Source organism: Battus philenor, unplaced genomic scaffold (assembly GCF_028537555.1).
Source record: "Battus philenor isolate CCGP_79_NKW_IND1 unplaced genomic scaffold, ilBatPhil1.0.hap1 SCAF_26, whole genome shotgun sequence".
NCBI classification, from domain to species: domain Eukaryota; kingdom Metazoa; phylum Arthropoda; class Insecta; order Lepidoptera; family Papilionidae; genus Battus; species Battus philenor.
The window spans coordinates 11,060,870-11,130,000 of NW_027181689.1; the positions used below are offsets into that span (position 1 = coordinate 11,060,870).

A 69,131-nucleotide genomic window follows, 5' to 3' on the forward strand; every position below is an offset into this window, starting at 1 on the left:
AGATTCAAGCGTTACCTCGTGGAAGTTCATCCTAATTAAGAAAAATACTTATATATAGCTATTTCCGCTATGCAGCAGTAGTCGTGCAATAAAGTGCACCGCCCCCCAGCCCGCTGATAAATGTGCGTGCAAACAATGCGAAACACAACTACCACTGTTAATCTACTCTACACGTGTTTCACCCCTCCACAAAGCATCCTCAGACCGATCAGTGCGAAACACCGAGTGAACTCTGTCCGTACCACATTGATTGACGAAGGGTTTATTGGTAAACATTTATAATGGTCACAATGGTGTTGACATATCTTGACAAAGGTGAAACCCTAAATTAAGAAAAAAAAATCATCGTTTCATCCATATGCTGGACAGACCTCCCCCATAGATTCGATATAAGACCTCTAAAGGTCGTCTGTTTACCTTCAGGATATCATCATCATTATTTCAGTCGGAAGACTGTCGACTGCTGAACAATTTGAAAGACATTTGAAGTGTGTAAATATTTAATAGTATCAGGCGTTACCTTGCGGAAGTCAAGTAAAAAAAGGAACAATATTTAGCCACTTCCGCACATGAAGTGGTAACACAGAGTGAGACACAGAGAGAGTCTCACTCTTTGTTTGGCACTAATCGGTGTAACATAACTTCTGAAGATGCCCCATGGAGGGGTAAACGCGTGTTGAGTGATTTGACGGTGGCAGTTGTGTAGTTCGCATTGTTTGCCGCATACGCATTTATCAGCTGGCGGGCGGGGGTGCACTTTGTCGAACGACTACCACTGCATGTGCGGAAGTGGCTAAATATTGGTCCTTTTCTTACTTAAGCGTGTAAATATTGACTAACAATATAGTTTGTCGGCCTCTTGGGTGGATGTCCTACTGATAACAAAGCGCAAAGTTAACTCGCCCACCCCCACGCGTGTGCACCTACGCAAGTACCATCGTGATGACATTAAATTGCGTCATCATCATTCACTCATCATCATGGATTTAAACCTCATAGACTAAAAAAAACCTCATAGATTTATAATAGAACTGATTGGTAATGACCTGTATCCAGCGGATTCTGATGGGTAAGAAGACTTGCGCTGAACTTGTCTGGCTACTCCAGAACCTTAAGGTCCCAACAGACACCTGTATTGCACTCTACATGATATGACAACTAAACTTAATCGGACCTTGGTTTATTTCAGAACGCAAAGCGCGCCGTACTGGCGACGAAGAGCAAGCGACCCCCACCACCAGCGCAGAGCGCGACCAATAACAAGAGTAAGTGCGCAGGTATACAACATCATTTACTTAAACTTGCTTAAAAGCCGGCGACACGGCATATATTGTTTTAAGTTAAGAGCAGAACGTTTCTAGTCAAAATCGCGATGTGCCAAGTCACGAGCGCAATGTGCCAAGTCATGAGTGCGATGTGCCAAGTTACGAGCGCAATGTGCAAAGTCATGAGTGCGACGTGCCAAGTCGAGCGCGCGATTTGGCAAAAAAATAAGCATTAGATGAATTAATAACAAAAATCATATTTTCTTTTAAAAAGAATAACCTTAACACTTCGTAGTACCTTTTTTTAGTTTTTTTAGGTTGTTGGTAAAATTTATTTAGTAATTGTATCCTTCATGTGGTTCAATGGCAAGACAAATGCTACATAAAATTGTATTTTTTTTATTATCCTCCGTATCTATGTATATTGTGTTAATTATGTAATGTCGCCCATTGCGATACGAAATTCCTCCAAAATAATATATATATATATATATATAGATATTTATCATGCAGTTATAATATTTTTTTCTATTCTTGTACCACAGATATAAGACTGAAGAAGGGTATGAAGACGGCGAAACAGCGCCTCGGCAAGATCCTCAAACTACACAAAATGATATATTAACGTAGCGGTCACGCAGTGGTCACGAAATGGTAACTCAGTGGTCACGAGGCAATAATGCAGTGATACAAGTGGTGAAGTTTTAATCGCAGACTGTAACGCAGTGGTCACAGGCGGTGACTGACGCAGTGGCCACAGGAAGTGACGCAGTGGCCACAGGAAGTGACTTAGTGGTGACAGTGGTCACAGGCGGCGACGCAGCTGTCAAGAACCTGCGTACTGTGTATTTAGGTGCTTAGTCACACCCGTGCGGTAGGATTTATATTTTATATATGTATTTAGTACACGGACCAATCTATGTTTTTGGACGTTTCACTGCACTGTCCAAATTACTCGGATTTTCACTTTCAAACCACTTTTCCTCGTCACTGTGTTCTCTGTGATTAGCTGGTCTTACTGGCGATGTTGCCTTACCTAGACTCGGTGGCGTCTGGACATCATTAGCTTTAAATATAGTAATACCTGATACAGTGATTTGAGTATTTCTTACACTTGCCCTTACTAAGTTGGGATTATCCCTCTTTCTATCTTACTTCCTCTCCCTCTTAGTTCCTTATTCAAACGGCAGCTTGAGTAAATATTTATAAGACCTCATCTATCAGTTGTTGTCATAACTTAAATATTCAAAGTTGTCATAAAATTTAAAAGTAACTTAAAAGGCGTATCAATGTTATAACTTATGGTTGATATAACAGAAATAACTTCATTTTTTCCTATCAGGGCTCATTTTGTAAATTTTGAACACAAGTTAACAGCACAGATAAATAAGTGCGGAGCCTTTGAAACATTTGCTTGTATGTGATAAGATTTTTTTTCTTTAATTTCTATTGTGATTTGAAATCTAATGCAATACTCTGATTATATTGTTTCGCTTATAATTAATGATGTTTTTATTTTATATGCGTTTTGTGAATTTTTACGAGTTTTTTTTTTATTTGTTTGGTTTGTTCGCTCGGCTCTATCCGTGATTAAAATCAGTATTATTTTGTGTTTAATACTCTCTGCCGGTCACTTTTCGATATATAGCGTGATTATACCGACCGCTACCCATTTGCTTACCTACCGAAACCGCTGTACCGCTCCTTAGGTAACAGGGGTGGAGGGGGAGTATAAGTTGTAGCGTTTCGTGCCTTTCTTCCTCGTCTCCCACCTTCCTGCGCAATGAGACGCGGTATAGCAGTCGTTAATCCTAAAAGAATGGTCGTCAAATTAAAAAAAAACTATTCAGTGTTTTGTTTTTATCATATCTGGTTTATTAAAAATTCCATTGCCAACCAATTTGAAATTTTCAATATTTTCTATAGTTTTTCTTATATTTATAACCGTAATAGTCATGTAAGTTTTTGAATTATCTTTAATGTTGCCATGTCTGCCAGTCAGGTTGGCAACACTGGTTGACCAAGTTTTGGCAGGGCCAGAGCAATCATTAACAAAAAATCGCTTTATAAAATGAATGCAGTAATATTTTGATTTTTTTTTTAAATTAATTTAAAAGATCTGATTTACGTATAAATGAATTAGTGATACTAAACTATATTTCGTAAGGCATATGAGTGGTTTTAGAACTTCACAATTTTCATTAGTAATACAAAGAATATATATATATAAATATATAGAAGACATAAAAACATATGTATTTTCATAGTAATCCTTGACCCCACCTCCCGTATGTCATCTGTAAATATATGATTATATGTGCAGATATATATGCAGCGTATGTTTCATTCGCTTAGTTATTTCAGTTTTTAAGTTTATTTTCTAATGTTGTTTCTTTTTGTTACTGTACATAGAGAGATACTGTGCATTTTGTCTGCAGTCTTGTGAGATGTTAGGTTGAGAACACACTGGGTCGAGTCAATATTTAAGTAGTTTTTTGGTGCGTTATACTCTATGTGCAATATTTAAGGTACTTTGACAAGTCTTGCTTGATGCTAATTTATATATAAGTTTTTTTTATATAAATGTGGACCTTACGCTTTGGATTGTGGTTAAAAACTGAAAAGCCATAATATATTCACCGAACCGAGTTAATATAACGCTTTTTCGTCGCTAGCGAAATGGACAGACGTTATTGAGCGTTACAGTTGTAAAGATGCGTTTACATTTGCAAGGATTATGTATTTAAAATTTATTTATATATAAATAAAACATGGCAAACATTTAATCACCTTTATTAAATTAAGTATTGGTATATGCAATATGATTCAAAAATTTTACTCAAAAACACTATGTGTATACACTTCTAATACTTAGTTCAAGGCATAATGTCTTTGTGTGTGTGTATAAACTTAACCTTACTGTTGTGTAAATGATAAAACCCGACAACGGGTTTGTTGGATTTTACCATATATATGTACCATACCATAAGCAAATAACCCTTTTGAAAATGCACAAGTTTTACTGTATTCCTTAAGGAGTTAACAGGAGTAAATTAAAGAACAAGCCATATCAAAGGCAAGGAAATGACAGATGTAAAGTGAAATTTTGTCTTCATGTAAACACATCCTTGCCTTTTTAGTAACCATTGCGATAAATTGTGGATTTGTGTTAACTTTTTTCTACGAGTACAGTAAAGTTTCGTAATTAATTATTAATATATGCTGATATCATTAATAATTTTATTATAAATTTATTTAATTATATCATATTTATTAGTTTATTATTTTGATGTCAATGGTTAGTGATAATAATTTTAGTTGTGCATGAAAATGAAAGATTATAAATAAGACATGGTCTTAACAACCATATGGCAAGGAGAGATATATCACAAAATATATAAATAGATCTTTTGATGGATATTTATTAAATTCAGTACCTCGGTGTGTTCTCAACCTTACATAGTTTTTGATTATTTTGTTGTTTGCTTGTTCCGATTCAACAAACAGGGTGTACTTTTTCTATGTGAATATTCTGTATTCATTTAGACGAGGCAAAGCGAGGAATAAAATTAAGTTTTAATGTGAGAATATTTGTGCGTTTTATTTTTGGTAGTTTTTCGTGTAAAACTACCAATGTTACCATTTTTTCTATATACCTATACCTTGAACTCGTGAACGGAATATTTACCACTGCTATAGAAACAAAGGCTCCTAGCCGTGGTATCTTATAAAAAACTACGTTTATGTTGATGATAAAAAAAGATAAAATTCATATATTCAACATTGGAACTTTTGACAGGACTCCTATAGGTCGGCAATTTTATTTATTTTATTCTTGACTCTGCTTCGCAAGGTGTTATAATTTAGGAGAAGTAGGAAGAAATTCCACAACATATACATGTACACTTTATCAGATATAGACTAAATGAAATAAAAAAAAACCAAGCGACATCACAGCCAGGGATTCTTGTCATTTGAATATTCGTTTATTGAATAATATGTAATATTCTATTTCTTAAATAATACGCGAAATAAAAGAAATAAATAATTTTCATTCATTCAAATAAATACTTTATCGACAAATGATTATAATGACCACAGTATAATGGCATACTTCAAAATCTATACATATAAATAAAATTGAAATATTTGTAATGAAATAACCGCCTTTTACTGCATCCATATGAATAAATATACAGTATATACTAAAATTACATTTGCTAAATTTGTCTGTGTTCCGGATAATCTCTAAAATGAATTGACTGGTTTTAACGGGGTTTATACTGGTAGGTAGCTGATGTATCAAGAAGTAACTTAGATAACTTTTTTTTAAAAAACATTCTTGAACGAAAAAATACGATTTTTTTTGGCTAGTAATATATTTCATAATAAAAAAATCCTGCGATAAGTCCGGTCACCCTATTCATCAAACATCGCAAACGCAGGGAATTACGCAATTTTAGCATCAGCTGTTTATGACGCAGCTTGGCGGCGTACATTGGTTTACTTAAGACAGGAAATGTCTGAAATAAATAACTACAGTAATACCCCGCTTTACGCGAGGGATACGTTCCAAAAAAAATCGCGTTAACTGAAATTCGCGTATAACGAGGTTTATGATTAAACATAGTCAAAAATTATTACAAAAAAATACAAATCATTTTAATCAATCACTTTAATTCTAGGAACACTTTATGCAATACATACTCTTTATTTTTTACGGAAAAATACATCTATTGACTTTTGGGTAAAGTTTTGTTTACGTTCTTGTAAAATACGTTCATAACACCCATCATTTGATCATCGGAGTACTTGAAACTATGCTTGCTTATTCTACTATATCTATGGAGAAATCTTTCACTGTTGTTGCTATCAAGTTATGGAATGAATTATCAGAAGCTATAAGATGCGCTAAATTGCTGTCAGCATTTAAAAACATAGAAAAAAGAGCACATCCTTGGCCTTTAAAATAAGATATTGTGTAGCATTTGTTATTTCTTTTCTACGTAAATATTTATGTGTGTATATGTTTATATATGTGTGTATAGTAATGTATGTATTTGTATGTATGTACCCCCTAAACTGCCCTCCCCTTCATGTCTCTCATCTCCATTCAAAGGTTGTCTAGTAGAGATCACCTCGAGCGATAAGACCGCCTCTAGTACCTCTATATAAATTGTTTTTTTTAGTTATTATCTATGGTGTACAACACATACACTAAACATATACGCAAGTAAGCACACACACAAACTTAATACAACACAGTTTCAAGGATCTTACATCGACAGACAGCATTATACTGCCTTTATAGATCTGATGTGTATTATAAATATAATAATGAGTCATAATAATCTGTGACATGTAATGTAAAATCGTGTAAAAAATGTAGATATGGAAAAAAGTCGATGTATGGAATATTTACAAATGAGGAAAAGCAGAGTATTTGAATTACAAAAGGAAGTCATAAAAGATATTGTGATGAACGGAAGGAGTATGGAAGTAAAAATAAAAAAAACGTAATTACTTACACGTGTATATAATTACTGCTTGTAATTACTGTTAATTGTAGGAAATGAGAATAATTAGTGATCTCTTATATTACGACGCAAAAATAATATAAAAAAGAAACTACAGGAAAAGTTTTACAATGTTACAATCTGGGCGTTTTTCATCTATTCTTAACAATAATACTGATTGTTTTTTCAGCTATAGAATAATCGTCACTGAACATAGGTCTTGAGGTGATTTATAGGTTTACTAGACAATTTTAGAGACGACACTTAACTAGCTGGAGCACTTGTTTAGAAATTATCAAAGAAAAAACAGTAGATTTAGTTTATTCAATTAAATATTGAGAGGTGTGCGACGCGTTTTTGACAACAGACTGAATATCATACGCTCGCGCTTACGTACCGACCAATCATCGCGCGTCCTGAGATTTCGCGCATGCGCAGACCGATGGATTGACAACAATGGCGGTGTGCTTACTTGCGTATATCTTTAGTGCAGTGATTCCCAAAGTGGTCTATATCGACCCCTAGGGGTCTATGATAACCTGCAAGGGGTCTACGTCAGCGAAAAAAATTTGCGGGTCCATAAAATGAAAATGGGGGTCAACGATAGTGAATCTCAACACATACACTGATAGTACCTATTTCCTTACATCATACTATCTTATAATATCAAAACATTTACATTATTTATAAAAGTACCTATGAAGTAAAAAATTTATTAAATATGTTTATAAAATTGCGTAAGTTGTAGGATGTTGATATTCGTTTTTGTGATTGTGGTCGCAATACATTTTGAACTTGTAAAAACCTGAGAGTCGCAGTCTCAGAATTTTGCTACCTTGCACTGACTTGTTCAATTCGTCACTCTATAAATATGAATATGGGACAAATACGTTTATTCGTTTCCTGAATCTTGAAAAGGAAAGTGCTAAGAAAATATTTAAAAAATATAAACAGATAGTATATCACACAAATGTATAAATTAACATGTGTTTTTACTTTAAGTTTTTAAAACTAAACTTCACTACAGTTAGAAATTTACAGGAAATCAATATCAGGTAAGTAGGGGGTCTACCCAACACGGAAAAACATGGCAAGGGATCTACGACACAAAAAGTTTGGGGAACTCTGCTTTAGTGTATGTGTATTTGTTTTACACCATAGTGAATAACTAAAAAAACAATTTATATAGAGGTACAAGAGGCGGTCTTATCGCTCGAGGCGATCTCTGCTAGACAACCTTTGAATGGAGATGAGAGATATGAAGGGGAGGGCAGTTTAGGGGGTACATACATACAAATACATACATTACTATACATATATATATGAACATACACAGACATAAATATTTATGTAGAAAAGGTATTACATTAATACTAATAAATAACAAATGCTACACAATATCTTATTTTAGAGACCAAGGATGTGCTCTTTATGTTTTAATTACTGCGATTTAGCGCATCTTATAGCTTCTGATAATTCATTCCATAACTTGACAGCGACAACAGTGAAAGATTTCTCCATAGATATAGAAAAATGAGCAGGCTAGTCAGTTTCAAGTTCTCCGATGATCTAAGCAACTTATGTAAGTCACGTAAGGAAAGAAATCTAGATTTAAGATAAGAGGAAGTAAGCGGGTTAAAGAAAATAATGCAAGGAAGGGTAAGGATGCAAATATTTGCGCAGAGCAAATATGAAACCAACACAAAAATTCTGAAGACGCTCGAGCTTATTAACTTGATTTGAGCTAAGTTTTGTTTATTTTTATTGACTTTATTATAAATTAAAATAACATAAACTTCGCAATTTTCCAAAAAAAAAATCATAATTTTTTTGGCCAGAATTTTCCTTAATTACATATTTCATAATAAATTTATATGTAAATTATTTATAACCACAACAATGTCTAAATAAACAATAATGAAACTTAATAAATCCAAGGATGCCTCGATCATCCCTAAATATAAATACTTTAGTAAAAAGAAAGATGGCGAATGCACGTGACAAAGACATCGACCCCCGTGACAATGTGCATTGCCAAGAGCACGCGGCTACGAGCTCCACGTGGAGATATTATTCATGGAAAGTCCTTCTAGAAGTGCAGTTTTTTTGGAATACGAAATGGATAAATATGTAATTGTCAAGAAAATAAAAGTAACAAGGTGCGTTTATGACGCTATAAGTAAATAAAAACTTAATAAATACATTTAAAAAACTTTTAAGTGAAACGGTTTTTGATACCCATATTGTGGTGGTTGTGGAAAAATATGAAAATTTTAAATTTTGACATAAACATCGTGTTTTACTAGTGTGGCCCTATCAATTGATACCCATATTGAGGGGGTTAAGGAAAAATATGTAATCCGCCATTTTGTATCGGCGGCCATCTTAGATTTATAATGTTATTGATTTTATTATATTGTATTGTCATCTAAATTAAATGTGTGTACCAAATTTCAGATCAATCTGACAACGGGAAGGTGCTTAAATTTCAATTTCTAATAAACCCAACCCAATAATCAAATTCTGTACGGGTCGAACTAAATAAAACCGTTTAAAAAGAATTCTGTCTTTTATATCCATATATATAATATACAAAATACCACAAATTCTTTGACCAACGTGTGTTGTCGGTGATGATACACGGATCCGAGACGTGGTCACTAACAATAGGCCTCATAAGAAAACATAAGACCTCCTAGAGAGCCATAGAGACGGCTATGCTCGGAACTGGGAGATCGAATGAAGTCACTGATGTAAATATCTAATAGATTCAGGCGTTACTTTGCGGAAGTCCATCCTAAGTAAAAAAAGAACTAATATATAGCTACTTCCGCTATGCAGCAGTAGTCAATAGTATACACTTAGTAGTACACTTTAGTAAGAAAAGGACCAATATTTAGCCACTTCCGCACATGAAGACACAGAGGACTCTGTGTTTGGCACTAATCGGTGTAACATAACTCCTGAAGATGCCCCGTGGAGGGGTGAAACACATGTTGAGTAATTTGGCGGTGGCGGTTGTGTGATTCGCATTGTTTGACGCATACGCATTTATCAGCGGGCTGGCGGGCGGTGCATTTGTTGCACGACTACCACTGCATGTGCGGAAGTGGCTAAATATTGGTCCTTTTCTTACTTAGGATGGACTTCCGCAAGTTAACGCCTGATTCCATTAAATAGTACACTTTAATAATAGTGTGCACTTTATTACACCACTACTGCTAAATAGCGGAAGTAGCTACATATTAGTACTTTTCTTACTAAGTCACTGATGTAACTTAAAAATTGCTCGTCTAAATTGGCAATGGGCGGAGCACATCACTCGTGCAACTGAAGGCTGTTAGGGTAGAAAGGTTCTCGAGTATCGACCACTAGCCCGTAGACGCGACGTGGGTAAGCTGCCCTCTAGGTGGATCGAGGACATAGTTGAGGTCGCGCGAAGTTGCTGGATACAAGCAGTGCATGGTCGGTCATCGTGACGATCTTTTGGGAGGCCTAACTTAAACTTTTAACAGAACTCTTATTGATCGTCAATTTATATACTATTTATTTTTAAACGGTTTTATTTAGTTCGACCCGTACGGAATTTGTTTATTTGGGTCAAAATTAGAAATTGAAATTTAAGCACCTTTCCGTTGTCAGATTGATCTGAAATTTGGTACACACATTTAATTTAGATGACAATACAATATAATAAAATCAATAACATTATAAATCTAAGATGGCCGCCGATACAAAATGACGGATTACATATTTTTCCTTAACCCACTCAATATGGGTATCAAATGCAAGGGCTACACTAGTAAAACACGATGATTTTGTCACATATTTTTCCACAACCACCACAATATGGGTATCAAAAAATCGTTTAATTAAAAAGTTTTTAAATGTATTTATTTTAATCTATTTCATTATTTAATCTACTCTGCTTCACAAGGTGTTATAGCTGTGGAGAAGAAGCAGGAAGAAACTCCACAAACAACACATCTTTTAACAAAGTTTAATACAAATTTACACATATAAACTTTATCAGATATACAGCTTAAATGAAATCAAAATAATCAGGCGACTATTTTGATTTTATTATGATGATTTTCATGTCTTTTCCGTGAATGTATAAATAGCTCTGTATTTTATTTAAATAAAATCATTCCGTTTAAAAAACTCAGTTATTTTATACGACAGACATTTCAATTAGAGATAAGTTTTACTTGTAAACGTAAGTTGGCATATTAATTTATTCATATTTTTTCATTTTGGATCGCCGTGTAGCGCCCGTGTGTAATGAAACCCTAGCGCCCTCTAGACCTGACCTCTTTCTCGCCCCCGCGGCTACAACTATTTACTTTGCCGTCGTAACAGGAAAGTTTTTCATATTCCAACAAGTTATTTTATAAGTAGGTATAGCTTACAGTATGGTATTGATTACGGCCTTTCTTCTTTTGACGGCAGAATAACACTCATTGTTCTCACTTAAATAGAAGCGAAATGTATCGAATTTCTATTTCGCTGCCCATAGAACTACCAACCATGTGTTGTACCATGATGGTTCATGACGATGCTCTGAGACATCGCCCGTGTGCATTGCACAGCCTGCACTATAGGTTAAGCCGCCCCTGTCTGTGTACATCATGAGATGAACGCTGGGCGACCATAATGTAATGAAACTACAATCATATGAATAGCTGTTTAATAAACATGACGAGGAAGATTCTAAATTCATCTTTATCTGAGAAGAGCTCGGGATCTTTAAGACTGTAGTTAAAGTGCAGTCAAAGCTATTTATTCGTGGGATATGTTCCATAAATATACCGCTAATACAGATATCGTGAATACGGAATGGTAATATATATGAGATTATAAGGGATATGGGGTAACAAAAAAACAAATGCAGTTTTGAACGTTTTAATTCATTATATCAATTATTTTAGCCTATAACAATTGTTTGAAGAATTTTGTAATTTTTCTCTTGCTTGGCAGTTTTTAAAAGCTCCTTCAATTCAGACTGACACGCAGCGGTCGCATTAGAAAATTGCCTATTAAACATAATACTCCGTTCCATAGACGAGTCAATGACCGAAGACTGTTGAATTTTGCTAATTTTTCATAGAGGTCTAGTGATTTATGTTTAAAATTACTTAAAATTAAAAAAAAATATAATATAAATGCATTTTATTTTTAAAATAATGCCAAACCTTCAAAATAACTATATAGTAATATATAATATATAACTATATAGTATAAAATTGACGCCTTAGAAAAGCATGCTCTTCTGAAGCGTATGGTTATCTTTTACGTACGTTGTCATATGGTTATCTTTCTAGGGTTAAATCGCAAAGCTTTTTTGCCATTCTTAAACCTTCACTAAGATTTTTCAAATTAAATGTCACGTTTCCAGTGCTTGCTGAAGTCTCTTTTTAAATGGGCTGGGAGTTTAACATTTTAATATCCCTTTTTTATTAGACCTTTTGACGGCATTTACAAAGATATTGGGTTAGATACCTATTAGTATCCATTTATTGTTATGTATGTACTTATTAGTTCCGCTTATATGGGAATTGGGTAGCATTTTTTTTAAATCCGCGATTAGTGAAAACGCGAATGAAGGAAGCGTCAATAAGCAGCTATTACTGTAATTAATTTTAAAGATTTATTGTCATTAAAACATATAGAAAAATGTTTAAAACCTATATTACATCATTTCAGAACGTGAATGTCCATCTTTTTTTTATCTGCACTGCTGTCAAAGTGACAGACGCAAGGGACAAAGCGCTGAGTGCGTTTAGCGTAAAACCTCTTTTGAGATGTCAAAGTTCAAAAGGTTCCGACGAGGCCTGTTGGTGTTCGACACTGTTAGGATAATGTATTTTATTTATTTCCACAGGATTATGTCCTATAGATTAATATTTTGGGATAGATGTACGGATATTGTAAATATATTCGTTTTACAAAAGAGAGCCATCCGAGCTGCGGCTTAGGGCTACGAATCTTGAGAAAGCGGTACAAATCAATAATCTTACTGTGGCCATATATTACGTTTACAATAATCATAAAAAATAACATCCAAAGTGTATTTACAAGACACCTGTAAAAACTGACTGTACTAAAGGTTTGACTGCAAAAAGTGTCAAATTCATAAACGTAATTAGATTTTTTAATAAAATTTTATCAGACTACCATTTGAAAAATAGACGCATATTAAAAGTGAATTAACTGAAAAAGCTTATAATTCAATAAACGAATATTTAAATGACAAGAATCCTTGGCAGTGATTTCGCTTGATTATTTTGATTATTAAGCTATATCTGATAAAGTGTATATATAAATCTGTGTTGTTAAACTATTAAAATATTTGTTGCTGAGGAGTTTCTTCCCGCTTCTTCTCTACAACTATAACATCCTGCGAAGCAGAAAGTCAAAAAAAGGATGAGAAGTTGCCGATCAATATGAGTTCTAGTAAAAGTTCCAAGGTTGAATAAATTTTATCTTTATCTAGTTTAGTTTGCGTATAAACAGTCAAAGTAATGGATCGATGTCAGTATTAAGAACTGGAAGAACGTTAAGGGTTCCAAAGCAGTGCAGGTCTTGGTGGTGCTTATTACAAGCGTACCACGGCGCCGCCTGAACTATATGACTGATGATATATATATACTATCTAATAGAAGTGTAAATTAAGTGCGATATAGATAGTAAAATAGCATTAATAATAAATGAACTGTTAAACAAATGACGAAAATAATAAATAAAATTGTAGAACTCCGGAGGGAAGGCGAAGGAAGTGAGGCTATGTATGGATGGAAAGTAGGGAATGAAATGAAACATTCTGTGAAGGAAATTAGAGAAAAGAATGAAAGACATTGACAATTACGGAAGATGAATGTGGAAATCAATTAAAGTTATTTGAAAATAATGTAAGTAAAGACCCTTTTCACCCATGATAGGTGTTCAAATTGCCCCCCAAACACGGAACAAAATGAGAGCGTTGTTATCTCATAACTAGCTTGTGATGTACATATACAAAACATTTTAGTCTATAGCTAGTTACTTTACGCGTCTTTGTTTGCATCTTGAAACTATTTACGAGGTAACATTTAAAAATATAACGTAATATATGACGTTTTATTACATTTCAATATTAATAAATCTATTTGAACCTATTAAAACAATTGAAAATATGCTTTCAAATGTTTTTTTCGATATTACAAGCATAGCTGCAAGGCATATGCCTCTCCCGGGGATATACGACAATCGCCCCGCTTGGCAAGCGGGTTGGCAATCGCAACGTGGTGTTGAGGTACGTAGAAAAGATTATTGAAGGTAATAACTAAATGTCTCGAGTAGTTCAAATATCAGGGGAACCGAAAAGTAATGTTGCTTTCTTAACTTAAATTCACACGACTACATTTTTAACAACAATATATTCACTTTCGTTATCAACAACCTTTTGATATCTAGTATACAAATCATTTTTTTTATTTTGGATGGGACCACCTGGTACTAGAGCGAGAGGTATACCTAATGCCAGATGGGCAGACGAAATCATGGCTTCGGCCGGTCATAGGTGGTTCCAAGTTACCAAAGATAGAGCAAAATGGAAAGATTTGAAGGAGGCTTTTACCTTGAGGAGGTCCATACAAAATCATCAGACTATTAATTAAAATCACTAATATTTAAGTTATATGTATGGAATGAAAAAAAGCTTTTTTATTATTATTATCTATTATACAAATCAATGCCGGAGCGGTCAATCTGTACGTAAAATATGACGTCAGAAACGACATTACTATCCAGTCTCACAAATAATTAACTAAATATTCTGTCCGTGTAAATCAGTGAATATGGTCACCCTACAGGTTTTGTAGTTTGGCAGTCCGCCATGAGCGTCCGTCGCAGACTAGTGGACGAACACTTTGCTACTAAACACTGTAGTATCGGCGACGTAATATCGATAATACATATCGATACAGTATCAGCTGTAGATCAGAGTTGTATAATGTGAATTCTATTCAGTTGAACAAGCATGCGCGTGAATATAAGCCATGGGAAAAAAACAATTCATCACTCCTTTCAAAAAGCAAGTACGTATATTTTAATTTATTGTGATATTTATATCGTTATACTCATATATATTACTTACTTGCTGTGCCTGTGAATATTTCCGCGTGGAATTTATCAAAAAAAAAAAATATATATATATATTTACGTTTAACAATTTTTCTAAAATATAAGTAGCCTAAGTTATTCCTTATTACGCCAGCTATCCATCTTTATAAGTAACGTCAAAATCGGTTCAGCCGTTTCAGAGATTAACCGTAACAAACATACAGACAAAAAAGTAAAAAGCGTTTATTTTAATACAAACATGCACTACTATTTTATTTATTTTTATAGATGTGTAATTAAATATTTTTATTGTAATATAAATAATCGTTACATTAGTCGTGTACATTCATAGAGAAATACACGAAAATTTCATATTAGAATAATAATCAAGTGTTTTAATATAAAAATACATTAACGTGAAAATATAATAGATACATACAATAAGTTCTCGTTTTACGTTACACTAGATATAATACTATGAAAAAGTAAAGTGAATTTGTTTATAAATGGAAATTATTTATCTATTTTTTCAAATCAATTTCATCATCTTCAAAGCAATCCTCGTCCGATAAAAAATATTTTTGTCAACGCCTTTTTCAGTCCTAACAGCCTGAAAAATATTTTTCCAGTATAGCCTCCAAGACCTTCGAATTGGTTTATATTATTCCTTTTAAGTTTGCCAAATGGCCTGAAGTCGTACGGAGATAAATAAAGTAAATATGGTTGCGGAAGGACATGAGTCGAGTTTTTGATGCTTTTTTTTCTTCAAAATTTAACGATATTTATAACAATTTAGACTTGTCGCGTTTGACAATATGACAAACAGACGCAGACCAAAAAACAACTCATTTTAAAGAAAACACTCTAACAATACTAAATAGAAATAAAAAATAAAGGTTTATGCATTTTAATTGCAATAATTAAAATTGATTAAAAACGACGGTTGCGGTCTTTGAACTTTTGGTATTGTGTTAGCGCAGAGTTCCTCAAACTTTTTTGTGTCGTAGACCCCTTGCCATGTTTTTCCGTGTTGGGTAGACCCCCTAATTACCTGATATTGATTTTCTGTAAATTTCTAACTGTAGTGAAGTTTAGTGTTAAAAACTTAAAGTAAAAACACATGTTATTTTATACATTTATTAATTGAATTTAAATTAAAACTACTCAAGATAAAATTTTGTATCTGTTATGTAAAATATACGTAACATTAAATAAACATATTTTTTTACTTCATAGGTACTTTTATAAATAATGTAAATATTTTGATATTATAAGATAGTATGATGTAAGTAAATAGGTACTATCAGTGTATGTGTTGAGATCTACTATCGTGGACCCCCATTTTCATTTCATGGATCCCCAAATTTTTTTTCGCTGACGTAGACCCCTTGCAGGTTGTCATAGACTCCTAGGGGTTGATATAGACCACTTTGGGAATGACTGTGTTAGCGCGTTTATTGATTCGATTGAAAAACGCGTGTCGATGTCTGAAAAAAGTCTGCAAGGTTTTTTAGATCCATTTAATATATACATAAACTAATTTAATTATATTATGTAGTTATCAATAAAACGTATCGAAACGAAATTTATTTAAAATGAAACTTTTATTAAGTTCTAATAATTAGTAGTAAAAATCCAAATTATACCTTCTATACCATTGTAAATATTTAAAATTTTCATGATATGTAAAGGTATATAAATATTATGAGAAAATTAAAATTCTAAAACGCAAAATGCATTAACATGCATTAGGTTCATGGAACTAGTTACAGTGTTATATAGAAACTGGCCATGTCTTATATATACTTTAGTTATAGGTAATATACACGAATACCGCGCGTTGCATCGTTTTGTTTTGCATTTTTTTCGAAGATGTTAGTACTAATTTTCGCTGTGCGTCGTTAGATTTTCGAGGTTGCGTTGTTTTGGGTTCGAGTCTTTAATTTTTTTTTGAATTATTTTTTCTCAATGCTGGCAACACTTTTGTTTCTAATTGCGCCATGCCATCAAAACTCGGGGATTCCCTTTCTAACTAAAAGTCATCGCAATTTGAATACAGTTTTATTTTCACTTTGTTTTGCTAATTTTAAGAGTTCAGTTTCAATTACGTAGTGTTTTGTGCTTTTTTAAAAAGATTTTAGTAAATTAATGTAAATTTTAACGTGTTATTTCTGGTTACAAAATATTATTCCAATTTATTTATTGGCAGAGTTATATTATTTTTGTTTTTTAAATGTTTACTTTGTTCAATTTTCTTTTTAAAAAGTTGTATTTTCGTGACCCTGGAACCTATCTTCGATCTTTACATGGTTTGCTATAGAAAATCTTAATTCACTTCGCGGCGTTTCAATTTGCGTCGTGTTTTTTTTGGAACGTAACCACGACGCAAAGTGATTGGTGTATTACAATAATTTTCTTCAATACTTTCATGGGTCATCATCGACTTCCCCCAAAGATATCTATGAGGTGATATATCATAATCACGACACTTAACAGGCGGGTTGGTGATCGCAGTGTGGTATGATGGTCAGCAGGGAACCCTTGCTGCTCATCTTCTGGAAACTTGTTTATGTGCAGAAGCAATCTTATACAATCATCATCGAGTATGGGATGTGTACAAATAAATTTCCGCAAGATATCTAAAACCTGCCGTTGCTTAGTTTTAAATCTAAAATTAAAAGTATTTTATTAAATAAATCATATTATAGCATTCAATAGTTTTCAGTTGATCGAAATATGTGGAACTTGGTTTATTGTCTCATTTACATGATTGATATTATAATGTACACATCTAAAATTGTTAGATTTCATTTGAAATAGCAACTGTTAAGTTTCTTCGGTTCTTCTTATCAGATCAGCGTTCCGAGCTGGTGGTAGCTTTCTGCTTATGTTAAAATAATTGACGATTCAATAATGCATGTAAATGACTACTTCAATAAAGATATTTTGAATTTGAATTGACTGTAATAGGTTCCAAGATATTATATATTTATCCTATAATGCAGTGATGTTGTATGATAAATTTATTATACTGATATCTATCGATTTTAAAAAAGACAGTTACATAACATTATTATTTATATATCCATTAATAAATACGTATAAAGCGTTAGGCATATGAATAAGAAACGAAAAGAGATAAACTCTTTTTTTTAATCTGTGGCTTCTAAAATGTCTTTATTGACATATATAATGTAAGGCATGGCCCTGCTATCTTTGAGAAGGGTGATGTCAATAACTCTGACATCACCAATTTCGGTGATTACTCATTTTCAAATAAAATACAGTTTCGGTATAACTTTTCATGTTTCATTATCAGCGTAAAAATTTCCTAATGTATCCGAACATTTAGGCGATTCAAGTGACATCTATGTCGGGTTGTTTTTTCTGGATCTGGATTCGTACTTTCTCGAAGTTTGAGAAGGCAGGACGTAGATGGCGCTTAGCTATCGCTATCAAAGCCTTAACATGTTTTAAAGGTTGTCAAGTTCGAGGTTTCCCTGCTGTTCACGTGCGTAATAAAACAATAATGGCCACTTTTTTTTACTCGTTCCTTCTCATTTTTGGTCTCTGAACGCTGATCTGTTGAGAAAAGCCAGTCAGAAATTCAACAGTTGCTCTTTTAAATGAAATTTAACAATTTTTTTAATGTGTACATTAAATTATCAATCATGTAAATGAGTCAATAAATCTACTTCCACACATTTCGATCAACTAAAAACTATTGAATGCTATTTTTTATTTATATAATAACATACTTTTTATTATAGATTCAAAAGTAATAAACGGATAGTTTGATATCTTCGGAAAATTTATTATACATATATGTGTACATCGATGCTCGAGTGAGATATATCGCGGGTTGAAATCTCGGGATATATTCTTATATAATTCACACTTTGTGCGTTAATTATATAGGATTGCCACTGCTCACAAAAAAATTTCCAAAGGATGGACAGTAGCGTCCTCTGAGTACCATAATATCACACTGCGATCGTCAACAGATAGGTTAGGTCAAGTTATAGGTTATGGTGCTCTCCTACCATAAACGGGGCCTTCGGAGTCGCGGGAGTTTAGGGTGGGGGCCCTAAACTCCCATTAGCTTCGGCGACTCTGAGGCGAACGATGCTTCGATGTGGTCTCGAACCATCGTGATAGCACCACGAGGGTTTTGGGGATAGCGTATCCACGCATACCCCGGGACGGGCTATCGAAAAATAGCACGGCGTGAGGGAAGACCGCGTGGCGATCCCTGACCGGAGATACCGCGGTCCCCCGTTTAGCGCAGAGGGCGACCACCGGGAAGGGGGGGGTTGTGGGTAGGAATCCCACATACCCCTGTCCTCCCCCCAGAGGCAGGGCATCTTGAATATCAGAAGATTTCCAAAACCGAAAAAAAAAAAAAGAAAAGGTTAGGTTAGGTTAGGTTATACGTCAAGCGTAGTGATTATGGTATGTTATATTCCCCCATAGATATCTTTATCAATAATCACGCTTTCACATATAATCACTACATTTGGATTCTTCTCTCAGGCGATATAGTATAATTTCATCATCTTCAAAGTAATTTTCGTCCGATAAAAAATACTTTTCCTACGCTTTTTTCAGTCCTCGAAATAGCCCGAATAATCTTTTTTTGGTATAGCCTTCCAGACCTTCTTCAAATCAGTTTATATTTTCTTTTGAGTTGGCTGAATAGCCAGAAGTCATATGAAGCCAAATCAAGCGAGAAAAAGTTTTTGATGCATTTTTTTCTTAAAAATCTAACGATTTTTGTAACATAGGCATAGATATCTTTGTCAATAATAACGCTACCACATATATCACTACATTTGGATTCTTCTCTCAGGCGATATAGAACACCAACTAGCCCTTCTGTCTGTCATAAATACGTCTAGTCATTGGTCGCCATCTTGACAAATTTCTAGAAGGATTGCTATATATTTTCTTGAAGTACCTACATATAAATTCTTCTTTTCAGCCGATGGACGTAATATTCGTGTTGTGATATTGCTTGATCTTATCGATAGCGCCGCAATTTGCGAATTGATAATCCTATCTGACAGCTGTTTTAGATCCAATCGAGTCTAATCAAGCGGAATAAAGTCCAGTATTGTTTATGTTATAATCTTGACGTGCGAAATTGTGATATCTTAAAAGTAAGGCCATCAGCGAAGTCGTAGATACAAAGTTGTCATTCGAATTTGGAATAACCTTTATTGTTTTTTTTTTTCATTTGTAGTATTTACTAGCTTATCGTGGCTAGCATTGATTTTTGTGTATCATATATATTATTGTTATAGGAATTTTTCTAAAATAAAATTAGCCTTGGTTACTCCTTATTTCATCAGCTACCTGCCGGTGTAAGTCCAGTGAAAATCGGTTAAGCAATTTCAGAGTTTAGCCGGAAAAAACAGTCATACAAAGATTTTGAAAAATGTAGTTTTTGTCATATACCATATATATATATTTACATTATATCTATTTTATATGTATAAATAAGAAAAGGATCAATACGTAGCTACTTCCGGCAATGCATTAGTAGCCGTGCAATAAAGTGCACCGCCCGTCACAGTGGCCACTGTTTTTGACACTAATCGGTGTAACATAACTCCTGAAGATGCCCCGTGTGAAACACGTGTTGAGTGATTTAACGTGTGGTAGTTGTGTAATTCGCATTGTTAACCGCACGCTCATTTATCAGCGGGCTGGCGGGCGGTGCACTTTATTACACGACTACTACTGCATTGGCGGAAGTAGCTACATATTGGTCCTTTTCTAACTTAGTGAGAAGAATGCCGTTCTTCAGGAATTATTCTCATGTTGTACTAAATATTGGAAGGTTTTGTTACCGGAATGGCTGATTGTGATGTAGTGGAAGCCATGGTGGTATTAAATTAACTGTTTTTCACCCTGGAACCACAGAAACATCTGCACAGAACCGTTTCAGTTGATCGAACGATACGGAACCAGTTTTACCATCCGTGTTGATCTTGGGCATTTTTTCTGACCGATGGATTACCTTGTATTGTATAAGACTATAGTAGCTTGTATATTACTTTAGGAACACCGCTTTATCAGTAAACAAGTCCTTGTAGATAGGGGTGACTCTAGCTCGTGTAGCGCCCGTGTGAAACCCTGGCGCCCCCTAGGCCTGACTCCCCCCCGCGGCTAAAACTATTAACTTTGCCGTCATAACAAGAAAGTTTTTTCATATTCCAACAAGCTATTTTATAAGTACGTATAGCTTACAGTATGGTATTAGTTACGGCCTGTAGCACATCTCTGTTGCGAAACTAAGCGGCGAACCGCGATAGTTCATGTTTCGTCTTGTGTTTTAAGTTTTATGGATAGCGAAATAGAAGCGAAGTGTATAGAATTTCTGTTTCGCTGCCCATAGAGCTTAAAACCATGTGTTGTATCATGATGGTCCAAGACGATGCTTTTAGCTGTCTCAGGGAGCGCTGCGGCGACGCCTGAGACGGCGGCGCCCGTATGCATTGCACACCCTGCACTATAGGTTAAGCCGCCCCTGCTTTTAGACTAAGGTTTTTATCCCAACGTTATCACAAACATCATATAAATATAGTATATGTTAAATATAGTATATAGAAGAATAATGGACGGTGGTTACGAGAAGCGTGTTGTAGTTACAAGTCCATATAACTGGAACGTAATATTCTCTGACAGCGAATATGATTATCCTATTACAATTAAAATGTTATTGCGTTTTTGGTGACGTATTGGAAGTGAGCAAGAAAAGGACCAATATTTAGCCACTTCCGCACATGCAGTGGTAGTCGTGCAACAAAGTGCACCGGCCGCCAGCCCGCTGATAAATGCGTATGCGGCAAACAATGCGAATTACATAACCGCCACCGCCGATTGACTGGGTGTTACATAACTCTTGAAGATGCCCCGTGGAGGGGTGAAACGCGTGTTGAGTAATTTGGCTAAATATTGGTCCTTTTCTTGCTTAGGCTGGACTTCCGCAAGGTAACGCCTGATTCCATTAAGTATTGGAAGTAAGTTTGCCTGACAACTCCCATCACCTGAAGAGTCAGGTAGTGCTCTACACTCACTTCAAAGAGTACTGCTGTCATAGACATAGGAGGCAAGATCTACCGTAAATAGGTCCCAGGACTGAGGCAGGTATACTGTACCAATTGGTACAACAAAACGGTTTGTAACTTTGAGGACAGTATAGTCAACAAATTAGAAATAGGTTTGAGAGGATGATGTTCTTTTTAAATGACTTTCCAACTTATTCAGGTTATATTCAGTTCTTCACGGAGAGGCTGTAAATCATATAAAGGAAGTTATCGATATTATCCGATCAACTTGATAACGTTATCTTTTATTGTATAAGCACTAACCATATTCTTCAATGACGTTTCAGATAAATAAACATTGAGTTTTTCAAACAGTTTTTTTAAACACTTAATAGATAAGATGTTGTATTTAAACTACATATAGCTGTGTTATACAACGATTTTTGTACCAATCCCCATCTTGTAGTGCAGTGATTCCCAAAGTGGTCTATATCGACCCCTAGGGGTCTATGACAACCTGCAAGGGTCTACGTCAGCGAAAAAAAAATTGGGGTCTATGAAATGAAAATGGGTCCACGACAGTGGATCTCAACACATACACTGATAGTACCTATTTACTTACATCATACTATCTTATAATATCAAAACATTTACATGAAGTACCTATGAAGTAAAAAATTTGTTTATTTAATGTTACTTATATTTTACATAACAGATACAAAATTTTATTTTGAGTAGGTTTAATTTAAATTCAATTAATAAATGTATAAATTAACATGTGTTTTCACTTTAAGTTTTTAACACTAAACTTCACTACAGTTAGAAATATACAGGAAATCAATATCAGGTAAGTAGGGGGTCTATCCAACACGGAAAAACATGGCAAGGGGTCTACGACACAAAAACGTTTGGGGAACTCTGTTGTAGTGTCTCGGTTGCTTTTTATTTTCACACATTTTTCTTCGAAATTTTGTGTTTTTTCATATTCTTTTCAATTTAAATTTATCAAAGAAGTTTCAATACGAACCGTGTAGACCAGTATTCTTTAAACTTATATATGCCATGCGTTAGCCTTTCTAAAATTATGTCACACTATGTAACATATATATGTTTTATATTAAAGGGAAAGGTTTAAGCTCGTGTAGAGTCTATTCACGGATTTCCACCTTTAATAATCAAATTTCCCACCTGTAGGGTGTGGGCCCTACTTTGAGAAACGCTGCTATAGAGCAGGGATGAGCAACCCGCGGCCCGCGGGCCGCATGCCTCCCTCGAGGCATGTAAAAATTTAATTTATTTTTATTTTTAAAAAAAAACCGTGAAGCAAGGCTTAAATGATAACAAAGTGTCCAATTAGTTTTGAATATCTTAAATACAAACATATACCACGTTTATAACATATTCTAAAACCTTGTATATATACTTTATTTTCTTCATGGGCTCTTGTTTTTGAAACTGCGGCCCTCCGAGCAAAAAAGGTTGCTCACCCCTGGTATAGAAGATTGTCATCATCATTACAGCCGTAGAAGGAGAACAATGATTTCACATAGGAATGATTAGAAGCGGACAACTTCCAGTGTTTTTCGTGTAGTGAATGAATCAATAAAAATGTTACCATCGCTAATGTCAGTTCTTGGTACCCTATGACTGCGATATGCATTAAAAAAAGGACGGGGCATCTTCAGGGGTTATGTTACACCGATTAGTGTAACATAACTCCTGAAGATGCCCCGTGGAGGGGTGAAACACGTGTTGGGTGATTTGGCGGTGGCAGTTGTGTGATTCGCATTGTTTGCCGCATACGCATTTATCAGCGGGCTGGCGGGCGGTGCACTTTGTTGCACGACTACCACTGCATGTGCGGAAGTGGCTAAATATTGGTCCTTTTCTTACTTAGGATGGACTTCCGCAAGGTAACGCCTGATTCCATTTAAAGCGATATGCATTGTCATTAACTCAAATTCATAAAAATTCATGACAGATGCCCTTTTTCCACTCCCGATAGCATTATAGCAATCTCATTATTCTCCAGGAAAAGAAAAAAAACGAAAAATATAAAGAATGAATAGATATATATCTTTGGTTGCATAACCCTAAACTTAAAAAGCAGAGGGCATATAGGTATATTATATATATATATATATATATATATATGTTCGTATGACAATATAACTTTTATATAACATTTGTTTACCTGCCCACTAATTGTCTTTACAACACCTTGGGTTGAGTAGTAGAGAATGCCTAAAGGCATTAAGTCCGCCATTACAAAGTTTGTAAAAAGCGTGAATAAAGAAATATATCTCTGAGCAGAAATGATGATAGAGAAAAAAAAAAAAACAACTTTTTTACTCGGCAGTGTTTCGTAACGCTTGGTGTGTCGCTGAACGTGGCCGGTCACGGGCTGGTGATGGGATTTGCAGCCATACTGCTACCGCAGCTACGTCAACCAGACTCCATCATACCCATCGATGACTCATCAGGATCCTGGATAGGTGAGCCCAATGAATTTAGGTGTTTATATATATACGTCAGAAAAAAAGCCTTAGTGGCGTCTTTTAAAACTGATATTAGCTTTCATTCGCCTAGTAAGTTAAAAACGTCTTGAAAGATACAATCGCTTCGGCGGTTATATATATATATATTTATTTATATTATAGCTCCTCTATAACCACGTTCTTTAAATCAATAAATTCACATAACAAACGCAGTCGTGTGTTATATGTGATCACTTTATCAAACATCTTTATTTAATAACTTTATTGTACACGTTAGGATACATTTAATAAGTTTTAAAATAGTATACAAAAAAGTACAATGAGCGGTCTTATCACACGAGGCAATCTCTTACAGACAACCATAGTATGGAAAAGATAAAAGTACTAATAATGGGTAGTTTACGTGTACAAAAAATACATATTTACAAACAAACGAACATAAACATACATAGAAATACATACATATGTATATAGCATATATACTTATAATTAATAAGGTATAATACATATTATAAATATAATACAATAATAATTTTTTTCACACATTAATACGTGATTTAATCAATTATTACGTAAATATCGTTCACAGGTATTTGTATATTTTTACTAGGTTTTTTATTTTAACATGTATATCCTAAAAACAAAAAACCTATTTTGTGCCATATTCAATCTTAGCCTTTCTAAAATTCTTATGCCCACCTATGTAACATGTATTTTTATATTAAAGCGAAAGCATTAACTCAAGTCGAGTCCATTTTATAATTGCCGCCCTGGACAATCGTATTGGTCCACTGTGGGGCGTGGGCCTCACAGGAAACATTGGTGTGAACTCTTTATGGCCGTCGTTCATATCCCCCAAGACTCACATGATTAAAATCAAAATGTTGATTAGCAATATTTTGCAATATAAAATTTTAAATTAATCTTTGAAATTACAACAAAGGTCAAATCATTATAAATTGTACAAGCTTACAAAATAGTTCGTTCATCAATAAACGTTTTTAGTGTTTTTAAGTGACCACAAAAAAGTCTGAGTTTGTTATGTATTGTTTTCAAATCAGAACCTTAAAATAAGTAATTATAGGCGACCTTTATCTGTTTTTATCATTTCATCTCTTTCTCATCTGTTTCTAGTTTCCATCAAATAAGGCTTCTCTAGCATTCTTTTCATTATGCCCACAAGAGGTCACTGTAAATGATTGTAAACTTGAATAAAAGTTTAATTTAAACAATTGTTTATTTCACAGCCTCCATCCTTGGCTTCGCTCTCCTGGGTGGAAACTTCATAGTAGCACCTATAATGGCAAAATATGGCAGGCGTACTGCTAACTTAGTCAGTCTGATGCCAATGATCGTCGGCTGGTTCTGCATCATCACAGCCACTAACATCACGGCTCTACTCATCGGCAGATTTTTCCAAGGTTTAGCCATGGGCATGAGCGCAACGTTGGGACCAGTTCTGATCGGAGAGTACACCAGTCCGACGAACCGTGGAGCTTTCTTGACCACCATATCCTTGTCCATCGCAACAGCAGTTCTCACCGTCCACACTTTAGGTTCTTATTTGGTCTGGCAGACTGCAGCTTTGGTCTGCGCCTGCATAACCTTCGTGGACTTGATAATCGTGATATATTCCCCCGAGTCTCCAAGTTGGCTTGCAGATCAAGGAAGATATGAGGAGAGCGAAAGGGTATTTAGATGGCTTAGAGGTGATGGGGAAGAAGACGAACTGCAGCGTATGATTGAGACAAGCGTTATTGTGAACGAATCGAAGGCTGCCGCCAATATATCACAGTCTTTCTCCAAGAGATTTAAATCTCAAATAGCGTACATTGGGTCTACAATCAAAAAGAAAAGCTTCTATAAACCCATATTTATAATGATACACATCTACACATTGAGTCAATGGGCGGGCGCCAACATCTTGGCTGCTTACACCATCGATATCTTCACCAATGTCATCGGCACCGAAGCGAACATCTCTCTCATAGTGATAACTCTTGACGCCCAACGAATTATTTCAAACTCAATAGGCGTATACGTTATAAAAAAGACGAAAAGAAAAACTATATTTTTAATAACAACTGCTATAAATATCTTTGCATTTCTGACAATAGCCGCCTACACTTATAGCAAGAGCAAGAACATGCTTCCGTTTGATCATCCTCTTATCGGCATCTTACTGATCCACCTCCACATGCTATCTATCGCGATGGGCACAGTCCCTTTACCATTCATCATAGCTGGAGAAATCTTCCCTCTTGAATATAGAAGCCTTGCAGGCGGTTTCAGTATGGTCTTCATGTCAACAAATCTCTTCATCACCGTCAAAACAGTTCCCTACCTGTTCAAGAACCTCGGCATCCATGGAGCTTATCTCATCTACGCAGCGGTGGTAGGTTACTGCTTCGTGGTTGCGTGGTGGTTCCTGCCTGAGACCAAGGATAGAACGCTCCAAGAGATAGAGGACGAGTTCAGAGGGAGACCCATGTCGCCGGAGGAACTGAAGTCTACACAGTCTCTCACGTCCCTGAAGTATGCGAATAAAGACAGACGTTGTAGCAGTCCTGTTGTGTAGCTAAATGTGATGGCGGTTTAAAAAAAGAACATCTTATAAATATATATTGGAGATTTCCATTTATCAACTGCCTCATCACGATATCTCTATAACTATAATACTTAAAGACTTGAGATTTGGTAGAAATATTTCTTTTACCAAGGAAAATTCAGCTAAGAAAGAATTTTACGAAATATCTTTCGTAAGATAGTTGAAGAGGCTTTTACAAAAATTGCATATTTTTAAACTACACGTTAAAAATTTCGAAGAATCGATTTTATCAAAAGGCAATACATTTCACGAGAATCAGGTAGAGATACATATTATATATAAGGCATAGCCGCGTTTAGAATAGCTAGGTGGATAATCAATTATCCTGGGATAAATATAAGTTTTGTAACTATATTATTGTTAAAAAATTTGGTAAAACTAGATGAATATTTATAAGTATTGTTAAGAATAAATATCGCTCTAACTGCTGGACCATTCGGAAACACATTGTGACTCCATTATTCATAATGAGAGTGGAGGCCTATACCTTGCAGTGGGCGTCCATCGACTGAAAATATGAAAGCCTCTACCGGAGAATGCACCGATACTGAAATAGTTAAAGACACTTTCAAAGATTACTAGAAACTTAGTCACTTAAAACTGACTCGACAGTCAAGTAAAAACTCCGACGAGACCAACAGCAACACATCAAAAGCTAACATGCGAAGGAGGTGCAAAAATTTAGTTTCTAAGTCATAGACAAAAATATTATATAGCTTGCCCTGAATGCGACGTAACCTTGCACGGTTACTAGCACCAACTTTACTCTAAATATGACTATATGACATTACTTAGTGATAATAAACTATACTATTAATAAATAATACTGTTAAGCAAAAGAAATAGTTTATGTATAAGTGAAAATAAATAGCTTTAAGTGAAAACATTTTTGTAAGTTTTAAATATGTCGTACTTGTAGAATTTTAATACTAATTGAAATAAGTGTTGAAATATCGACAACATACTTATTTATTTTTGTCTTTTACATGTGATTTATTGATATGTCGTATTGTGTAATATACTGTAAATAAATAAATACATAAAATTTTTCACCTTTTGTTTGCTACATTATCACAATTTCAACCAAATTTTTCGACTTTATTTACATTTAACCATTTGTTGTAATTTTTATGTCTAAATAAGAAAGGACCAATATCTAGCCACCTCCGCACATGCAGTGGTTGTCGTGCATGAAAGTGCACCGCCCGCCACGTGTAACACGTGTTAAACACCGAGTGACAAGCACTAATCTGTGTAACAGCTCCTGAAGATGCCCCGTGGAGGGGTGAAACACGTGTTGGGTGAATTTACGGTGGCGGTTGTGTAGTTGGCATTGTCTGTCGCATGCGCATTTACGAGCGGGCTGGCGGGCGGTGCACTTTCATGCACGACAACCACTGCATGTGCGGAGGTGGCTAGATATTGGTCCTTTCTTATTTAGGATTGACTTCCGCAATGTAACGCCTGAATCCATTAAATATTTTTATGTCTGTTTTTTTTTTATTTATATATCCAGTACATCTATTTTATTGTTTGACTTAACCTATATTGCTTTTATTCATGACTAGTTAGGGATATTCTTCGAATCTTTTTGACTCACTTTCAAGTGTTATTCGTCTCTATTGTATACTGTACTACTTTTTGGAGAATGCTGGAGAGGCAATGATGTCTTCTACGATCTACTTTCTCCTTCTGATATGATTCTTAGATTGACCTGTTTCTCATGGTTCATGATTTGACAGTTTATCCTAGTTACACTTAAGGTTAATTATATATTATTTGAAAATAGAACTCTCCTTCAATTTATTACTTTATAACTTAATATAGAATTTCACTTTTCAATTACTCAATATATTTAATTGCGAATTGATAGAGTACTTAATAAAATTATCACATGACTGGCACTTAACCAAACGTAACGTAATTTTTTATTGTACCGACTTTAAAAGTAACGCGTGACGAGTTGACTTTTTGCCAATTGTAATAATTGTTGCGCCAACGTTTAATAAAAGTGTATTTTTATTTATAAACTGTTTATATCTAACCTAAAAATATATTTTAATAATTGTACACAGAAACTATAAAAGATGACAGGAAGGTACGTTCTCTAATTAGTGGACCGATGACATAACTAAGAAATATAAAAGATGACAGGTAGGTACGTTCTCTATTTAGTGGACCGATGACATAACTAAGAAATATAAAAGATGACAGGTAGGTACGTTCTCTATTTAGTGGACCGATGACATAACTAAGAAATATATAAGATGACAGGTAGGTACGTTCTCTATTTAGTGGACCGATGACATAACTAAGAAATATAAAAGATGACAGGTAGAGCTACGTTCTCTATTTAGTGGACCGATGACATAACTAAGAAATATAAAAGATGACAGGTAGGTACGTTCTCTATTTAGTGGACCGATGACATAACTAAGAAATGTAAAAGATGACAGGTAGAGCTACGTTCTCTATTTAGTGGACCGATGACATAACTAAGAAATATAAAAGATGACAGGTAGAGCTACGTTCTCTATTTAGTGGACCGATGACATAACTAAGAAATATTAAAAATGACAGGTAGAGCTACGTTCTCTATTTAGTGGACCGATAACATAACTAAGAAATATTAAAGATGACAGGTAGAGCTACGTTTTCTATTTAGTGGACCGATGACATAACTAAGAAATATTAAAGATGACAGGTAGACCTACGTTCTCTATTTAGTGGACCGATGACATAACTAAGAAATGTAAAAGATGACAGGTAGAGCTACGTTCTCTATTTAGTGGACCGATGACATAACTAAGAAATATTAAAGATGACAGGTAGAGCTACGTTCTCTATTTAGTGGACCGATGACATAACTAAGAAATATTAAAAATGACAGGTAGAGCTACGTTCTCTATTTAGTGGACCGACGACATAACTAAGAAATATTAAAGATGACAGGTAGAGCTACGTTCTCTATTTAGTGGATCGATGACATAACTAAGAAATATAAAAGATGACAGGTAGAGCTACGTTCTCTATTTAGTGGACCGATGACATAACTAAGAAATATAAAAGATGACAGGTAGAGCTACGTTCCCTATTTAGTGGATCGATGACATAACTAAGAAATATAAAAGATGACAGGTAGAGCTACGTTCTCTATTTAGTGGACCGATGACATAACTAAGAAATGTAAAAGATGACAGGTAGAGCTACGTTCTCTATTTAGTGGACCGACGACATAACTAAGAAATATTAAAGATGACAGGTAGAGCTACGTTCTCTATTTAGTGGATCGATGACATAACTAAGAAATATAAAAGATGACAGGTAGGTACGTTCTCTATTTAGTGGACCGATGGCATAACTAAGAAATATTAAAGATGACAGGTAGAGCTACGTTCTCTATTTAGTGGACCGATGACATAACTAAGAAATATTAAAGATGACAGGTAGAGCTACGTTCTCTATTTAGTGGACCGATGACATAACTAAGAAATATTAAAGATGACAGGTAGAGCTACGTTCTCTATTTAGTGGACCGATGACATAACTAAGAAATGTAAAAGATGACAGGTAGAGCTACGTTCTCTATTTAGTGGACCGATGACATAACTAAGAAATATTAAAGATGACAGGTAGAGCTACGTTTTCTATTTAGTGGACCGATGACATAACTAAGAAATATTAAAGATGACAGGTAGAGCTACGTTTTCTATTTAGTGGACCGATGACATAACTAAGAAATATTAAAGATGACAGGTAGAGCTACGTTCTCTATTTAGTGGACCGATGACATAACTAAGAAATATTAAAGATGACAGGTAGAGCTACGTTCTCTATTTAGTGGACCGATGACATAACTAAGAAATATTAAAGATGACAGGTAGAGCTACGTTTTCTATTTAGTGGACCGATGACATAACTAAGAAATATTAAAGATGACAGGTAGAGCTACGTTCTCTATTTAGTGGACCGATGACATAACTAAGAAATATTAAAGATGACAGGTAGAGCTACGTTTTCTATTTAGTGGACCGATGACATAACTAAGAAATATTAAAGATGACAGGTAGAGCTACGTTCTCTATTTAGTGGACCGATGACATAACTAAAAAATATTAAAGATGACAGGTAGAGCTACGTTCTCTATTTAGTGGACCGATGACATAACTAAGAAATATAAAAGATGACAGGTAGAGCTACGTTCTCTATTTAGTGGATCGATGACATAACTAAGAAATATAAAAGATGACAGGTAGAGCTACGTTCTCTATTTAGTGGATCGATGACATAACTAAGAAATATTAAAAATGACAGGTAGAGCTACGTTCTCTATTTAGTGGACCGATAACATAACTAAGAAATATTAAAGATGACAGGTAGAGCTACGTTTTCTATTTAGTGGACCGATGACATAACTAAGAAATATTAAAGATGACAGGTAGACCTACGTTCTCTATTTAGTGGACCGATGACATAACTAAGAAATGTAAAAGATGACAGGTAGAGCTACGTTCTCTATTTAGTGGACCGATGACATAACTAAGAAATATTAAAGATGACAGGTAGAGCTACGTTCTCTATTTAGTGGACCGATGACATAACTAAGAAATATTAAAAATGACAGGTAGAGCTACGTTCTCTATTTAGTGGACCGACGACATAACTAAGAAATATTAAAGATGACAGGTAGAGCTACGTTCTCTATTTAGTGGATCGATGACATAACTAAGAAATATAAAAGATGACAGGTAGAGCTACGTTCTCTATTTAGTGGACCGATGACATAACTAAGAAATATAAAAGATGACAGGTAGAGCTACGTTCCCTATTTAGTGGATCGATGACATAACTAAGAAATATAAAAGATGACAGGTAGAGCTACGTTCTCTATTTAGTGGACCGATGACATAACTAAGAAATGTAAAAGATGACAGGTAGAGCTACGTTCTCTATTTAGTGGACCGACGACATAACTAAGAAATATTAAAGATGACAGGTAGAGCTACGTTCTCTATTTAGTGGATCGATGACATAACTAAGAAATATAAAAGATGACAGGTAGGTACGTTCTCTATTTAGTGGACCGATGGCATAACTAAGAAATATTAAAGATGACAGGTAGAGCTACGTTCTCTATTTAGTGGACCGATGACATAACTAAGAAATATTAAAGATGACAGGTAGAGCTACGTTCTCTATTTAGTGGACCGATGACATAACTAAGAAATGTAAAAGATGACAGGTAGAGCTACGTTCTCTATTTAGTGGACCGATGACATAACTAAGAAATATTAAAGATGACAGGTAGAGCTACGTTTTCTATTTAGTGGACCGATGACATAACTAAGAAATATTAAAGATGACAGGTAGAGCTACGTTTTCTATTTAGTGGACCGATGACATAACTAAGAAATATTAAAGATGACAGGTAGAGCTACGTTCTCTATTTAGTGGACCGATGACATAACTAAGAAATATTAAAGATGACAGGTAGAGCTACGTTCTCTATTTAGTGGACCGATGACATAACTAAGAAATATTAAAGATGACAGGTAGAGCTACGTTTTCTATTTAGTGGACCGATGACATAACTAAGAAATATTAAAGATGACAGGTAGAGCTACGTTCTCTATTTAGTGGACCGATGACATAACTAAGAAATATTAAAGATGACAGGTAGAGCTACGTTTTCTATTTAGTGGACCGATGACATAACTAAGAAATGTAAAAGATGACAGGTAGAGCTACGTTCTCTATTTAGTGGACCGATGACATAACTAAGAAATATTAAAGATGACAGGTAGAGCTACGTTTTCTATTTAGTGGACCGATGACATAACTAAGAAATATTAAAGATGACAGGTAGAGCTACGTTTTCTATTTAGTGGACCGATGACATAACTAAGAAATGTAAAAGATGACAGGTAGAGCTACGTTCTCTATTTAGTGGACCGATGACATAACTAAGAAATATTAAAGATGACAGGTAGAGCTACGTTCTCTTTTTAGTGGACCGATGACATAACTAAGAAATATTAAAGATGACAGGTAGAGCTACGTTTTCTATTTAGTGGACCGATGACATAACTAAGAAATATTAAAGATGACAGGTAGAGCTACCAGGGTGAATCAAAAAGTTCTTAGAAGTGCATATATATGAAATCTTTTTGGATCAAGTTCGATATTCAAAGTAAAGAGTGTCTATCACACTATATTTATACAGACTGTCACTTGTTTTTGTCAGTTCGTTCGCATGTAATAATTTTTTTTGTGCAACGAGTTGCTAAAAAGTCAAAATTATGGATAAAAGTGAGTTACGTGCGGTGATAAAATATCTCAGTTTGAAAAAAATGTCTACGAAGGAAATTTTTTTGGACATTCAGCAGACATTAGGGGGTGATGCTGTACCCTATTCTACGGTTGCGTACTGGGTGGCTGAATTTAAAAGAGGTAGTTCAAGCTGTAAAGATGACCCGCGTTCTGGGCGGCCTTCAACCTCCGTTACAGAAGAAAATGTCAAAAAGGTTGAGAATCTGGTTTTGGAAGACAGAAGAATGACTATAAAACATATAGCTGAGATCCTAGAGATACCTTTTGGCAGCGTTCAATCCATTTTAATTGATTCACTGGGGTTCAAAAAAGTGTCTGCAAGATGGGTGCCACGAATGTTAACCGACGAAAACAAAAAGCGACGTTTGGAAATTTCCAAGCGTAATCTCGAAATGTTCCAGCGTGATTCGGATAATTTTTGTCGTCGTCTTGTCACCATGGATGAAACGTGGGTCCACCATTTTGATCCTGAAACTAAAAGACAAAGCATGTCTTGGAAACGACCATCCTCTCCATCCATTAAGAAATTTCGAGTTGCTCCTACCGCTGGCAAAGTTATGGCCTCTGTGTTCTGGGATAGTGAAGGAATCCTTTTTATTGATTACATGCCAAAAGGCCAGACGATTACTGGCCCCTTTTATGCAAATTTAATCCCGAAAGTGCGTGAAGCGATTAAAGAAAAACGTCGTGGAAAACTGTCGTTGGGCGTGTTGTTCCTTCAAGATAACGCTCCTGCTCATCGATCAGAAGTTGCGCTCAACGCAATCCGCTGTGCTGGCTTCAATCTCCTTGACCACCCACCATATTCTCCGGACTTAGCCCCAAGTGATTTTCACTTATTTCCAAAATTAAAAGAGGAAATTCGTGGAACAAAATTTCACGATAATGACGCGGTTATAGCTGCCGTAGAGGACTTTTTCGAGAGTCAAGAAAATAATTTTTTTTTCACAAGGAATAAGGAAGTTAGAAACGCGTTATTCTAAATGCATTGCATTGGAGTGAGATTATGTAGAAAAATAAAATATTATTATATAAATCTTTGCATTTTTTAATATTGATTCCAAGAATTTTTTGATTCACCCTCGTACGTTTTCTATTTAGTGGACCGATGACATAACTAAGAAATATTAAAGATGACAGGTAGAGCTACGTTTTCTATTTAGTGGACCAATTACATAACAAAGGTTGTGAAAAGTCCCTGGATGCGGGCTGAGGAAGACCGATCATCGATGGAGCCTTTGGAAGAGGCATATGCCTCGCAGACGTCTATCGGCGACCTGATAATGATTATTAGTACTGTGTTAATTTTAAGTTATTCAAAACGATATTCAAATATTGCATTGTTTAGTCTTGTCATGATTGACCTTTTTTATTATAATATATATGTTACGCATATGTATGTATGTTTAAGTATGTATGTCTATGTATGTTTATGTATATTTATGTTCATTTGTTTGTGAATATGTATTTTTTTGTACACGTGAACTACCCTTTATAAGTACTATTATCTTTTCCTTACTATGGTTGTCTGTAAGAGATTGCCTTGTGTGATAAGACCGCCCATTGTACTTTTCTGTATATTATGTATCTTATCGTGTACAATAAAGAATATTAAATAAATAAAGATTGCATTTAAGTAAATATACACATATATATTTACAGAACTATTTTACAAATGACACAAACTCTACTGTGACGCGTTGTTTTTTATTATTATTAGGATCTATATACAACAAACACTAACGTCCGTGCTTCTGTTTTTATATTTACGTTCAATATTTACGTATTTCCTTTGCCCATGTTTTTGCATGTTACAGTGTTTACTAAGTCTCTTGATCTATTTTAAAGATGATCTAACAATGTCAAGTTTTTAAGAATACGTTTCGTGCGACCACTTCCTCATCCCTACTCCATATTGGCATCTTCAGGTTGTGTGTCAGTATGTGCGACGGTTGCCGTATTCGTCACATCGAGGAACCTTGCGATCGTATCTTGAGTCTTGTCCGTGTGATATACGCACGAGTTCGTGTGACGTGATATTGCTACCACCACATGGACACTGCTATACCCGAGGGTATCTGTTCTTTGACTGACAACGCTTACCGTCTCTCTCTTTAGCCTCTGACCCTCGTGGATGGTTCCTTCCTTGATCCTCTGTACTGCCATGGCTAATGAGAACATGTGTATCGGCTTTGGTGTGAGTTAGGTAGAGTTTGGTGGTGAAGCGTTGCCGGTAAAATAATACAATGCTTGTGGTATAAGAGACCAAATCAGGCAGGCCAAGACAGGGCTATTATACCAATGCTCCCAGCGACACCCACATCTATTGCTTAAACAAAAGAATCTCACATCTGTTAAATAAAAAAAAAAAAACACGTGTTCTACATTGGTTATTCATTTGTTACCCATCTAGATCAGGGGTAATATTTATCAGGTTGTCCCATAAATCAAAGTAGAACCTGTATACGTAGTTAATCTTTTTAGGGCATCAATATTGAGAGAATTAGTGTCTAGGCTACTGAAATTTAGTCCTTGCGATGTTGGCACCGGGCAATCTATTTTATCGGAACTTAAGTTGGACAATTAATCTTTTTGACCATAAAAGCATGTTTTATTGTTTGATATACCAGAAAATAAAAAAGATATTTAATATTTTTTCGATTTTTGCAAATTAAATTGAACAACTTCAGTGAAATAATTAATCGTACTTCTGTTAGAGGGTCTGTAAAATAATGTCGTTTCTACCGATTGGTTTTTACCACGCGGGACTGAAAATTTATATACTAGATGGCAAAGGTTGTTGATAACGAAGGTGAATTAAATTATGAAATATTATTATTATTGATAATAAATTATTATTGATTAGAAATAAAAACTTGTTAAAAATGTAGTCGTGTGAATTTAACTTAAGAAAGCGACTTTACTTTCCTGTCCCCCTAGTATTTTGTATATTTTTTTATATCGCATTAAAAAAAGAATCAGTTGAAACAGTCTCCCCCAGACAAGTTGTGGACGGTTTATGCTGAGGAAATGCTATACATTGATGATACAGGAATATTATAGGGGTTTAAACAGTCTTATTTAATTTCATCACCTCTAACAACTTCATATCCCTCGCGTGTAAATTCTCTAACTTGCTCAACTCCAATTTCTTCAACTCCTTCACCTCCAACTCCTCCAACTCCTTCACCACCGACAACTCCAACTCCTTCACCTCCTTCACCTCCGACTACTCCAACTCCTTCACCACCGACTACTCCAACTCCTTCACCTCCGACTACTCCAACTTCTTCACCTCCGACTACTCCAACTCCTTCACCTCCGACTACTTCAACTCCTTCACCTCCGACTACTCCAACTTCTTCACCTCCGACTACTCCAACTCCTTCACCTCCGACTACTTCAACTCCTTCACCTCCGACTACTTCACCTCCGACTATTACAACTCCTTCACCTCCGACTACTCCAACTCCTTCACCTCCGACTACTTCACCTTCGACTATTACAACTCCTTCACCTCCGACTACTCCAACTCCTTCACCTCCGACTACTTCACCTCCGACGATTACAACTCCTTCACCTCCGACTATTACAACTCCTTCACTTCCGACTACTCCAACTTCTTCACCTCCGACTACTTCACCTCCGACTATTCCAACACCTTCACCTCCGACTACTCTAACTCCTTCACCTCCGACTACTCCAACTCCTTCACCTCTGACTACTCTACTACTAGCTCCTTTACTTCCAACTTCACCAACTCTTAAATAAAAATAAGCTGGTTGAATTCGAAGCAAAACTAATTTAGTTTAAAAAAGTTAACTATAATAAAATGCACACAAAAAACCACCACCGTAAGGATGTAATAAAGGAGCGGCAGATCACTCAGCATCAGCTGTGAACACCAAGGTCTAGATCTCTTACCGCGGACAAGCACTGACTCCTGTTTTGTGGAATTCTCTCTTACTTTCTTAGTTCCTTCTGCAACGCCGTAATAAAATCTGGCAGACAGAGGTCGTTTCTGTACACTTCTAAAACAGAATAACACCCCAAGTCGCTCTCGGATATTGAAACTACTTATAATATAAACAAAGCAAAACAATAAAAGCCACATGATTAGTTAATCTTAACCCAGATAATGTTTTATTTCGCGATTAAGATATAATAATAATTAATAAGATATGTTTACAATGACAATACAAATTAATACAATACATAAGACAATGAAATAGATAAACAATGCTATAATATATTAAAAGCAATCATGTACTTCGCGTAGTAGTTGTAAAAATTAACAGCGTAGGCTGTAAAAAAATGTTATGCTTTTTTAATTATTCATTAGCATATTTATCTTAATAAAATATACGAAACCTTTTGATATAAAAAGTTTTGAAGAGTTTTATTTAACAATTAAATCGATTAAATAAAAACTAATGCGCTATGGTCCCAATATCTGTTTGTGCTTCTAACATCTTCGTATATATATATATATATATATATATACGTTCACATGTTATCCACGAATTAAAAATATGCACCAACCGGCAGTTTTGATATCTAGGACAAGTGAAAAAAAAACAATTGTTCAAAAATCCGGATATATCTAATAATAGGCTAATTTTCACGACGTTTGGATGTATGATTAGATTCAAAATCTATCTAGTACAGACAGTCAAGCATTCATTTTTATACATGTAGATTTACCAATAAGTCCATTTCATAATGACACGTACATGGCGACTTGATGGCGAAAGGTCAGAGCGGCTCTCCGGCACTTTCGATTTACTATGTACCATTTTTTATGGCCCGCGCTATTGGGGTCCTTTCGACTTCCCTTGTCCTAGGTACGTAAGGATAACAGTCACAATAATTATTTATTCACTTAATTTTTTTTATATCCTTACTCTCCTTCCTTCTATCTTCTACTCGTTCCTCTTTTGTCTGCCACAATTTCTACATACTTCGCATTACTTACGTTGTATTCCCTTAACGAATAACTATAGATACATTTTGTTTATTTGTTTCATTTCTATTTCTTTTGCTTTAATATAGAATTTATACATTTAAATTGTTTATATTTAATTTTTACTTTCTATTTTCTTGATATTATATCACAGTTCTTTTATATAGCTTCGGACTCCTCAAGTTGAGAGCATTAAGTTTTATTTGACCTAGAACCTTTTTTAAGGTAGCGAGAAGGGCTTGCTGAGAAGCCTTGATTCGAGCCGCTTCATACTGTAATTTCACCGTATTTGATGCTCCGAGTTATTAGATCGCTTCGGCGAAATGTTAAGAATCTACAATATCATTGTTAAAACCCAAATGATAGAGAACTACAATCATTCTTGCTATATTAATAATTATTCTTTTATCTATACATGCTTCAAAAATTTCATTACTTTATTTCATACCTTGTCTTTATTATAAATTTACAATAATTCCATATAAAACATTTAATGGAATTAGGCGTTATTTTGCGGAAGTCCATCCTAAGTAAGAAAAGTATCAATATTTAGCTACTTCCGCACATGCAGTGGTAGTCGTGCAACAAAACGCATCGCCCGCCAGCCCGCTGAAAAATGCGCATGCGGCAAACAATGCGAACTACACAACTACCACCGTTAAATCACTCAACACGTGTTTCATCCTTACACGGGGCATCTTCGGGTGTTATATTACACCGATTAGTGCCAAACATAGAGAGTCTATCTGTGCCGCATGCGCATTTATTAGCGGGCTGGCGGGCGGTGCACTTTGTTGCACGACTACCACTGCATGTGCGGAAGTGGCTAAATATTGGTCCTTTTCTTATCCATATAAAACATTAATTTTTATATTCGTAACTACTCTATTATTAAGTTTTCGGACCAAAACATAGATAGATGATCTTCTATTATGCTATTAATGGTTGACAGACAAACATCAATATCGCATTATATATATGTGAGCAATAAATGAAAGTAATCAGTAGATTCTGATATCGCTATCTATGCTTCAGTCCAACAGCGGCGCTCTTGTAGTATACTCGATACAAGTTGTGTTTAAAGATGAAGCCGATATTTAATCAGGTGATCTATTCAATTTGCTTTTCTATAAATATCTATTTGTACTCGACATCCAAGAAAAGAATTTAATTCAAAAAACTTCCGTCACCTATAGATTTTAAAGAAGATTAGAAATATTTAACATTCAGATGTAAGTGAAGTGATTTCAATTTAGTTGTATGCTCTTTGTCCTTTTCTAACTCTTCCTTCTTCCCATCCTCTTTAAAGCACTTCATATGTAAAGATCTAGAGAATAATCCATATCCTTCATAGCGAATTTATCCTGAGCTCGTGGAGAACGATGGGACATGGTATTTGTATGTACGTACACCCTAAACGACCCTCTTCTTCATGTCTCTCATCTCAATCTAAAGTTTGTCTGGTAGAGATCGCCTCGAGCGATAACACTGCCTCTTGTACCTATATATAATTTAGAAAAGGACCAATATTTAGCTATTTTCGCACATGCAGTGAGAGTCGTGCAACAAAGTGCACCGCCCGCCAGCCCGCTGACAAATGCGCATGCGGCAAACTATGCGAACTACACAACTATCACCGACAAATCACTCAACACGTGTTTCACCCCTCCACGGGGCATCTTCAGGAGTTATGTTACACCGATTTGTGCCAAACACGGAGTGAGACTCTCTCTGTGTCTCACTCTGTGTTACCACTGCATGTGCGGAAGTGGCTAAATATTGGTCCTTTTCTTACATAGGATGGACTTCCGCGAGGTAACGCCTGATTCCATTAAATATATATATTAGTTGTTGTTTAATTTTTTTTAGTTAATATCTAAGGTGCACAATAAAGTGTAAATAAATAAATTGATCTATTTATGTAAAATTCTTTTTCAGCGCTACCATTCCAAGGCATCTATAAGTTTAAATTTCATTCTCTCTTTTGCCGTCAACGTATTTACGACATAAAGAAAGAATGGAATACGAAGTGCTGGACACAGAATTTATCCAATGCTTTCTTTGCTCATGCGCTTCATCTTTTGATCATTTCATACCTTTTCATCATGCAGTAACACCAAGACTTTCATCTCTAATTAGTCAAACTTTGCAGACATGGGCCCTGTCAGCGGTGCTTCTCAACATGGCGGGATTGGGGATGGTGCTCAGCTTTACCACATGCCTCTTGGCAGCGTTGCGTTCAACTGACTCTGAGATACATATCGACTTGAACATAGCGTCGTGGCTAGGTATGTATTGGTTTTCTAACAGTGTTTTATTGTATCTATATATGTATTTAATTTTAATCAAATGTAGTTATTGGTCTTTGGGATATTCTGGATGCAATAGATAAGTAGAAACTATATTCCACAGACATAAACTTCCGTGACTTTGTTTTTACAATTACATTTTGCACACATTTTTTGCATGTTACCTTTGCTATTTTATAACTTAAGTCGTAAATTATTTAAATCTAAGTTGAAGTCAACTAATATATCTTTATCAAGAAAAGGACCAATATTTAGCCACTGATAAATGCGTATACGGCAAACAATGCGAATCACACAACCGCCACCGCCAAATTACTCAACACGTGTTTCACCCCTCCACGGGGCATCTTTAGGAGTTATGTTACACCGATTAGTGCCAAACACAAAGATTTGCCGCACGCATTGTTTGCCGCATACGCATTTATCAGCAGGCTGGCGGGCGGTGCACTTTGTTGCACGACTACCACTACATGTGCGGAAGTGGCTAAACATTGGTACTTTTCTTACTTGGGGTGGACTTCCGCAAAATAACGCCTGATTCCATTAAATATATTGGTGTCTTGTTTATATTTAACGACACTCTAACAATGTCCAGTTGTCAACATCACGGTTCATGCGACGTCTTCCTCATTCCTATTCCATATTGGCACCCTCAGGTTGTACGCCAGTATCTATAACTCCTATTGTAAATCAATATAGTAGATTTTGAAATGCGATATGCCTGTGATTTCTGACTATATGAAATATGTCGCGGCAGTATGAATTTATAGTATTTTAACATAAGCCCTAATTGTCGAAATTAAATCCGGCTAAGATATAAATAAAAGAATAATGATAAGAAATTAAAAAACGGAACGGAAAGGAATGACGATGAATTACAATTTGTGAAAGGTAAAAGAATAAACAGGAATAAGAGATAATATAAAAGAATTAAAAAGAAAGAATGAGATATATTAATATTTGAATAAGTGAGCAAATAAAAAAGAAAGTGGGAAAAATAAATAATCCAAAATTGTCCCTGTGTAATCGAGGCGGGTGAATGTATGAGGACTCTAAAAAGGGTGACCACAATTTTAAAAAAAATCAAATCCGCGTCCTGTTTTTCATTTATTCTTCAGTGTCTGTAGTCTAAGGTATGCACGTCATTAGTTTGAAATTATTACGATAACAATAAGAGAAGATCCCAATTTGATAGAATCATGTATTAAATTGACCATCTGATATTTAATGACATCTCTCTGTCGAAAACTATACGAATTTCAGAGCGTCCTGATCTATATGAAGACAATGCAAGAAACTCATTAGTTATGTCCTTAAATACAATCCTAGACTAAGCATTAAATAATGACTTAACCTGAATAATAACAATTACATCTTATCTTTTATAATTGTTTTCATTTACCTTAGATTTGAGTGCGTAAAAGTAAATACAATGTAAATTTAAGAGCAATAAGTAATATTTAGATATATATATCTACTATTATTCTGGTGTTATATAAATTATAATGTATTTTATATGATGTATTTTTTAATTATCTCAATTATAAATATATGTATGTATTATGACAAATATTTAATGGAATCAGGCGTTATTTTGCGGAAGTCCATCCTAAGTAAGAAAAGGACCAATATTTAGCCACTTCCGCGCATGCAACAAAGTGCACCGCCCGCCAGCCCGCTGATAAATGCGCATGCAGAATCCACTCTGTGTTTGGCACTAATCGGTGTAACGTAGCTCCTGAAGATGCCCCGTGGAGGGGTGAAACACGTGTTGAGTGATTTAACGGTGGTAGTTGTGTAATTCGCATTGTTTGCATTCGTATTACCTACCAACAAGTTCCTATACAAAGTTGTCAGGTGTCAAAATTCGATCTTGTAATAGATGTGATAGTTAGCATTTAAATGATATAATCCGCATAATTTTTCTTTATAATTTTTATTAAAAAAATATTTAATTGTTGTAATTTTAGTTTTAATTTGAATTTTAAATCCAAATTCTGGTAAAAAATATGTAATAACATATAGACATGTTCTATACATGCTGATTAAGTCAAAGGTTACAAGGAGTACTATTTAAAAAAAGATTACTATGATATTATTCTAGAGTTTATATATTATTGAAAGCTAAAGTAATATTACTTAGATAATGTTGAATGCTACGTAATTTTTGAGTTGAGGCTCATTTTCAAAATTACCTCAAGACGATTTTGTACTCTAAAAACTTATTTTCCTTTTTAAAAATCTTAATGTATTTCTTGTTTTTACCTCAAGCTTTCTCATGCTCATGCATCTAGTTCACGGACCCTTCCGCTCCGTGAACTCGGTAAAGATGAAGCTATAAAAGCCTTATAACTAACAGCACTAACATCATCAGAGAAAAAACAAGTGATATACATGGTTGATTGACAAGTCACAACGTTTTAATCCAAATACATGATAGAGTTGATTCAATTTGCTTTTGTTCTCAGGTTCAAGTGTTGGATTAGCTGGAATTCCTGGATATATGTTCTCAGCGTATCTTATGAATTGGAAAGGAAGAAGGCTAACACACGCTGTTGTACTTCTCCCAGGAATGATTGGATGGATTTTCATCTACTTCGCTTCAGACGTCACCACTCTAATGATCGGTAGAAATCTCGGCGGCCTAACTGTTGGAGGAACCGTATGTTTGGGTGCAATTGTCGTTGGAGAATATTCGAGTCCAAATAACAGAGGAATGTTTTTAAATTTAAAAACTGCTAGTTTTTGCTTGGGTGGATTAATTATTCACTTTTTAGGACACTTTTTCTATTGGAGAACTGTTGCATTGATAGCCGTTTTACCTTATCCGATATCACTATTCATAATTTACACCTGGCCAGAAAGTCCATCGTGGTTAGCTTCAAAAAAGGAATTTAAAAAATGTGAAGACGCTTTCTATTGGTTGAGGGGTAAAAGCGAAACTTCACAAAAAGAGCTAGAAGAACTTATCCGCTCCCAAAAAGATAAACCTGATTACAAAAGAAAAATAACTGTTATGAAGCAATTCAAAGGTTTAGTTATGAAATTTACGAAAAGAGATTTCATAAAACCTATGATAATAATTTTTCTCAGTGCGTTTCTCATCGAAGCTTCTGGAAGGCATATTTTCCCTGCATATGCTTTGCAGATCATCGGAGAAGTTACAGGAAGCAAATCACAGTTGTTCTACTATACTTTAGCTATCGATGTAATTATTACTACCAGCGCTACTTTCTCATCTGTTCTTGTTAAGATTTTTAAACGTCGTACTCTTCTTTTTGCGTCTGGTTTCTCATCTTTATTCGTTTTATTCTGCGTTTGTGCGTTCATTTATCTTTTATCTGTGGGTCGGATTTCGAAGAATTATTCAATAGTTCCGATTGCTTTGTTAATGACATATTTCTTATTAGTTAATTTAGGTTGTACAGCTATACCTTTGTCGTTGTTGGGTGAGGTATTACCCTTATCTCATAGAGGGGTTGGTACAGCTCTGTCGGGTTTAATATTGTCACTATTATCGATGTTAGCTTTGCAAGTGACTCCGTATTTACTTGATGGTATAAATGTTCATGGCACTTACGCTGTGTTTGGGTCGGCGATGGGAATAACTTTGGTGATTTTCTATTTCGTGCTTCCCGAAACGAAGGACAGAACGTTGCAGGAGATTGAGGAATATTTTAAATATGGACAATTTAAAGAAGAAAATGAAATCGAGGAAGAAGACACTGATGCAAAGATTAAAATGATTAGCTAGAATCTAGTCTAGTACTTCATACGTTTTCTGATTGCGACAATCAAGTGCGAGTTGAAAAAGAAGATCTATTGGTTGTTAGACAAGGAAATGACTAGAGTGAAATTATAAATATATTATTGTACGAAATAAAATGTTATTATAATCATTTTTATGTATATTTAATGGAATCAGGTGTTACCTCGCGGAAGTCCATCCTAAGTAAGAAAGGACCAATACTAAGCCACTTCCGCACATGCAGTGGTAATCGTGCAATAAAGTGCACCGCCCGCCAGCCCGCTGGTAAATGCGTATGCAGCAAACAATGCGAATCACACAACCGCCACCGCCAAATTACTCAACACGTGTTTCACCCCTCCACGGGGCATCTTCAGGAGTTATACCGATTAGTGCCAAAAAGTTGACTCTGTGTTTGGCACTAATCGGGCGGTGCACTTTATTGCACGATTACCACTGCATGTGCGGAAGTGGCTAAATATTGGTCCTTTTCTTATTTTTATGTATAAATAAGTAGTCATTTGTAATTAATGTATCTTTACATGTTAGAGATAAGTCTCTCCATAAATTTTAAGTAAGACTGGTCGGAAGCTACCTGCACCTTGGGTCCTCTGATTCACTTAACAAGACCGTCTGTCTACCTTCCCAAGGTCCCTTTAAGTTCCGACGCTGCGTTTACCAGTCTGTGGTCTCTACAACCTTTAGGCTTCATCGGCCATTTATTCTGCACGCTATATGGCCTATATACCCACATGCGAATCCGCTGAGCAATATTCCTTCGTTTACGGATGTCATTACTCCCAAATAAATCTTGTTAGCATATCTGTGAGCTTGACAAAGGCTAGAAACGAGAGATCACGTTTCATTTCTATAATTCATCACTGGATGTACTTTGGGACATACATTGAACGTAAATATTCGTTTAAATGCATTTTTAAATAATTGACTAGATGTTTCGCATATCATTATGAATTATATTTGCATTTTATATATTGATCTGATATTTTATCTAATTCATGTTTATTTAAATCAGGTTGTTGTAAACTTTATTTATTTATAACTAAATTGTTATATGCTATAGTTATATCAACTTGAAATGTTTGTAGAGATAGTTGGAAACATAACTGTGTATATGTATGTCTTGAAACCAAATTATAACATATATATATATAGTTTATCAGTGATATTATCTTTATCGTTTTAATCTAGGATGATTAGTCTGCAAACTTACAAGATAGGCGTATATTTAGCAAATATTAGAGATTTGTTTTTGCCGACTTCTCATTGGTTAAAAACAAAGGATCGTGATTGGTTGTGTAAATAAAGTTAGTTCTAAGGCTGTTGTTAACTTAGTTATAAGGTTTTGTATGAGTACAGGGTTTATAGAAATAAAACTTAATTTGTTCTCTACGCTCGAGTTTTACTTTCAAGTCCTGGGGTCAGTCTCCTGAACATAATTGACACAAACAAAGGGGTTCCACAATAAAACTAACCACCAAAAATTCCACTTATCAAAAAGATTAATGATAACTTATCTAGATATTATATTATCTAGATATTTAAAATCCATTGCCCTCATTCAAACAGTTTTAAAAAAATTTTTATTATGATAAGAAACATTCTAATAATGATCAATAATTAAATAATGAAAAATAACTTTTTCATTTATAACTAATTTTATATACATTTAAGTATGAAATTAAAAAGGTTGGCGACCTCATTTCTATTGTTATATATTTAGTTATGTATTTTTTAAATATAGCGCATGGGGCTGTGACAATTTAACATTTTAAATTTTCTCGGAGAATCGTCAGTAAATAACAGGTGGGGCAAAAGTAATGTCATAATTTAAATCAGTAGCCATTTTATTACAAATTTTAAATAAAGATTTTTGTAGTGGAAAAAAATTATTCTAAAGGGTGGAATTGATGACATTGATTGGAAAAAATAATATCGCTCATTTGGATACCTCCAGAGTTGATGCATAATTACGCACGGCATTTTAAATTGATGCTCGCTAAACATTTTACTTCAAATTGGCGATATTTTTTTTAGGTTAGTTTTAAAGGTTTGTAAGGTGTATTGAATGTTTGAACACGTGAAGCACGACGAGGAAATACACGCTGCGCTGCAACAGACTGAAAATTTTTCGAACAAACAGCAACAATAATTACGCGTTTTTGAGATGTGCATCACTCTATTGCATATTGACAACTAATTCTCTGTATATCTACATCATAAATGTCAAAGCGCAGTGACATTTGGCGCCATTTGTAAAAAATTAAGGTGCGTTCACATTGTGACATTACTTTTGTGTCATCTGTTAAAATAAAATAAAAGGATATATTTCGTGTTCAAATTTACCTAAAAAATAATTGAGTTATTTTTATTAAAAACTAGGAGATATAAAAAATAAAAATAAATTATGTATATCATAATTACAATTGAAAGTATTAGTAAGTATTAATATTTTTATGGATAGTATTGTATAAAATCACTTAAATACTTAAGTATGATTTAAGAAATACAGTTTTAATCTCCTATCTTATTTGCGGTACAAATGTATGTCTTAAAATTGTGATGTGTCATTAACATGTTATATAAGGCAACTGGCTGGCTATAATTTTTTAATCTATGTTGCTAATGGCGAATGTTCTAAGCTCGGGTTGTCAATATTTTTAAAAAGCGAAACATAATTTTCAAAGCGTGTCACAAAACAAAATAAGAAAAAGAATTTTAAAATAAGAGTATTTATTATTAATGTGTTATTTAAAACACAAAAATGAATATTTTCATTTTTATACCAGTTTTCATATTGTTACGTACTGTGGGTTCTGACTCGAAATGAAACACTGTGGTTCACAAGGAGTCTTTTATTCACAAATCAAATGGTCACCCTACTTTAACACAAAGTATACCTTCTTCTAGTCCAAACTACGCTTCCGAAATCGCTTAAGAAATCAGTCCAAACAACTTACCCTATAGTCACTTTTATATCAACTAATCTTAGATCTTAATCTTGTAACTCGAAAAACAACATTGCACTGTCGTCATGGGGAGTAGACCTATTTATACTACAGATAAGGTTCTAAGTAAGTTCGAGATAGTACTCGGTTAGTATTTCCGAGAACCGTACACAAAAATTTATAACTAACTTCAAGGTCACGCGTGTTTTTGATCCTAGTGTTCAGTGTTTATTGTTTAGAGGGTTCTGTAACTCGTGATTTGTAATAATATTTTATTGATATACATAAAAAAAATGAGTAAGATATATCGCTGGACAAGCTGAACAAAATAATTTTTTACACAATATTACTGTACTTTTACATGATTGATTCCAAAATTAAATTATTGTGATGTGGAAACACGTTTATTTAATTATTAAAACAATTTGTGCGCGGAAAATGAATAATTCGCCTACGCGCGGTTGCGCATCGAACCATGGCTCAAATCCGACTCTCTGGAACTCCAACGGCCGCGGGCGCACGTGCTGCGCGTCTTGGCTACCTGCCAAGAGCAAGCAAGAGCGCGTATCGTGCACGCCGTGCGAGTGAGCGAGACGAGTGGGCGAGACAAACAAAAGGTTGAGCGTTGTGACGACGTCCGCGGGAACTTTCACATCTGGCGGCTTTTTTATATAGCAATATTATTACATACTCCCCCTTTTGACCAGGACCAGTGACCTCACAACTGGTCAAACCGACACAAGCTTTCGCGGTCGGCCGCGAGGACGTTTTGGAGCCACAGGCTCAGGAATCTCAGTGCATTCACCCTCTCGCGAATGATAGCGTCTTAAGTCAGAGACATGATACTTCCCAATGGTAATGTCGGACTTATCAGGAAACGCTAACAGGTACGTAGTTGAGCTAACTTTCTTCTGAACGACGTAAGGCCCGTCTCGTTTAGGTACGAACTTAGCGCTGACTCCTTTTGCAGAGTTGCTGAGAACGTGCGTTTTCATCAATACGAGGTCGCCGACGTCGAGACTGTCACTTTTACGAATTTTATCTTTAACAGCTTTGCGGTCTTGTTGGTGTTCAATACTTTCTTTTTTCGCAGGCGTCAGGCGGTACGGCGGGACGGCGATCGGCGGGTGGGTGCCGGTGTCAATGCGATGTTCAGCGAACGACGTCGGTCCTCCCCCTTCTCGGAAAATGTCCTCGTATTCCTGCAATGTCTGCGCAAGGCTTGCTCTTTCAGGTGGTGACAGCATCATACCCTCGTCCGAACGCAACATGTCGGCAGAGGCGCACCCGATGAAGTTACGTGATTTCTCACAACGCAAGGGGTGAATGACCTGAGGTTGATCAGCTGTGAACCACGTTTCATTAAAATTATCAATAACCAAACCAGCTTTACGTATAAAATCAATGCCTAGCAATGTTTCATTGTTAACTGCATCTGGAAAAATTATAAATGTGATAGGTATTGATGCGCCCGCGAGCATCACCACAACGTCCACCAGTCTGACTGTCACGTCACGCACTACACCGTCAGCAAGTTTCACAGTCATGACGCTACTACGCATCGGCTGCCCTAACTTAAGCAACAAGGAGTACAGCGTGGATCCGGCAACGCTACGTTTAGCCGCCGTGTCTAATAGACCGGTACCGCGATAGCCAAAAATCTCTATGTCCAAAATTGGACGGCCTTTGGTACAAACATCCGGACGCAAGCGCTCGGTACGCGAGTTATCCACTGACTGCGCATCAGGCACATCATATACATTACAAACAGAATTTAAAAAAACAGTATTACAATCAAAAGAAACATGGGCTTGACATTGTGATGCCTTGGTTTTGGAATATAAATGCCTATTTGTTGACATAAAATCGCATGAAAAGATCGAATCCTTAGTGTCCGTATTTTTTGTATTACAGTTAACACAATTAGCACCAATAACACCTTTCATACCACAACCGTAACACGAAACTGTATGCGGATCACTTTTAGAATTAAGCCTTGAGCACTCATCGCGATCATGTCCACTCTTCTTGCAATAAACACAAAACCGTTTACCTCGATTCGGCGCATTCGCTGCGCTTACCACAGCAGGTACAGCGGCGGCGGCGGCGGCGGCGGCGGCGGCGGCGGCGGTGCGTGCCTTGCACGTTTTTTTTTTTTTTTTTTTTTTTTTTTTTTTTTTTTTTTTTTTTTTTTTATTAATACAATTTAGTTTGGAGAGCTTAGGTTTTTGTTATAACAAAAAGTGTGACTACATCGAGAATTAAACCTCCAACACGCTATTGTTAAAGACTGTGCCAATTCTACAGAACTAATCATAAGAATTAAACTTCGATTTAAGGTTTACATGCCACGATTTACATAAAATCGTACATTAATTGTCATAAAAATATCGATATTCGTATACATATCGTAAAAACGACAGAACTTACTTTGATTTAAAACCTTGCACGTTGCACGCGCGCGCGAGCCCACACTTCCTGCTCGCTGATCTGACAGCGCGCGGGACTGCGCGACCGATGAGACCTCCATCAGCGAATCTTCTATGTAGCGCGCCTTTGAGACCAACTCGTCAACGCTTTGTACACTTTCACGTGTTAATCGCTTCCGAATACGCTTATTTAACAGACCATAAATCATGTCTAAATGAATTCTTTCGTCCAATGCATACGGGAGTTTGGCGATCGAGGCGCGTAAACGACCGATGAATACTTCCGATTGCTCCCGGTCTCCTTGCTCAGAAGCGAAGATGTCTCGGAATATTTTATGCGGGGGGCGGGGCGCTCCGTACATAGCGCGTAAGCGCTGCATCGCATCCTCCCACGACGCTATCGATGATTTTACGCCTCGGAACCATACAGCTGCCTCTCCTTCGAGTAGCATCGGTAAACCACGAAGTGCATGATCGTCCGCGATGTTTATACATTCTTTGTATATCACAATCGCGTCGATAAATGCTTCCAGAATGTCAGAGTCGCGTGAGGCGCCATTGAAACGAGCCGTGCAACCGGCGAAGTTTCCCGACGGAGACGGATGAGCCGAAGACGACGATGGTGATGGTGATGGCGAGGGCGCTTCTGTGGTGAAGGCCGGCGATCGCAGCAAAAGACTCTCGATTAGCTGGCGGTTTGACTCCGCTTGAGCCTTGGCGAACGCCGCCATGAACGACGATAGCTGCCCCTCGGTCATGAACCTGTCCGAGTCCTCATCCTCGACGTTGTTACGGACGCCTGGAGCCTTGCGACGCGGCATCGCAAACAACAGATGCAAACCACTGACGAAATTCACTCCGATAACGCACAATTGTTAAATTTTCGATGGGATTCTTCTACGACGCTAAGATGGCGAACGGTTGAATACGCGATTTCGTCGATAATTAGCGTGTAGGCCCCACGTTGGGCGCCAGTGTGATGTGGAAACACGTTTATTTAATTATTAAAACAATTTGTGCGCGGAAAATGAATAATTCGCCTACGCGCGGTTGCGCATCGAACCATGGCTCAAATCCGACTCTCTGGAACTCCAACGGCCGCGGGCGCACGTGCTGCGCGTCTTGGCTACCTGCCAAGAGCAAGCAAGAGCGCGTATCGTGCACGCCGTGCGAGTGAGCGAGACGAGTGGGCGAGACAAACAAAAGGTTGAGCGTTGTGACGACGTCCGCGGGAACTTTCACATCTGGCGGCTTTTTTATATAGCAATATTATTACATTATCTATTAATTAAATTATATTTAAGTATATTTCTAAATGTAAATACCGGAGTTTCGTAGTCTATTTACAGTTTTGTAGTCTATTTACAGCAACACGCGTTTGAAACAATTGTAACAACCTATTGTTGAAAGATGTCTTCGTAGTGGAACTCAAATTGATTCTAATTTGAATCAAATCGGATTATTTTTGCATTCTTTTTAAGACGTGAATAATTGAAGTATCAAAAATTTTCCTTTTTGAATAAATATGTGAATGAATGTATAATAAAAACAATTTTTATATATTTAGATATAAGAACAGATATCATATTTTATAGGTTATAAACAGTAGAAAGTCGTTGAGCAAAATAACTTGTATGGAACAACTTCAGCCATTCGATTAAAAATGTATTGTCATTCCACAATGAAGGTCACGTCCCAATTGATAAGGCAGTTTTATTCTTGACATGTAAAAGTATTTAAAAAGATTATAATTTTTTTATTAATATACAACATATGAAAACGAGAAGTAGATTCCGAGGTTACTTGGAAGTAGAAAAGATGGAACTGCGTGTAGCCGTTGGTTATTGGATGTGTGAAAGCGTTCCGAAGTTCCGCAATAGATGATAGAGTAACATCGAATTTTTGTCGGATCAAGACCGTCATATCAAATAAAAAGGTGGAAATATAGCTTTCATAAGTCTTCTCAGACTAAGATTTGCGGTCATATGTATACAATCTTATTTAATTGACACTTTTTGCATTAATTATACAAGATTGCCACTGCTCAAACAATCATATTTAATTGAAACTTTTTGCTCAAATAACAAGTTTCCAGAGGATGGGCGGCAGCGTTCTTTGCGTATCATAATATTGGTATATACCCCCATAGATATCTTCGGGGGAGACTTTCGCTTTGCAGAGGGCGTCTATTGACTGAAAGGATGACGATGTCCTGTTAGACACCCATGATTCAGAATGTTAATAGTCAAGGTGACGAAGATTCTTGCATCTGTTCACACTATGGAGAAACCGCCAAAGAGCCTCATGACTTCCAAATACAGTAGTTAATTTCCTGTATCTGCCCCTTGAATCTTCTTATTTTATCGTACGCTTGCTAACCAGCGTTTTCTGATATACACTAAAACAGTGATTCCCAAAGTGGTCTATATCGACCCCTAGGGGTCTATGACCTGCAAGGGGTGTACGTCAGCGAAAAAAAATTGGGGGTCCATGAAATGAAAATGGGAGTCCATGATAGTGGATCTCAACACATAAACTGATAGTACCTTTTTACTTACATCATACTATCTTATAATATCAAAACATTTACATTATTTATAAAAGTGCCTATGAAGTTAAAAATTATTAATACGTTACGTATATTTTACATAACAGATACAAAATTTTATTTTGTGTAGTTTTAATTTAAATTCAATTAATAAATGTATAAATTAACATGTGTTTTAACTTTAAGTTTTTAACATTAAACTTCACTACGGTTAGAAATTTACAGGAAATCAATATCAGGTAAGTAGGGGGTCTACCCAACACGGAAAAACATGGCATGGGGTCTACGATAAAAAAAAGTTTGGGGAATCCTGCACTAAAACAATCTTCTTTTTTATATATGACGGACTTCGAGCACGGCTCATGTACCACAGGACATTAACACACGAATCACGCAACTGTGGTATATAAATAGCCATAGAATATCCAGAAAAACAAACATTCTGATGGAGTTTCGTACGGAATAGACATCGCAGTGTTTTATTTCAATTTGGATAGAGAACCTTCCCCTACATCTACGACAAGATATACTACTCCTAAATTACTGAACATGAGGTTAAGACTAAATATCTATTGCGCGCTATCAAATCTGCACAATCAAAAAATTTAAAATTAATCAAAAATTTAAAATCCATTTTACAATATTAAGAAGAGAAGATTGTGTAATCATTCTCTAACCTTGTGTTTATTCAATACAAGTAATCATCAAGATATATTTACACGTCTTATTTATCTCCCTGTACAAATACATTTGTAGTATAATACTTAATATGTCCTAATTATTTGATTGCACGACTTTGACTTAATTAGTAGTTCGAATGGAATTTTAATAAATAATTATAAATCTTTTGATTATATTAGGTTTGTTAAATAATTACGATATTGTTGTTTTTATTTTTTTATTCTGTTAATTTAAGCGCTATAAAAATCTATATATCTTCTGTGTACATTTATGACAACATGCATGTAAAAATGAAGCCGCCATCTTGGTGTTGATCCTTTTATTTAATTTAGCGCCATCTATTGTTAAAAGTTGCAACATTGTGGCGTCTTCATATAGTCGGTTTTGTAATTATTTATTTTAGTTTCAGCAAAATGTAATTTGCTGTCAGTTGTGGTGGTTCAACCGCATGTTATCATTTATTTATTTTAACACCTTTATTTTATCAATAATGTATTTTTTATTATGATTAACGTTCTTTAAGTGATTATGTGTGAATTGTAATGGAAAAATCAAATGTTTCACCGTTTTTAAGACAAGTAAGTTATTTTAAATTTTAATTATAATTACTTTGTGTTATGGATGGTATAATAAACAATAATCTTAATACATATTTAAAATAGATTAATGTCAAAATATATTTTTAAGATAAATAAGGAATTATTTGATAGTTTGACCGGTGGCGCGAATATACCGTTTGAAATATAAAAAGGCCGAAGTATATACTTCTTTAATTACATATTATTATGTATAATTATTTAAAACAGACGAGTTGCATGATGTATATTCGTACGGAATTGTCTAATATATATAATAATAAAATATTTTTTGTACATAATACAATATACCTTTAATTTTACATTTTGCTTTTTCGATATTTTGTGTTAAGAGTTAAAAATAAATACAATGACGGGAACGCTATAGGGTTAAAAAAGATTGTTTAAAACATAAATTAGAAAAGTCATGTTTGTTTATGTAAAATAATAAGATAAATTTTTAATATATACTTTCTGTAGTAAAGAATATCTTGAGAACTGTTGACATTTATTTTTGTTTGAGTATACATATAGTTAATTATTATATTTCACAACAGGAGCGAACATATGATTTTGTTTGTCATATGTAAACAGATAATATATAGATTTTTTTTATTTTATTAAAACTCATCGTGCAGGCATTTGCGTAATAACTAATATTTAATATTGTATAGTAAATAATTACACTTTGTTATTGAAGTAAATTCCTCCTAATTACGGGCGTCTGATTCATTGACATATTCTGGATGTATTAAATTGAAACTGCTTTAAAATTTAAATGAATATTCAAATGAGTTGTTAACCCCAAAAACCTGGTTAACCAATGCATTTGATGTGATTGAAGTTTCTAATATAGGTTTTGTTCAGCTTCATCGAGATTTAGCTCACGAAAACAGGAGATCCGTGAAATGAAAATACTTTGGGCGATTATTACAGTTATAAAGAAAATGTTTGCACTAAGAGGGACTATACCTGTGTAGGAGTAGTGTTGTGAATGTAGTGTAGTGTAGATTAGCGAAGCGAGGACTACTCGGCGGTCGGGAGCGACGCGGGCAGACCCTGTCTCGCTTGCTCGCGGCCGCTTGTAACTTGAACACTAGTATGATGAGTGTGGTGCATTGGGTGCGATGAATGCCTTATATAGGATGAGCATATAGCGTAGAAGCCTGGAAGAGAATTTATTTAAATTCCCCCTTAAAAGCAACAAGAAACGCTAAATGCCTTGCACAAAATGGACAGAAGGAAAATAGATGCCTCGTTGAGATGTATTCATGAGAGATACTGTTGAAAATTAATTTTTGATTGCAAAATTTGCTGAAATCGCGAACGGAATAGGACAAGATTTGATCCAACAAGTAGCATCACAAATTCAGGGATTACTTAAATCGCAAGAAGAAAATTTAAATGAAACCTTAAAGACATAGATATGTTAAATTCACAGCCCATTTAAGAAGAAGCTTCAACAAGCACCGAAAACGTGATTTTTAATTTTAAAAATCTTATATTATAGTTTAAAAATGGCAATAGAGCTTTTCGATTTCTTTATGAACATTGACTCGTCTATTATGTTTAAAAGGTAAATTTCTAATACGACTGCTGCGTGTCAATCTGAATTGAAGGAGCTTTTAAAATCATTGTTAAAGACTTAAGATAATTAATCAAAATGTTCAAAATTTTTAATTAAACTTATATTTTAATACATTTGTTTTTTTTTAATTATTTTGTCATCTAGAAACGTATCTGTAATCCCATATAAATGACCATTCTGTATTCACGTCTTATGTACTTGCGGCATATTTATGGAATATATACCTCGTGAATAAAGATCTTTTTTATGGCCCCCGCTATTGGAGGCCTCTCGTACCCCTAATTTGTTGGGATCAGGGTCTTTGTTTACAAATAAGTTTTTCAAATTTTTATCTTTATTCTTAACTCACTTTCATACTTCTCAATTTCTTTTATTCTTACCTCTTTCCTTCACAATATCTTTCATTTTGTTCTTTCATTCCTTCTTGCTTTTATCGCCTTCCTTCCATCATCTTATTACTCTAAGGTGGCTAGGTACATTTCTTTTATTCTTTATTTCATTACTTATCCTATTTTTTATACCACAGTTTACTTTTTTTCGGTTTGACTTTTTTAATGCAATACTACATTTTTCTTATTCTGTTTTTAGTTTATTTTTCCTATTATTGATTGACTAGTTATTTGTGCAGTTTATTTTGTACCTACTTATCTATACTGTTTTATTTCTTTTAACAGTATCACTCACCACCCTTGAATAAAGATCTTGTACTGTACACGCACGCATATTTAATTTTATTTAACATTGTTTATTATATACAATGGAAAATATATACATAGTTGCAATGGGTGGTCTTATTAAACAAGGCAATTTCTTACAGACTAACATAGTATAGAAACAGTAGAGATATAAATAATGGCAGTTAACGTGAATAGACAAAACATACATACATATGTAAATAGCATACGTACTTATAATAAATACGGTATAATATAAAATAATTTAAATATAATAATAAACAAAAACATTAAACTGACTTGGATCGCACTTGCCTCAGAAGGAATAAATAAACAGAGAAAAAAATGAATTAATGGATAAATAATTATAAGTCTAGTAAATAGTTTTTAACCATTTTCTTAAAAATAGTTAGCACGTTTTATATTCAGCGGTAACTCATTCCATAATCGAATAGGTCTGTGCATTGCATTTGATTGGATTGACATCTAATAGATTCAGGCGTTATATGGCTGAAGTCCATCCTAACTAAGAAAGGGACTAATATATAGCTACTTCCGTTATGCAGAAGTAGTCGTGCAACAAAGTGCACCGCCCGCCAGCCCGCTCATAAATGTGCGTACGGCAAACAATGCGAAACATAACTACCACCGTTAATTCACTCAACAAATGTTTCACCCCTCCACGGGGCATCCTCAGGAGTAATGTCGACGATTAATACTAGTACTTTTATAAATTGAACCGAGGAATATACCGACATTGATCAAGATTCTTGTCAATGATAGTTACATAAATGATACGTTGAAGATCATCGCACTGAACATGCTTGAGTAATATCAGTGATAAGATATCACAGTCGACCTTGTGAATGATATAAAGATATATAGGATTAAATATGCCGAATAAGATGGAGTGTTTAATTAGTAAAACAATTTAAGTCATAACAAATATTCTTGCTTCTTTCTCTCTACCGACAAGTGGCAGAGAGAGATAGAGAGAGTTTTATTTTTGTTTACATTATTACGTACTCTATTTCTCATTTATTTTCCTAATCTAACGGTTCTTGTATCTACTCTATTTCCTTCACATTATTATATTAGTACTAGCTGATCCCACAAACGTTGTTTTGCAAAAAAAAAATTAATATTTTAATTTACAAATAAAAAATAAGGGTTGATCGTAGAGGGTTGAAAATTTATGGTTGTATGTATTCTTGTATGCTGTATCATAAAAAAATAAAAACAAAAAATTTCGTTAAAAAAATAAAAATTTTTTTTTAAGTGTGAACAACCTTTATCACTTAGGGGTATAGAAAATAGATAGTAGCCGATTCTCAGACCTACTGAATACGCATATAAAATTTGGTAAAAATCAGTCAAGCCGTTTCAGAGGAGTTCAAGTTCGAACACCGTGACACGAGAATTTTATATATTAGATATTCTAATAAAGTCTTAATGTCTTTTTAGTAAGTATATATGTCAACCTATCTTTATATTTACATAGTTCTTTTCTTTGCTTGCTTTCAACGCTATTGTGAAAAGCCTTAGAGCTAAGAAGATATGTTAGGAGTGTTAGTCCCGTAAGTCGCGGGTTTGATTCCCGGGACACAATGTTATATAATTCTATTTTTGAATTTATTATATAGAGTTACCATTATAAGCAAATTTCTAGAGGATGTGCTGCAGCTTCCTCCGCGTACTATAGTTCCGCACTGTGATCGCAAAACCGACTGCCAAACATAGCGATATTCCGGGATATAAACTTGTATAATTTAATTAGTTTGTATCCCGGGTATATAAGACTGCCATTACTCATAAACTTCAAGAGGAGAGAAGGAACAAGGCCCGATGTCACGATTACTGTTCAAATATGCGTTGGAACTGCGCAGTTATTGCATTGAAAGTTTTGTACCGTGTATAACTAAAGCTTGCTGCCACCTAAACCTAACACTTTGACCCACATGTACAAATGTGTTAAAAAAGTAACATTAAAAAGGCATGACTAAATAATAGATAATTAGTAAAAGGACCAATATTTAGCCACTTTCGCACATGCAGTGGTATTCGTGCAACAAAGTGCACCACCCGCCAGCAGCGCTGAAAAATGCGCATGCGGCAAACAATGCGAATTACACAGCTGCCGCCATTAAATCACCCAGCACGTGTTTCACCCCTCCACGGGGCATCTTCAGGAGTTATGTTACACCGATTAGTGCTAAACCTACCAGACAATCTTCGGATGGAGATGAAAGATATGAAGGAGAGGGCAGTTTAGGGTGTACGCACATATAAATATATTGCATTGCTATACACATACATATATAAGAATACTTATATATGCATATACACACATACATGACACTTATAAAATATAACATTGAGAAAAATATTTTAAAATTCGAATATAGAATTTTTCATCAATCTTTACATCATCTGTCATATATTTTAATATAATTATTAGTATGTTAAATATATGTAATGGTTTCATTTGTTTTAATTGAACAATAATAACCAAAGAAACAATATCGTACACTATGAACAATTACAAAATATTTAATGGAATCAGGCGTTATCTTGCGGAAGTCCATCCTAAGTAAGAAAAGGACCAATGTTTAGCCACTTTCGGAAATTAAATTTAAATTAATAATATTTAACATTAAAATTTTCTTAACTACATAATACATTATTACCTGCCTTGTAGTGTCTAAAATGGAGCATATTATATATTTTTAAATTCAAAATTGGAACATATCACAATTTCTGACAGTATATTTAAATTATTTAGGCGTGACTCATTTCATTGTATATCTTTAACACTGCAAATTTATTAGTATTTATATATAGACATAATAAACAAATTTAAAGGTCGATAATATTATGTACGTTGTACTCTTATCAGAGCATCCAAGATGTCTGCAGTGAATGTACTTGCCAAGTCTTTTTATAGCAATACATTATCTGTAGCGTCCGAGACCGATTTGCAAGTATCATGGCATGGTTGAATAAACTCAGTTTTAATAAATCTAATCTTTATAGATACGAGTCGAACAAATTATATTTACGTTCAAATTATTGTCTTTATCATTTTTTTATTTACCCTCTATCTTTAGTGGGACAGGGACTTTTTGGGCAAATTTATTTAATTTTTCACAGAATTTTTTATTATGTTCTTTCTCTTCTTTCCTGCTTCACATTGTCTTTCGGTCTATTCTTTCATTCAACAATTCTACAATCTTTCCCTTTTGCTCTGTATCACCTTTCATTCATTCCTCATTTCTTTTTACATTTTCTTAAATTACATTGTTATTTTATATCACATTTTTATTATTTAGAATTTATAAATATTTTACTTTTATTTTGTCTTTATTATCTACTTATTTGCAATATTTACTTTTTATTTCTTTCTATAGCATTATTTATAATTTTTTTACAGAGGGTGATGAATGAATTTTTGGTCTCTTTTTTGCTTATCAGGGAGGCTATTGACTCCTCCCTGATTTTTACGCCAGACCGGCACTCGAATTCGAGCTGGAGTCCCCCGAATGCGGGACACTGGGCCACAAGGTGGATCACGGTCTGGTCCACGTCCGGTTCACAGAAGCACGAGGGGTCCTCCTTGAGCTTGAACCTGTGGAGGTACTCAGAGAATGTTTTTATCATTGCAACCACAGAGCGTCCACTGCTGGACTGGTCTCCTTCATAAATATCTAAGAAGACCAGAAAAAAAGGCTAGAAGCTGCTTGGCGAGTATGAAGTGACAGTGAACAGTTCACAGAGCGCCTAGAACAGATGGCTGCTGAAGATGCCCTCCTAGAAGGTGGACAGATGTAGCCAGTAAGAAAGAGAGAAGAAATAATAATTAAAAATAAATAAAACTTCAATATACATGTATACATCATATTCAGTGCATAACGAATGGTACGAACAGTGTATTTCGTCCACGATCTACGTTTTTTTTTGTTAATTTTAATTTTTACCGCTGTGGTGTTTGCTTATTTGGGAAAGGTATTGGCAAGTATTTGATACAGATGTTCCTTCTCGCAACTGCGAGTAACGCGACGATCTTTCTTATGGTTAACAGTAAGTATATGAAATGAAGTAAAGATTTATAAAAAGCCTTTATTTACGACTAAATAGTAGTCGTCTTCGTCTAAACCCCTCCATCTATCACGCTCCGAGGTCCCACGTATCTATAAAAATTTCTGTCTCTGGATAAAGATTTCTTTCTTCTTATTACTTGGTCAATAGAAAGTGTATATATTTTATATATATGTGTGTGCGTGTGCGTGTGTGCGTGTATGTGATATCACTATTACTAAATTCTTTATGTTTTTTATATTTCACTTTGAAGTTCATAAAATGTCTTTTTTTCGTTCCTCCTCCCATGTGTGGGCACGGATAATTCAGATAAATAATAAAAAAAAATTCTCATTCTCTTTCTATTCTTCGCAATTTTTCTCGTACTTTACAATATCTATCTTTCCATCACTTACATATCATCTGCCTTTCATCGCCTTCCTTTCCTCATCGTCGGTCTAACATCACAATTTGAATCACAGGTAAATTTTTGTATCACAGTATTGCCTCATTTTTATTTAATATATTTACATTTACTACTAGATTTGTTTACAATTTTAATTTAGCACCATTTTTATTTTTTTTTCTTACCATATTTACTACTTGTTTTACTTGTATTAGTGTCTTGTCCCAACCACTTTAAATGCCTTACGGTATAAATCAAAATGCGAGGCCAAATTATTTCTAAAGAAGTCCTGCAAGTTTATCGGTGGTATATCAAAGTTGTAGCAAAGGTTCACGTGATTACTTAGTTGTTATACGAATCAGGAATAGTGTTTGAGTATTGAGATATAGAATTGAATAGCAAAAAGACATCTGTTTAGTTTCTGGCCGGCTCTTAACATATCAGCGTTCCGTGCAAGTGGTAGCAACTACTACTACTCCATATAATATCTAATAGATTCAGGCGTTACTTTGCGGAAGTCTATCCTAAGTAAGAAAAGGACTAAAATATAGCTACTTCCGCTATGTAGCAGTAGTCGTGTAATGAAGTACCAATTAGTGCTAGACTCGGTGTTTGATACTAATTGGTGTAACATTACTCCTGAGGATGCCCCGTGAAGGGGTGAAACACGTGTTTAGTGAATTAACGGTTGTAGCTGTGTTTCGCATTGTTTGCCGCATGCGCATTTATCAGCGGGCTAGCGGGCGGTGCACTTTATTGCACGACTACTGCTACATAGCGGAAGTAGCTATATATTAGTCCTTTTCTTAGTCCATATAACGTTAAAATAATCGTCGATTAAAAAGCGCATCTTTTATGACCAATTCGTACTTGTTCCAGTGCATCGTGATCGCAGCGGTGTGCAGCAACATCGTCTGCAATATCGGCTTCGTGTTTGGCTTCCCCGGGGTGCTTCTCCCTGCCTTACATAGCCCTGGATCCGAGATACCAATCAACAAAGTCCAGGACTCATGGATCGGTAAGATCCGACGATTGTGTCATTTATGCCTGTGTGTATTGTTTCGACTCCTGTGGTATCGTCCATCTATCTCGTAATCAAAAACTTTTCTATATTTCATCGCATTCTCTGCTTATGCGGCAATTTTAGATATCTGCTTTATAAATAGAGGCTAGTTGAAACTCTCAGTTATCGTCAGTTGGGATGCGTTAAACCAGTACCACGTAAACTGCATAGACGCAATAGAATTATCTTTTTAAGATTCGATTCTCAGCTCTATATAAGGTGGTGCAAAAGTAATGTCATAATGTGAACGCGCCCTAACTTTTACAAATTGCGCCAAATGTCACTATGCTTTGAAATTTATAATGTAGATATATATAGAATTAGTTGACAATATACGATTAAGTATATCTATATAAATATAAATCATAAAAACTAAGCCATGTTCATTTTATGACATTACTTTTGCGTCGCCTAATATATAGAGATGATCGGTGTGTTGACTAGCCTTCAAGCTAAGTGTAATTAAGGTACAGTCAAAAGAGCTGTAGAGCCTATTTTTAACTTGAAAGCTCGAGGATATCTGAGAGATGTTTTAGAAGCAATTGTTATTGTAAAAGATGCTATGCAATATACATTTTAGTTACATATTATTTACGCACCATAATTTAGAATGGTATATGAATTAAGATTGTGTTTTAGGACCAAACAGTATAATTCTGTAACTGGGAAGGTAGACATATTTGCAGAATATCACGAAATTTGTGTAGTATGTAATTTATGAAATCTGATACGACAGACCAGGAGCACAACTAAATTTCATTGACTTTTTTTTGGCAAAAAGTTGATATATATTTGACAGTTTAATCTATTTGAATAAGAATATCTATATTTAAAAAAAATGATGTGAATAAGGTAACACTAGATATAAAGGCGAGTTTATTATACCTATCTCTAAAGCAGCGGTAGCAGAACGAAGGAGAAGTGAGAGTAAGAGGAGACGGTTCGATGCCTATACGGACAAGTTTCCAGAGGTTGAACAGCAGCGCCCTCTGCGTACCTTAATACCTGCAATCGCCAAACCGCCTGCCAAGTATTGCGATTGTGGTATATCCCCCCCATATGTATCTTTGGGGGAGGCCCTTTTTAACTATTTTGTGAACATCTGTTGACGGTATTAAAGTACACAGTAGGTGTATAAAAGCTAGGGAATAAATTCCACTAAATTGTCTTAAGAAAAGAATGTAAAATAAACAGAAATAAAATAAATAAAATGTTAATGTGTAATGAGAGAGGAATGGAAGGTCATAGAGCGAAAGAGAACGAAAGAAGAAATGTGGAATGAATACCGAATGGAAGATCATAAGATGCATAAATGAAGAAAGAGAAAATAAAAAAAACGTTGTGGAAAATTAATTTATGTAAAAAAATCCCTGTACCACACCAGATAGGGGGTACGAGAGACTCCCAATAGCGGGTGCCATTAAAAAAAAATTGTCTTAAGAGTGTTGTAAAAGTGACCACATAAACATGTCTGAGTTTGTTGTGAGCTCTACTGGAATTATTGTCAAGAATTACAAGTGGTCACTATTAATGATACTTGGATAGTAATGTGATTCTTCTTTTTCTTTTCAGCTGATAGATGCCCACTGCAAGGCAATTGGCTCACATTCAGCGACTTAACTATATTGTTGGTCCACCTAGCAGGGGTCTAAGGCCAGAGACGAGCAATTTATCGAGTAACGTCGGTGTTCTTGGTTCTTTTGCGTATCTCCTCATTTATGATTCGATTTCGCAGCTAAGCTCCGAACAAAGCCTTTTATTGGACTCATTAAGTGACGTCTTGGATCCATAGGTCATTACAACCGTTTTTAAAGGTGACCATTCAACCGTCGGTCTATTATTACATATTACTAAACTTCACGCAAACGGTTTCAGCTTCAATAGTAAGTATTAGCATGCTGGTGGGAAACTTTATCACGCCGACCGTAATGGACCGATACGGGCGGAAGGTCGCGCATGTCGCCGTGAGCCTGCCGGCCATATTCAGTTGGCTTCTGCTCGCAATAGCCGACAATCCTGAGGTGAGTTGTTTTTCTGTATCTTTATGACTGTCTGGATACATATGAAGTATCACAAAGTAAATTTTAGGGACTTTAAAAATTAACATATTGTAACAGGTGGCGCAAAAGTAATATCATAATGTGAATGCGCACCGATTTTTTTAAATGGCGCCCAATGTTTATATATGTAAATGTATGTGTGTGTATATATACGAATTTTATAGATACATGTTAATATATAACATATGTTTGTAAAAATTAAGGTAGGTTCACATTAACACATTATTGCGCCACCTGTTTTATTATACTATGTACGTACTGATACAGCCTATATCAAACGGTGATGCGTGTTTAAATAACGACACTCTTCAGTTACTCCGCCAACGCTTGCAGTGGTCCATGCTCTTATTTCCTCGGCCCCCACCTCGCAGCGTTTTGCTAAAGCACGGTAGCTACAGAATATATTATATGTTTTTACGTATATAGTTCCTTCAGACGTAAATTTAAACCGTGGAAATTAGTACACATTATCCTGTGTGACTTCACAATTATTCTCTTGGTCTGGATTTGTGATAGTGCATCTCATTGTTTCGGTAATTAAGCGAGTTATTACCTAAATAAAGGCTGCATACATCATACAAATTAATACTAAACCCATGAAAGCAACCTCTTAAAGAACAAATCTACCATTACTGCACAAGACAATATAACTAAGTGACTCTTCCTCTCCTCTCCTTCTCCTCGTATTCCTCACTGCCGAGGATCATGACCCATTTTGGAAACTCGCGTACCATGTAATGCAGTCTCTGACAGTCTTCAGCGGTATGTATTGCTTCAACTACTGTGGTAGGAAACGTAAACAGACAGACGGATCAGACCAGGGTATGGAGGTCCTCTTGGTCACCGTCCACTTTCTTGACAGTCAAAAGCTATGTCGAGGCGCCGATTATTTGGCAATATGTTCCAAAAATTCAAAAATTCACTTTGTATAATGGAAAGGCGTGTGGACACTTTGAGTTCTATCAGTAACAATGATTTGGTTCTACGTGTAATTCACGAATTCTCAGCCACATATCAAAACATTGTGATAACTAGTGCAGCCAATAGATGTCGTTTTTAGCGATCCCGATATTTCTACGAATGTAATATAGGTGACTAACTAATTGTACAAATTCCGAGACCTATTCATATGTTACTCTTGTTCTAACGTAATCTGGTTTATTTCAGATGCTGATATTCGCAAGATTTCTTCAGGGCCTTTCAGCTGGCTTGATGCTGCCACTACGCTCAGTCCTCGTCAGCGAATATTCCAGCCCTAAATATCGCGGCGGATTCCTCACCACCATATCCCTTGCGCAGGGTGTCGGCATTTTTCTTATCCACGTCGTAGGTTCGCTTTTGAGTTGGCAGAGAACCAGTGTCATATGTGGCGTCGCTTCGTTTTTATGTCTTGTGATGGCATTTTTCTTACCAGAATCTCCAAGTTGGCTTGCTGTTAAAGGTAAATACGAGGAAAGTAGAAAAGCATATCGTTGGTTGAGAGGTGACAATGAAGAAAGCGAACTGGAAGAACTAATACGTTCTCGAATAATGTTGAGGGTAGATATAGAAAGGCAGAAAGGATCGCGTGTGAAACGACTGACGACGATAAGGAATGATTTGAAAAAGAGGGAGTTTTATTTGCCGATAATAATAACAGCTCATTGTTATATGATGATAAACGTATGCGGGAATATAACGATGCCGGCATTTTCAGTGGTTATAATCAGAATAATGGTCAGTCCGACTGCAAACGCTCATGCTTTGATGATTGTTCTAGATTCCTTAAGGATTATTGCTAATGTTATAGCTGTTTTTATAATATACAAGTTTAAACGACGAACAATCCTATTTAGCACTGGAGCATTATGTGTAATTGTACATATAGCAATTGCAACATATGTTTACGCAAAAGAAAATGAAATTTTATATTACGACGAAATATGGATTCCTTGTTCATTACTTGCGTTCCAATTTCTATGTATAGGTATTGGAATGGTTCCAATGCCTTCTGTGATAGCTGGAGAAGTTATACCTTTACAATTTAGAAGTATTATATCAAGCATTGGTGTTGTAGTTTTGACTGTATTTATGTTTATAATTCTAAAATCATTTCCATTGTTAGTCGATAGTATTTACCTATCAGGTACGTATTGGATATACGCAGGGATATTAATTTACGTGTTAAGTGTTCTATGGTTCGTTTTACCAGAGACAAGTGGGAAGACTTTGCAGGAAATTGAAGAGGAGATGAAACAAAAACATCTACCAGTAGAAGATGAAGCTGAAGTTAATTTACAATCAGAACGAATAGATAAAAGTGAAAATGGTGAAAGTACATTAAGATCTTAACGGATCTGCGGTGTGGAAATACGAATTCATAAACATTCCCAGTGTTATATGGTTTAAATTAAATAGATAATCTATCGTTAATATCTTAAACCTCATCACGGAAGACACAGTTCATCTCACTTCATCATCAGATGAACTGTCTTCATTTGATTACACATCTATATATATTATTATCTATATATCATCATTAACATTGGCCACTTGTGTCATTATAAGAATTCCAAAGGAACACAATTAGGTTGGTCTGGAAGAAATCTGGATCTGCATACAAATCCAGATTATTTCTTTTTCTTTTCAGCCGATGAAGGTTCGCTGCAAGGCTTCTTTTTTTTATAGGCTTCCTCCAAAGAACGCCACAATGATATGTCATGCGCTGCCTGCATACAGCCTCTTCCCGATGACCTGCACTATGTCGTGGTTCCCCCTAGTGGGGAGGCAGTAGGCAGCTGGTAGGTAGGCCAGGTGGACCGACTCTTTAAGAAGAAGAAATTAAATGGCTACTTGAATTTAATTTTCTAAGTAAGGATGCACATCTCTCGTGCAATCAAAGGCCTTTGGAACCGAAAGGTTTTGAATGGCAACCACAATCTGATAGACTCGACATGGCTAATATATTTTTGTACTTCTGGTTGTGTAAATAATGTTAGTTTTAGGATTTTAAAGCAATTTAATGGTTTGGCATAAATGAAGAGTTTCTTTTAAAAAAAATATGTTCTCTGCACTCGGGTTTTAATTTCAACACCAAGAGACACTGCAAAACTGCTGCTTAAATCTGTGGTAAGGGTTAGATCTATCAAAAAAGTCTGGTAAATGAAATGTCGTCTAATACACATATATAAATAAAATCAGTTTTAATACTACGACGTAATCAGAATAATGTCACCGAGGCAGGAAACGTCAATATAGTTGTCATACACTTAATGTTTAGACAAGGTTCAAGGAATTGGTATGACTAAAATCCATTAGAACGAGTATCCAAATTATATTTTAGTAATGACTTTAGAGGTTTTATACTGCAGCTGGCTTGCAAGAAAGTTCAATGTCATTAATTTAAAACTTTCAAGTATCAAATTTATTACATACTAGAATATTGTAGACGACCATCAGATACAGGGGACATTCTGAGTCAGTAAACATCCTGAACAGAAGTGAAACAAGAAGACTCATAATAGTGAGAATAGTAGGGAAAGTGCTGGTGTAGGCAGAGTCGCTTCCAGTTCCATTGCCCGAACTCTAGAGTAGAGTAGGAGAGTCTGCGTTTCCCTATCCTCAACCCACGGTTTTCACAATAATAACAGATGGCGCAAAAGTAATGTAATAATGTGAACGCAACTTAATTTTTACAAATGGCGCCAAATGTCACTATACTTTGACATTTATGATGTAGATATATAGAGAGTTACTTGACAACTAAAATTTAGGGCACGCCACACTATGACATTACTTTTGCGGCCTATTTTACTTTAATAAACATTTAGAGTGTGGCAATGACAAAAAAAAATAATTTTTTTTTAAGAATTTAGTTAGGTATTAGACACAACTTTAGTGTAGCTAACAAAGCTACTGTAACACATATTTCAAAGTTCAACGTCCTAACCAGTGTTAGGATAAAGGGGCACGGATGCTGCAAGCAATACTTGTACCGTTTTAAAATAATCGACAACGATATTTGCCCCTTCCATTCTTTTCAACAATTACTCAGATACTACCCCCGATTTGAATCCAAAAGACCTCGTGAGAGCACGTGACCTCATGTGAAAACCTTAATATACCTCCGTTCAACTTACTGGACCTCCTCAAGCAAAAATCTAATAACCGTAAGTATACCGGCTTTATTAAAAACATCTCGCAAAGAATCCCGAGCTCCAAGGCACGCTAATTAACAATATTCACGACTATTATCAATTGTAAGCTATAATTATAATTTCATACGAAATTAAATTTATATGTATTAAAAAATCTAATAAGTAAAGGCAAAAAGTCAAATAAGGATAATATTTAAAATTTTTATTCCTGGGTTTTTTATATCTTTTATATATATAGCATTTCATTGGTCAGTTTGTTTTATTCAATAACATAGTATGATTAGTTATTTATTAAATCAAAATTGTCGATTTTATGTATCTTACCATCAATAAACAGATATATCGGAATTTGTAATTAGTACCTGTAATTATTTTAATCAATGTAATTCTGAAGTGTTTGTACTAACAAGTAAATAAAACTCCCTCATACTCTCATATTTTATACAGACAGATGTCGATGAAAAGCTATGGGTCATATCAGGGCATGTGGCTTGGATCGTGAAGCTCATCGTAAAACGTTTACCCAGGAGTTAGACAGTTGGATGTAAGAAACTTTCATTCGGTCTTATTAGAAATATTTGAGTAGAACTATGTTCAAATATTTAATGAAATCAGGCGTCATTTTGCGGAAGTCCATCCTAAGAAAGGGACTAATATATAGCTACTTCCGCTATGCAGCAATAGTCGTGCAGCCATCATCGCCCGCCAGCCAGCTAATCAATGCGCGTGCGGTAAAAAATGCGAAACATAACTACCACCGTTAATTCACTCAACATGTGTTTTACCCCTCCATGGGGCATCATCATCATCATACTTAGCTATAGTATGTGTTTATATAAAAGCCCACTTATTAAAATTATTAAAACTCCAATTTATTAAATTTTAAATTGAAAGCGTCTCCTGAACTAACCCTGAAAGCGCAATATCCACGATACACATGTTTATCTTGTCTTACCTTGTGAAATAAATCCGGTTTTGAGCATTTTGAAGTCGCTCGGAAATTGTTTAACTATGCATCAAATATGACGAGACAACAAAATGCACAATCTATGATAAGGAGTCTCAATTACTCTTGCCACTGTCACACTTATAAATAAACATAAACGCCCAGCTGTTGACCCGCGAGTCCTGACCGACACACTTTAAGCAAAAGAGAACAAGTAAGAATCGAAGAAGTATGAATTGATCCTTATCAATATTTAGCCACTTCCGCACATGCAGTGGTAGTCGTGCAACAAAGTGCACCGCCCGCCAGCCACGGCACAGAGTCTGCACTCTGCATTACACACGGGTGCAGACTCTGTGTTTGGCACTCCCGAAGATGCCCCGTGGAAGGGTGAAACACATGTTGAGTGATTTAACGATGGTAGTCGTGTAATTCGCATTGTTTGCCGCATACGCATTTATTAGCGGGCTGGCAGGTGGTGTACTTTGTTGCACGACTACCACTGCATGTGCGGAAGTGGCTAAATATTTGTCCTTTTCTTACTTAGGATGGACTTCCGCAAAATAACGCCTGATTCCATTAAATAAAGAGAG

The 69,131-nt window shown here is 35.3% G+C and overlaps 5 protein-coding genes across 8 annotated transcripts in view; all 5 read left to right on the top strand.

Moving 5' to 3' along the window:
* LOC137925223 (lysine-specific demethylase phf2-like) overlaps positions 1 to 2,560 on the top strand; it is a 22,304-nt gene extending 19,744 nt beyond the window's left edge. For 2 of the 4 annotated variants that reach the window (XM_068768633.1, XM_068768631.1), the window contains exons 22-23: positions 1,190 to 1,277; positions 1,811 to 2,560. In XM_068768633.1, coding sequence (XP_068624734.1) covers positions 1,190 to 1,277; positions 1,811 to 1,890 — 168 coding nt within the window. In that variant the 3' untranslated portion in view covers positions 1,891 to 2,560. The remainder of the gene's footprint in view (positions 1 to 1,189; positions 1,278 to 1,810) is intronic. The other 2 variants (XM_068768635.1, XM_068768632.1) reach the window with 1 other exon arrangement.
* Positions 2,561 to 14,746: 12,186 nt separating this feature from the next.
* Positions 14,747 to 27,017, top strand: LOC137925226 (facilitated trehalose transporter Tret1-like). The gene is made up of 3 exons (XM_068768638.1): positions 14,747 to 14,859; positions 24,296 to 24,431; positions 25,682 to 27,017. Exons 1-3 carry the CDS (start codon positions 14,821 to 14,823, stop codon positions 27,010 to 27,012), a joined length of 1,506 nt encoding a protein of 501 aa, XP_068624739.1. The 5' UTR covers positions 14,747 to 14,820; the 3' UTR covers positions 27,013 to 27,017.
* Positions 27,018 to 36,159: 9,142 nt separating this feature from the next.
* On the top strand, positions 36,160 to 37,139 carry LOC137925145 (probable ATP-dependent RNA helicase ddx42). Its single transcript, XM_068768527.1, has 2 exons — positions 36,160 to 36,184; positions 36,448 to 37,139. The coding sequence occupies exons 1-2, from the start codon at positions 36,160 to 36,162 to the stop codon at positions 37,137 to 37,139; spliced, it is 717 nt and encodes a 238-aa protein (XP_068624628.1).
* Positions 37,140 to 39,384: 2,245 nt separating this feature from the next.
* LOC137925213 (facilitated trehalose transporter Tret1-like) lies at positions 39,385 to 45,024 on the top strand. The gene is made up of 3 exons (XM_068768619.1): positions 39,385 to 39,440; positions 40,488 to 40,623; positions 43,113 to 45,024. The coding sequence occupies exons 1-3, from the start codon at positions 39,420 to 39,422 to the stop codon at positions 44,396 to 44,398; spliced, it is 1,443 nt and encodes a 480-aa protein (XP_068624720.1). The 5' UTR covers positions 39,385 to 39,419; the 3' UTR covers positions 44,399 to 45,024.
* An 18,252-nt stretch (positions 45,025 to 63,276) lies between these two features.
* Positions 63,277 to 66,113, top strand: LOC137925146 (facilitated trehalose transporter Tret1-like). Its single transcript, XM_068768528.1, has 2 exons — positions 63,277 to 63,417; positions 64,624 to 66,113. Exons 1-2 carry the CDS (start codon positions 63,292 to 63,294, stop codon positions 65,785 to 65,787), a joined length of 1,290 nt encoding a protein of 429 aa, XP_068624629.1. The 5' UTR covers positions 63,277 to 63,291; the 3' UTR covers positions 65,788 to 66,113.
* The last annotated feature ends 3,018 nt before the right edge of the window (positions 66,114 to 69,131 follow it).

Excerpts from the sequence above, each read along its gene's own strand:
- LOC137925226 (XM_068768638.1), top strand. The coding sequence starts at position 14,821 with ATGGGAAAAAAACAATTCATCACTCCTTTCAAAAAGCAA. Across the intron at positions 14,860-24,295 it reads TCACTCCTTTCAAAAAGCAA|TGTTTCGTAACGCTTGGTGT; the intron begins GTACGTATATTT and ends TTTACTCGGCAG. Across the intron at positions 24,432-25,681 it reads CTCATCAGGATCCTGGATAG|CCTCCATCCTTGGCTTCGCT; the intron begins GTGAGCCCAATG and ends TTTATTTCACAG.
- LOC137925145 (XM_068768527.1), top strand. The coding sequence starts at position 36,160 with ATGGCAAAGGTTGTTGATAACGAAG. Across the intron at positions 36,185-36,447 it reads AAAGGTTGTTGATAACGAAG|TCTTATTTAATTTCATCACC; the intron begins GTGAATTAAATT and ends GGGTTTAAACAG.
- LOC137925213 (XM_068768619.1), top strand. The coding sequence starts at position 39,420 with ATGAAGCCGATATTTAATCAG. Across the intron at positions 39,441-40,487 it reads TGAAGCCGATATTTAATCAG|ACATGGGCCCTGTCAGCGGT; the intron begins GTGATCTATTCA and ends CAAACTTTGCAG. Across the intron at positions 40,624-43,112 it reads GAACATAGCGTCGTGGCTAG|GTTCAAGTGTTGGATTAGCT; the intron begins GTATGTATTGGT and ends TTTTGTTCTCAG.
- LOC137925146 (XM_068768528.1), top strand. The coding sequence starts at position 63,292 with ATGCTGGTGGGAAACTTTATCACGCCGACCGTAATGGACCGATACGGG. Across the intron at positions 63,418-64,623 it reads CAATAGCCGACAATCCTGAG|ATGCTGATATTCGCAAGATT; the intron begins GTGAGTTGTTTT and ends GGTTTATTTCAG.